The following is a 60695-nucleotide window of genomic DNA, read 5'->3' on the forward strand; positions in this document are numbered from 1 at the left end:
GTAAAATGAAAACCAGGAGCTTGCTGAGTTCTGCATTTAATTGAGAAATGAAATATTACAGGAACATCACAGCCATGATAGTGTACAAAATGTGTCAGTCCAGCATAAACCAGCATCTGAGATCGATGTTTAAACCAGCAGAGAAATGCACAGGCTCAGGAAACTGAAGACGCAGTATGTAGAATATCTATTTGTTGGAGGATTAGAGGAAGGATTTGCTGGTACAAAAACACTCAACAATCCTCCTCTGAAATGTTCTTCTTAGAAAAATGAGGCCGTTTTGAAATAAAAAAAAGAAACACTAGTTTTGGGAAACAGTGTGGACTTTAAAATAGGGTATGTATCGATATTGTGATATGAGGCTCGATATTGTCTAAGATTTTGGACAGTGTATCATAATAAGGCATTTCCTTATAATAAGTCTTTTCCTTGTTTTAAAGGCTGCGTTACAGTAAAGTGTTATCGTTTTCTGATCTTTCCTGGCAATTCTATTATTTGCTTTTACCCACTCAGCCATTATCAGCGTCTCATTGTGTTAATAGTTTGTGAACAAACCAACAGTCATCCTTATTGTTGAAAGACTGATAAATATAATGAGGTATCTGGTTAAAAATATTGTGATATTTGATTGTCTCCACATCGCCCAGCTCTACATTAAAATGTAGCAAAATAGCCGTAACATCACTCGTCATATTACCAATAAAAAAACAAAGTTGATAATTTGATTGATATTCAAACAATAAAAAAAGATGAATCCAAAAGGGTTTTGGTATGTGTATCTATGGCAGTGACACAGCTGCTTGAAGTAAGAAATGATTTATCTGGATTACGTGGCAGACCTTTGTTTTGGTGCCCAGTTTTTGTTACATAGTTTGGTGTGATAATATCCCAGCATGGTTTATATCCTGATCCTTTTCACCTGAAATCAAAGGAATAATTGAGATTATTCAAAGTGGGGTTGTATGAGGTCCACAGTCAGTGTATTACCTACAGTAGATAGGACATCTCACCCCAAGTTTGGAGAAGCAAAGAGGAGTACCAGCACAGAAGCTAAGCAATTAACTGATGAGTAAAAGGTCAGGAACAAGAAGGATTTTAGCCACTTAAAAAAAATCAATATCTCTTTTAGTATAAACTATATTTAGAATATTTTCACTGCTTTATCTTGCTGCCAGACAGACTTTTGTGAGGGGAAATGGATGCGCATATAAGCCAAATATCACTACAAACCAACCAGACTCTTATGACAAAAACAGTCATTTTACTTCAGAGCACAGGAGCTGTTCTACTCTACTGCTGCCTTGATCGGTTTGTTTGGGTTGTTGTGTGACTTTGGTGAATCTGAACCAACCTTTCAAAATACAGAAGTCACACGATAACACAAACAAACTCACAGATTGAGGCAGCGGTGGCAACTCCCATGTTCTGGAAGTAAAATAGCTGTTTTTGCAAATGGAGTCTGGCTGCTTTAGAGAGACCGATATTTGGTTTGTAGAACTTTGGTTTGGTTTCCCAACAGAAAAGCCTTTTTTAAGTGTCTAAAAAGTTTTGCAGCTCACAGCTCATTGCTTAGCTTTCTACACTGCTACTGCTGCTGCTTCTCCAAAGTGGGGGCGCGTCAACCCCCATCTACTGTAGCTAATACACTGGATAAGTTCTTCACACAACCCCATTTCAAATGATCCTAATTATCCCGTTAAGTTTCTATATACACTACGTAAATGAAGAGCAGCATGACAGGGCAGTGTGCTAGTGTCTATTCGCCTGAGACCAACAACAGTGCTAACCTTTAACAAAAAATTAACAAAAGAGCTAAAAACACCCCTCCTTTTATCAACTAATTTAAATATCTGTACTTCATACATAAGAAAATAAATTTAAAATAAATAATATACTTGCAGAGCAGAAAAAAACAATATCATAATGGGGACAAAAAAAAAGAAAGGCAAAAACAAAAATAAAAATGTTCAGAAGAGAATTGAGATAAGCGATGGATTGTGACTCCATCATATCCATCCTCACCAATCCTAACTACTGTGCTACGCTCCATCTACTCCTCTCTCTCTCTCTCTCTACACGCTCTTAAAGGCACAGAGGTGGTGGGCGAGTTGCAGCATGTGGAGATGCTGTTACATCAGATAGAGGTGGTAAATAGAAATAGAGCTGTTAGATTCAAGTCCGTCCTTCAGTTATCTTTGTTGTGGCCGTTGCAGCTCCTCGGTCGGGCGACGCAGAATTTGCGCGGATGGTTTTTAAAATCAAGGACTTGCTGGACAAAGTAGTGGGGTGGGTGCTGCTCTATATAATGACGAAGTTCATCTGGACAAGACAGAAAAACAAAGAAAATTGTGTTAAATATTATCAGTTTACAATATGAAATGAACATGTCTGATATCTTTTCCTTGTTTTGGTAAAGAAGGTATTATAATAAAGCTTTTATTTTAAATTTAAGGGCGATGTAAAGCATTTTAACATCAATATGTTACTGAGGCGTTAGTATAATTACAATGATGATTTCACATTAAGATATAGAAGATTAACAGCAGCCATTCTTCTTTGTACCTAATTTTAAATCATGCACAGGTGGGATTGTTTTATGTTAAAAGGAGAAACTGCTTTATAGGACAATAAAGAAAGAATGAAAGAGTGTACGGAAAAGCTTTGACAGTTTCTAGAAAAGGCAGATGGTAGATGTAAAGGACCCTGGAAAATCAACGACAGACGGCACTTATCCTCTTCAGTGAAGCCAAGAAGAAATTAAATATGATGGTGACAGCACGGAGGAAACAGGAACGCTCTGATAGATGCTGTCAGTCATCTCTGCATGGGTCTAATACACAGTGTTGGGACAGTTACTTTCAAACTGCAATACATTACATAGTACCAGTTACTTTTATGTGGAAATAATAAATTAATTCATAATATTATGGTCTGTGTAGAGTAATGCATTACACTCTTTCAGTCCCATTCTAGTTCTGCACCTGCTCAGCACAGGCTTGCAACTAGAGCTCGAAATGAACAGTGTCTCACCCTGTCCTAAAGGCCGCTTGTCCCAGACTTAACAACCACTGTCCCAATTGAAAATGGTATTTTTCCATTCTACATAGTAAATATTGGCTACTAAACTCACATCACTTCATTGACTCTGGTCTGCCTTGCCATATCGGCCTGTTGTTCCCTGCACATATCTGTGTAAAAAATTAAAATCACCCCAGGGGTTTGGCAGCAATCAGTATTCATTATTCTTTCAGTCACTGGTTGAGCTGCTGTTTCTTGTTTATTTCTAAGTCTTTGATCAATAAATGAATCACAACAAACTGCAGTGCAAATGCAAACCTGTTTCTGACTGGTATGCGGTGATGGAAATGTACATAAACTCTTTTATTTCAAACACCGTGACAGACAGTGTGTCATGTGTAATGTAGCGTAGAGCACGAACTGGTCCCACCTCACATGTTTTTTTTAAATTCAAACACCTATCCCTTGAAATAATATAGGCCTGCACTGCATGAGAATAAACATAATACTTGATATTTCTTCTCTTTTAATAAGTTTCTCTTCTGTCCCAGAATTGCATCTTTGTGCCCTAGGTGCTATTTTTTATTGTCCCTGGGACAGTGGGACATCCTTAATTTTGAGCGTGGCTCGCGGCTCGGCTGTGTCTCACAGGCATAACCAAGACCTGAAGTGTCAATTTATGCTTCAAGTTTACTTTTTTCTACTACATGTGCATAAACATGAGGCTGATGCCAAATAAAAAGTCACTGAATTAATTTATGTATCCACATTTTACAACCCAGGCGGAGCAGATGTGCTGCTCTCTGGCTCAGTGGCACATATTTCCCACCATGCCTTTAGTGCTGGACAGAGTAGTTTGTTATGCGAATGTTACTTTATGTTAGTGATGATATTCATGCTGGTAATTGTTATTTTTGTGCTGGTTTATAGTTTTAACCATTAGTATGATGGCGGTTACATTTATTGACACCAGATATATAGCACCTTTTAAAAAGAAGCTAAACATTAAGACCAAACAAGACCAACATGAAATGAAGATAAAGTTAAAACAAGACAAAAAGATGCAAATGTCAAAATAAATACAGTATGAATCATTGTATATATGACAAAATAAATAAAATACATATAAACCAATAAAAACAAAAAATACAAAGAAAAAACTGTAAATAAATACAAAGCAATAAAAGAACTGTACAAAGGTATCACATCATTTTGCAGTGAAGCTGAAAAATGTTTCATAACAAACAATCACTGGGTCTTACCATATGTGATCCTTCCTGTGTCGGGTCGATCAAGTGTTAAAAACAGACCTGACAGGTCCATCTCTTCCACCCCCAACATTATTTCCAAGACGATGGCGAGATCCTCCTCTAGGACTTCCCCGCTCTCCTCATTCTCATACATCTGCACAGCGACACGTAGACGTCTTAGAGCAATGACTCAAAGCCACTGTGAGACCAGACTGAAGGTTAAATGTCCTCACCTTGAAGCCCAGTCTGAGGGTCTTCATCGACTGCGATGGTCGATGAACAGTAGACAGAGCAACAACGTAGTGTCTGATGTCTATCTGTCCGTCTCCTTGCTGGGAACAAAATGATCTTAGTGAGCAGGAGTATCAGAATTCCATTCGATGCAAATTTGGGATCATCTGTAGTTTCAAATCATGTAAACTCAACTTAAAAAACATCATCACACAAAAGAATTGTCACCACTGCTAACTCCTCTCATGTCATCACTTCTGAGAGAACTGCATTTAAGTTCATCTGATCATTCATAAATGCAAAGTCTCAATCATGTAAAGGTACATTTAGCAGACTGCAGATGCTCCACAAGAGGGAGCTGATCAAGCATCGTCAGGACAGTAAAGTAATAGCTGTGGTTTAGACCATTGGGTGCTTTGAATAAGTGACACTTCAGTGTCCTAACACTAAGGAGGTAGAGATAAGATTATCTAAAAGCCTGTCCTGTCCAAATGACCACACAGGACACCTAAAAAACAAGTCAGACTGATAATGATGTCATTAAGGTATCAGGAACCTGTTAAAGATGAAAGAGTCTCAGATCTGAGTGAGGTTTCTAAAAGATGGAAGGATGAAATCACTGATACCATCAATCCAAATATTTGTGGTATTTTGAACATCTTCTTACTGCTATATTCTCCTCCTAAGATAACAAAGATTTTCCCCATAACAGTTACTGGTTACAAACTCCACATGACCTGCTAACTGTTCTATTGTAACTTCACAAGGTTTAAGAGCAGCCTTTGAAATGCCAACTATATTAACTATATTGTATATAAATTATTCTTACCTGTGTTTTAAAATATTTTCTTTTCTCTTTTTCTGTATTTCATCTAAACTTTGGATTTCAGCAATAGATACAGAGGAGAGAAACAAATATAATGCAGATCTACGTGTGTGCTTCTAACAGAGACTCCAGTCTGTGATGTAGCAAAGCTCATACAATCTCATTGTCTATTATTATATGTACATATCTGTAAGAAAAAAAACAAAACAAAAAACTATTGTATCTTGACTCTGTCTGTTTACCTGATCAAAGAGGCTGTGGACTTGTGTGAGTGTGTCTGTAACTGGCAGGTTGAGGAACTGAGCGAAGTCCTCCAGACCCAGACGCTCTCCCTGCAGCTTTCTGGCTCTTTTGACCTGCTCCTCCAGAGTCTTCTCTGTAGTTCCTGCTCTCAGCCTGTTAAAGTGACAAAGAAAATACAAGTTATTGCATCACATGATGCAACAATATGCTAGTCATACTGTTAACCACACGTATGACACATACAGAAGTGTGGCTTGTCACAATGTCCTTGATGTGCCTATTTTTAAAAGAAACATCGTCAGTAATGGAGTCATATTCTATTGTCTACATCTTCAGTATTTTGAACTTGAACTTTTGTTATGCTGTATTTTTTTAACTATCAAAGATTTGTTCACAAGTCTATTTTCCTAGTTTTCATCACAACTTGATTCTGCTATAATTATTAGAAAAGCTCTTTCAAAAGAATATTAACTGTCACTACCAACTTCACTTGCAGTAATATAAGTGATGAAGAGTTGTGTATTATAATGAAAAGCCGTATCCAGAAAAAAGATCTATTCTTACATAGACATCATTAAAATGCACACACAGGATGTATATATCCACTGATTTAAGCACTTGAGCTGCAATAAACCACAACCTATGAATAAAATGATGAGCACTTTGATATGTTAGTTTATTTTTAAGAACATGGCTAAATAAAACCCAGCATGTCTGCATAAAAGGTTGCAATTAAAAGAAATACATAAATGTAGAGAAGAGACAGATGTGTCTCTATGTATTCATGAAAATGTCACATGATTCAAATGATTCAGACAGAATCATATGACTCTATAAAGCTCCCTCCTACTCAGTATATGATTAAAAGAATGTTATTATTAGTCCTGCATACTACCCTCATATACTAACACAGGTTAGTTTAATGAACCCCCCCCAAAAAAAAAATTGAGCTAATTAGCAAAAAAAAGAAAACAATAATTTCCCCTTGGGTATCTTTACCATTTTTGTGCTCGAATGACAAAAACACACTGATTTTTATAAATACTCTGTAATAATCATGCAAAACACTGCAGGGTTACTCTCTCAGTCATATCTTCTCTTAATAACCAAATAATCACATGATATGCTTACAGGTATTTGAGAATTTTCTCATTTTATTGTACAATGTGGATCTAAAATCTGATTACAGAGAAATGTCTAAATCTTTGAAAATATTCAGTCTTGGCAGAAGATTTGTGCTACATGAAACCAAACCTTTTTCTCATTAATGGAACTATATTACTCTGGAGAAGTACAGATCTCCCTGTGTTTGTTTCTGCCACGACACCAACAGGTGTCAGTGTTTCTTCACATGCACCCGTCCATCCAGTCTGACCAGTCTATCCAGTCTCTCTTAACTCACCCCAGGCGGCACACCAGCAGGTTGAACTCCAGCAGGCTGCTGTAGTTAAATATTCTCAGCGGGCCCTGTGATAGACTAATGTCACGGTCATCAAAGGACAGGTCTGTGAGCGGCAGGTCCAACGCCCTGTCAGGACGGAACAAGAGGTTTGTGAGGACCCTGACTTGTGTCTGCATGTTAATATCAACATCTAAAACAATGCAACGCTGATCAAAGACACTCATGCAAACACGCTATACACACTTACTTTGCCATGAGCTTTCTGACATTATTGGCAAACAGGGAAGGGTTCTCCTTCTCTTCATCTGACGGAGTGTAAATGGGCAAATACTAAAGAAAGAAAAAAAAACAGTGTCATGAAACAGTGTCGCAATCTGCTACATAATGCATCCTCAACAACAAAAAACTGTGTTAAACTTTTTTTTTAACTTTATTGATTTTTGTAAATATACGCTCATCTGAAGTTGATACCTGCAACATGTTTCAAAAGAGTTGGGACGGGGGCAACAAAAGTCTGGAAAAGCTGTGTAATGCTAACAGAACAACAGCTGTTTCAATTATTCAAAAGGCAAACAGGTTCATTGGTAACAGGTGACAGCATCATGACTGGGTGTGAAAGGGGCATCTTCGAAAAGGATCAGTCAGTTGCAAGCAAGTATGGGTGAGGTTCACCACTGTGAAAAACCACATGGACAAATAGTCCAACAGTTTGAGAACAACATGCAATTTAGGGATTTCATCATCTACAATCCATAATATCATTAAAAGATTCAGAGAATCTGGAGAAATCTCTGCATGCACGAACGCCTCTGAGTGGCAGTGTATTAAAAACATGATTGCAGGGACATGATTGTATAAAGGATACTACATGGGCTCAGGAACACTGGAAAACATGGTTTGCCGCTGCATCTACAAATGCAAGTTAAGACTCTACCCTGCAACGAGTAAGACACAGAAAAGCTGCAGACTTCTCTGGGCCCGAGCTCATCTGAGATCGACTGATACAAAACAGAAAAGTGTGCTGTGGTCTGGTGAGTCAGCATTTCAGATTGTTTTGGTAAATATGTATATTGTGTCTTTGGAGCTAAAGAGGAAAAGGACTATCCAGAGTGTTACCAGCACTAACTTCAAAAGCCAGCATCTGTGATGTATGGAAGTGTGTTAGTGCCCATGAAATGACTGTCACATCTGTGAAGGCACCATTAATGCTAAAAGGCACATACAGGTTTTCCATCATCCAGTACAACAGCGTGGCTTCATAGTGAAAGAATTCAGGTACTAGACTGGTCCAGCCTGCAGTCCAGATCTGCCTCCCATCGAACATGTGTGATGCATTATGGAGCACAGAATATGAAAATGGAAACCCAGACTGTTGAGCAACTGAAGTCATATGTCAAACAAGAATGAGAACAAGAATAGGAAAGAATTTCACTTCCAAAAGCTCAACAATTAGTGCCCTCGGTTCCCAAACACTTGCTGAGTGTCTCTCCCAACTTTTTTGAACGGTGTTGCAATTATCAAATCCAGAATGAGTGAATATTTACAAAAAAACAATAAAATTTATCAGTTTGAACATTAAATATCTTGTCTTTGTGCTGTATATTATTGAACAGAGGTTGAAAATGATTTGCAAATCACTGCATTCTGTTTTTATTTATATTTTACACAGTGTCCCACCTTTTTTATCATTAGGGTTATAATAATATATAATAAGTTTTACTGACTTCTGGCCCTCTAAGCCGCTCACCTCTATCTCCATGGGATTGTGAGGTTGGCACAGAGTGAGCCACAGGATCTTGAACCTGGAAGATAGAATAGTTGGCTTTGTCTATACAAGACGAGACGGTGACAGGAAAAAGATTGAAAATGATATGATGGATGGATACAAGACTGAACAGATGGTACTCAAGATAATGGAGGTTTTCCCACATCATTTACCATGTTCATTCTTAATGGAAAACAGGTCACTTCTGCTTTAACTACATACTTAGCACAGGGCGATAGAGGCTGTGTGTGTTATGGGTTGCAGTGCATGTAAAAGTGTAGGTGTGCAAACCAAAGATAGAAACACTCACGCTCCAGGGCCTTGCCACGTCCATGTAACAGTATCCTGTGGAGAGGAAGGAGAAGGAGGAAATGGCTTCGGACAAGCACACAAACACGCAAACACATCATGGAGTCAATTTCCTACAACGTGTCTAACTTCCTGGAACTGTTGTTTGGCATTTTTCTCAGTCATGTGCATCTGTGTGTTCTAAGAATGGTTGAGGGCTCAGTTGCTTTATACATTTTACTTATTAGTGCTGATTAATGCCTAAATAAAGTCATACTTTTTCAGCCAAGATCTCAAATCGCTCTTCCAGTGTTTAAGTCTAACATCACCCTCACATCTGTGCCTAAGTCCACCCATGGCATGATTCTGAAAAATGTTTTAACAGTGGGGAAGGGGGTGAGGAGGGGAGGGGGGAGGAGCTGCTCGGTGACTTCTAATCTGAGGGCGTTAAAATCTCTTGTCAAATTTAATTACATAAATTAACCGCTCAACACATGAAATGCAGATATTTATACATTTGGTAAGAAAAATGAATACCAACATTGATGTGTTTCATCACAGTACAGTCATATCATCTAGTTTACACCTCAAAAAAATATGTTCAAGTCAACCTCTTTAATGCTGTAATTCCGTGACATGATAATGTAACTTTCTTTTAAGGGGAACTCCGCTGATTTCACACATCAAAGTCTGTTTGCAGGGCTTATGGACTACCACTGCATATGTGAGGGAAGTTACATAAAGCCTTTGTGGTTCTAGAGGAAGCCGTGTGAAGTGTGATGAATAACGTGGGAACGCTGGTTGGTTCTGAAGACTACAAATTTGAAAATGATCAAACCTGTGGAGTTCAAAAGAAGTGAGCTTTAAGACCTCAGCAAACCACTCCTTTCTGCCTGAGGCTAGCAGATCCAAGCCACATTAGCCTACCAGCATAACAGACCTGAATCTCCAACCTCACTGTCAGCAGTTGAGTTGTATTGTCGGTAGGGTTGGGTATTGTTTGGATTTTAATGTTTCTGATTCCGTATTTGTTTTCTACTTATGGATTTTAGTTAAAAAATATTCTCAATTCCGATTCTTTGAGTGACCTCCTCTATGAAACACTAATTACCATGGATAAATGGTTATCAATGGAAGCTAATTAACCATTACAATAATTCCTAGCTTCTTGAATATTTTGGGTTTTGCTTTACTGTAATGATAGTTGTATCCCATCCTTGTACAGCCTTTTGTAGCATAGCGTTTGCTAAACTGAGATGGCGATTACATGACTCACATAATTTGTGCTATTCACTGAGAACTGAACACTAGACTCACAATTTAAAAAAGACAAATTCATTAGGAGACGGCAGGACATGCTTTCATTCAGCACCTGTCTATAGTTGCAGACAGATAACCAGGTCGATATACATTCTATGTTTGCAAACTAGTGTGAGTGACATTTATGTAGGAATAGATAAGCAGAATCACAATTAAAATTTCTTAATGATTCCTCAGAATCCTAATTTTGGAATTGTTTCTTATTTGGGATTGTTTCTTGATGCTCAAACATAACTGTGGGTCATGTAGGGACTGGGATTTGACAAGAAAACATAATGCATAGAATAAAAACAGATAGAAATATACACAATATAAATACCTCTCCCACAGCTGTATCAATTTTGCTACTTTTCTTAAGTGTCCAGTTTTACCGGAGTGCAATGCTATTGATTATCGTGTCAATCAATAGCATCAAAATTAAAAAACACAGCTACTGTCCTCACTTCCATCCATTTGTTTATGCATGAAAGAGAAAAGTCAATTGCCTGAAGCTAAAATACAACAATGTATTATTTTCTGCATTATGCTGAACTAAAGAAACCAAAACTCTTGTGTTAAAATAACGTAAGAGTGACAAAATGGCAAACAGATCAATCCAAGACAATTCAGGTTACGTCACATTTAAAAGAGGACATCTGGATATTTTTAACTGATGCAATCAGCTTCTCTTTCATTTTTTTTAGCTTTTTAACAATCAGTATTTTGTTTCCAGTGTTCATGTCATGTTTAATTGTTGTTTCCATTTCCAGTTGCAAAGTTTCTCTCAAGCTAAATGAACAGATGGAAACAGCTGGAATGGAAACATTTCTGGTGGTGGTCTGGACAGGAATACACAACTTATTCCATTAGTGTGGTTTATTCAGGTTTTCTGTGCTGCCACGTTGTCACTAAAGTCAGCACAGTGTCTAAACTCGGCCCAAAGGGAAACGGTGACAAAAGCTTTCTAGGCAAACACACAAGAAAAAACTGGGTAATATAAGAAGTGTATAATTCATGAGAGAGTGAGGAGAGGTGCTGAGAGAGAGACACGATACCTGTGTGTGTGTGTGTCTTAAAGTGTGTATGCATGTGTGTGTGTGTGTGTAAGTGAGTGTGAGAGAGGGAGATAGATTGAGAGAAAGAGGGGGATGAAATATCATCCTACGAGAACATGAAGTCACTCAACACAAGAGGAACACATGCTAACGTGCAGGAAAGAAACCATTACATCACAGGTGTGTGTCAGTGTGCGTAGATTTGTGTAAATGCTGCATTTGCGGGCGGAATCAGACAAAGTTTGTCCAACGTCCGAGGTTACAGGTACGGAAAAGATTAAAAGAAAATGTGTTTACCAGTTTGTTTGGGTAGCGTAGCACCACAGGCTGCACTGGGAGTGCTGGTATGAAAGCACCTGAGAAAAACAACAGAAGATTTGGATTTTTATTCAGTTACAACAAACATATACAATCCCAATTCCTCCAAAAATGGGATGTTGTGTAAAATGTAAATAAAAACAGAATGCAATGATTTGCTAATACTTTTCGACTTGTATTCAATTGAATACCGTACAAACACATGATATTTAATGTTCAAACTGATCAACTTTATTATATTTTGTAAATATATACTCATCTTGAATTTGATGCCCGCAGCACATTTCACAAAAAAGTTGTGACAGGGGCAACCAAAGACTAGCAAAGTTGCAGAACGCTCACAAACACCAGTTTGGACCATTCTGCAGATAAACAGGTAAACTGGCAACAGGTGACAGTATCATGACTGGGTATTGAAAGGGGCATCCTTGAAAGGCTCAGTCGTCCATAAGCAAGGATGAGGTGAAGTTCACCACTTTCTGAATGACTGCGCAGACAAACTGTTGTCAGTAAACACAGTTTGTTGCTGCATCTACATATGCAGCTTAATACTCAACCATGTAAAGCGGAAGTCATTTATAAACAACATCCAGAAATGCTGCTGACTTCTCCAGGGCCTGAGCTCATCTGAGATGGACTGACACAAAGTGGAGATGTGTGTTGTGGTCTAACTTTTATTTATTTATTTATTTTTTTACCTTTATTTAATCAAGTAAGTAATTAAGAACAAATTCTGATTTACAAAATATCAGCCTGGCAAAAGGCAGGACCCTCTGGAGGACAGGGGGTAGGGACTAAAAGGAAGGAAAAGAACCATGCAGATTGTTACCAGCGCTAACTTCAAAAGACAGCATCTGTGATGGTATGGAGGTGAGTCAGTGGCTATCATGGCTGACTGTCACATCTGTGGAGGCCATATTATGCATTCTACACACGTTACAACAGTGTGGCTTAGTAGCAGTAGTAAAAGAGTTGTGGTACTTGACTGGCCTGTCTACAGTCCAGACCTGTCTCCCATTAAAAATGTGCGGTGCATTATGACGCACATAATAAAACAATTGAGACCCTGGACTGTTGAGCAACTGAGTCTTATGTCAAGCAAGAATGAGAAAGAATTTCACTTTCAAAACTTCAACACTTCATGTCATCAGTTCCCAAATGCTGACTGAGTGTTATTAAAAGAAGAGGTGATGTAAACATGCTCCTGTCCCAACTTCTTTGAGACCTGTAGCAGGCATCAAATCAGCATGTGTGTATATTTACAAAGGTTAGTTAATCAAAGTTAATCAGACTGAACATTTAATTTAAAAAAAAATGTCCCTCAATTGAATATAAGTCACAAAGTTTTTTGCAAATCATTGCAGACTGTTTTTATTTACATTTTACACGACGTCTCAACTATTTGGGAATCACCATTACATTGTTTTGACACTACATTGTTCTACTGTTACCTGAACACAACAGAAATATAGAACAATGTATTTGTCAAAGTTGTGTACTGCTTTAGATGAATGGCAGGCTCACAACCTCAGGATAACCTCCAGCCCTGGCAGACAGGCTCTCTATGGAGACTCTATAATGTCCTGCTGATGACAGACGAGCTGATAGAAGCCACATACAGTATTTATTACTGGACAAAAGCCCTATTCAAGCTACTGTCTCAGCTTTGAATGGATGAAAATGGGATAAGAGTATTAATAATGAGAATAAAGCTTAAAAACTTTGTGGCTCAGATGTTTGTTGGCGATTTGGGGTTAGTGGAACAAGCAATAAAGTTGATATGGCTAACATGTTAGCATACAATTTAAAAAACCTATTTACACCTCCAGCGAACCAAAGAGCCCACCTGAAGAATGTATCTTCAATATTCACTCTTACTTGAGCTCTGTTTTGGTCTCCACCATCTCCTACAGCAGATATCCGGCTCTTTAGCTGCTAAATGCTGGACTATGTTTACTAGCTAGTTGCTAACTTTGTTCACCTTTTGGACAAGACAGAGAAAATATAGTGAGTCTATTTCCTGTATTTACCTGTATTTTCTCTTTTTCGTCATCATTTTGCTGAGCTAAAAAACCTTTGCCAACCCCGACACATTGGCATTTCAAATTCTGGGAATATAATTACTAGGCCCTTATGGCACAGGGAGGCAGGTTTCTCTACAGATTTGTGACAAAGTGGACTTAACAACACATCATTCGTAACTCATGTATCTGTTATTTAGGGTGCGCCTCCCTGTAGGGAGGCTGGTGAGGGCCAGTGAAACATACTGAGAAGTGTGTCAGAAATCGTTTTTATCTATCTATGTAGGGCACCGTTTTGATTTTGTGCCATAGTGAACTGTTTTATCCACTGTTTCGTTTGTTAATGTTACTTCTAGTTTTCTTGTTTTGCATATTTCCTCAAAGCACCTGTATATAAATGTCCACCCATGGGGCCTACAGTGAAGCCTCTTGAGTTTGCCTCCTACTTTTCATGACCCTCTGACAACATCTATCCTACATACTTTAACATTACACCTATGAACACGGTGGAATTCGAAGTTTCAAATCAATCAGATCGAAATAATGTGAATATAGTACACAGACAGACAGGTAGAGAAGGGTGAACATGAAAGTGACGGCTCTATTCAAAAGGCTTTTTGAAGACTGGAGGTATCTGCAGAGCACATCATGCACAGGTGGCATCAAGCACATTAAACACACACAGACACACACTGCTGCTCTGTTGGGCTGGGAGCCAGTGAGGAGACATAACTAGAGGAGACACATCCAGAGAGGACTGGTACCACACAACAGACAGATCAAGCTGGACAAACACATGGACACACACACACTCAAACAAAGCGGGACAGAGTGTGACCAACGGGGCTTACTGGGAATGACAGAATTACAGACTGGAAGAAAGGGGATTAGACAGAGCAGGCAGGGAACAATGGCTGACAGCATAACACACAGACACACACACACACACAGGACGTGAGCAGAAAAACAAGCCCAAAAAAGACTGGGTGCAACAGTTATGTGTCCTGTTGAGGTGTCCCTGAGCAAGACACCGAAGTCAAGCCTGCTGGGCCGACATAAAATTCATTTGCCCAGACATCTACACCTGGAGTTGGCAGGCGCGCAGTCAACTCCATGCATAAATAATCATTTACAAGTCCAGGCACACAAAATGAAATGAACACTGAACAAAGTGATCACACGCAGTCTCTCTATTAGCACACAGACACACCCCACACTGGAAAGAACCACAGCTGCAAATACTGCTCGGAGCTGTGGTTTTCACATTTTTTCTGTCAGCTTTTCTGGAGAATACCAAGCCTTTTTGATATACTAAATACATCAGCCACCGGACAGAAGAGATGCTGGCTTCCTTTGCAGTTATGTGTAGTCTGAACAAGACTAGGGGTCTGTCCCAAGACCCACAAGCCAAGTGCCTACTTGTGTGATGTTTAATCGGTAATTGGCACAGCGCCCAAGTTCCCTTTAAGACTGCAAGCATATCAAAGGATATCAGCACTGACTTGAAGACGAGTGATTAATCAAGGACATCCCATCTCTCACACACTGACATACTGCACATGGATCAACTGAGCTCAGATGTTTTGTTGTTTTATAGTATTACAGTTACAATCAGATGACATTCAGAAGCTGAGAGGAGTAATTCAATTAATAAAACAATTAAATCACATTATCTAGAAGCACAATGGTCACTTGCACATAAAAGAGACATAACATGATAACACTTGGAATTATGGATGAGCTGATCCAATACTCAGTATTGGAATTGGCCCAATACTGGCCAAAATTTCTGGATCAGACATTGGGAGGGGGAAAAGTATAATCTGATATGACCCACTGGCCTTAAACACCACATAAATGCTTAGCTAAACTTTTAGCTTTGGTATCAGCAGATACTCAAGGTTGCAGTATCGATATTGGTATCTGACATGAAAAAGTGGTATTGAGCCATCTCTGCTTTGAATGGTTTATGTCATCAGTGTTGGCAAGAGTGCAGAGCTGTCATCAAAGCAAAAGGTGGCTACTTACTTACTGAAGAATCTAAAATAAAAAGAGCAAAAAACTCTTGCACACTTGTAGGTCGACGTGCATAGGTGAAGACCATGCGTCGACAATAAAGTTTGATCTGAGCTCAGCGGTTCTTTTAGCAAAATGCTAACATGTTTACATTTACAATGCTAAAATGCTGATGTTTAGCAGATATAATGTTTACCATGGTCACCATCTTCATTTAGCAACATTAGCTAATTAGCATTAAACACAAAGTACAGCTAAGGCTGATGGGAATTTTATTAGATAAGAGGGAATATGTTTTCTTGGTCTACAAAGAAGAAAGATATATGTTTTTAATAAAATTTCTGTAGGGTCATTCTTCACTGGGAAGGACACACACACACACACACACACACACACACACACACACACACACACACACACACACACACACACACACACACACACACACACACACACACGCGCGCGATGCCTAAAGCAGGAAGGGGACTGAACACATACCAGCCTTGAATAAGATGAGACCGGACCTGTTGGTGCACGTCCCCTCTGGGAATATCATGATCTGGAACAAACACATGAACATTAAGGTTCACACACACACACAAATCTGGCTCTCACTCATTGTTTTTAAACTGGTCTTGATCTGTGTCCACTGGGTGTGACTGTATTTATGCTATCACCTTTCAATTCCCATGCGATGTGAGCAGAGGTTAGATCACTGTTGCTCGGTGTACGGTACTCTACGTAGAACAGGCCTTTATGTGCACTGTCATGTATGTTACCTGTGGCCACTCCCCTCCAGACTGAGCTCTCCGCTTGATCTCCTCCACAGTTTTTCTTCTGGAGTCCTGGTCCGACCGAAACACAAACACTGGCCTGATGTAGCTGATCAGAGCTGGGAGGACGACAGTAGAGAGAAAGATTTTGGATGTTTGTCAGAACAAGAGAGAAAAAAAATGTTTGAGTAAGTTCAGAACTTTTCAACTAAAGGAAGCATTAGTTAAGTTCCCTTAATTTAAATGTGGTTAAATTAAGAATCGTAGTAGGATAATTTAGTACTTTTAGATACACTTAGACATTTGGATGTACCAACAGACCTAAAAGAAATAAAATCAGGATGCAACCACTTCTCCAATCAGAGCTAAATCAGAGGACACAAGACCACAGAGTTCAATGCAGTGTAAGATGAAGGGGAGTATCATGTACATTATGATGGAGGTACTACCAAATAATTTTTTACTGGTTTTTGCCAAGATATACCCATGAATTTCAGACCCGATTGGTTAGACAAATGTTAGTGCCCCAGTGGTTCCAAAAGTTTCCAGCTGCAGGAAGAAACTGTCCACTGTCCACATCTGCAATAACATTCATGGACCCAAAATGTAAAGGATGATCAGCCAACGTGCTACTTCATGCCTGAATGTAGCGTCTGTCTCAGAATATGAATCTAATCTAAATACAGAGTTCGAAAACATATTGTAAGCAGTTCAAAAGAGCATAAAAGTTCAAATACAACTTTATCTGGCTTTAACTTCTTGTCATTTTATATTTGTGTTTTTTTCTACTTCACATTTCAAACTGTGAATCAGCAGTTTGCACTAAATAGAAAATGTCCTGTAATTGTGCAATAAATTATATTTCTTTTACCCTTCATTTCTTCTTCTGATTTCTCTGTATAAATGCGTGGATCACAGAGAAGATGTGAATTACTCACTGCCCCAGACAGGAATGCTCCTGCTCTCCAGTTTGGTGACTATGGAGCACATGGTCATCGTGACTGGGATGGCATCAAAGTAGGAGGAGTGTGGCGCCACAGTGAGGATGGGAACTTCTGAGGGCGCTGCCCGCTCCCCTTTCACCTTGATCCAATGGAAACCTCCACAAAACCACATGGCTCGCATGATCACTCGTAGACACACATCTATAAACCTGATGAAGGAGACACACAGAGAGTTGATGCAAAGTGTGTGTTTAGCTTTTTACAATGTTTTGTCTAGAGATGTGACCAAATCTGTCACCTTCAACGTCAGTCTTAGACACCATTCACAAATATTTATGCCACTACTCTCCAGGGGTGGAGTGAACATTTACTTGAGTACTATACTTCAGTACAAATTAGAAGTACTCGTACTTGAATATTTCCATTTTATACAACTTAATAATTACAATCCTCACTTCACACCGCAGAGGAAAACATTCCTGTTTTTACTCCACTAATCTGACATTTGTCTGGCAGCTTTAGTTTCCATTCAGTTTTGAAATGACACATTTTCATATCAATCCTTTCTAGTGAAAACCATGTATCTCCAAATTTGGTTCATTTAAATTTTAATTTTTTTCTGATAAACTGAAGGATTAAAGCCTGCATCCACCGCAGGAACTTTCCTCAGGGCCTGAGAAAGCTATGGAGGAACTGAGCGTGTTTCCACCGCAGTAACCAGGGTCTACATTAAGTTCCTGGTACATTATTTTATAACCAAAAAGTCCCTGCTGGGAGGGAGAAATCTCCAAAAGTACATGAACTTTGAGGGTGGAGCTTTCAGTGTTGAACATTTCTGATTGGTCAAGTACTTGCAGCATTTCATTTCAGCCACCATTTCCAAAAATCTGCAGCTGCAAACCAGTTTGCTTTTTATTTATTATGCTCCAACACATCAATATCAGAAGAAAGCATACGACAGATGGGCCACTGACAAGGTATTGTCAAACACAAAAAATGATGTGTAAAAACAGAAGCTGCTTTTTCATTCTTCAGCCGACCAATTTGCCTTATCTTCACAGGGGAAACAGCAGGCTGAAAGAGCATTTAACATCCCTTAAAACTAGTTCCTGAGACTAAACATTTTGGGTACTTTGGATGCCTTAAGTGAGGGATTTAAGCAAATTCTCCCACTTTTCTGGGTAATGTGTACTTTTATTTTTGATATGTTAAGAACATTTCACTGATAATACTTATGTACTTTTGCTTTATTTTCACAATATGGTATTGCAAATTTAACTTAAGGATCAAAATATTTCTTCCACAACTGCAATTCTTCCTCTGTGTATATTTATTACACAAACATGATTACTGTAATGAAAGTTAAAAATCTAAACAGTCAATTTCAGCATTAAAAAAATGTTTTAGGATTATCAATCCCCAAAAACTCTTCCAGTTTCATAAACAATATCCCCAAAAATGACATGTTGCTTTAATCTGGTCTTTCTCAGTTCAAACAGGTTCACATAACTCCTATAAACACTGTATATTCATGAACGAAACGAGCAGACATCATTTTCAGTTGACATCAATAAACAATCAGCGGATCCAAGACTGCAGTTCACAAAGGGCTTGTTTGTTTAGCTCTGTTCATCATATAATTTCCACACGTCTTACTAGCACACACACACGTTAACACTTTCCCACACGCACACACAAACAAATATCCACCACACACACCTCCTCCACCATGACCGTGGCTCCATGACAAACTCGGAGCGTCCCAGGGAGGCCGCGAAGGCGAAGGGCCACGCCAGCAGCATGAGGAAGGACACCAGCAGCAGCCGCACAGGAAACACCGTGACAGACATCAGTCCGATCTGACGAGACAGAGAACAGACACACAGAAATATGAGCAGTCACATTGTTAACATTCCTCTGTTATTGTAACTATTAATCATTGTAATTATTGACCATTTCATATTCATGTGGCTTTTTAGCCAGCTGTCCAACAGTTATTACTTGAAGTCTTGAACATACTGTACATTCCTATACAGCAGAATAATATGCCTGCATGTCCTGCAGGGTGGAGAGGAGGAGGAGGAGCACATTCCATCTGTGCCTTCAGGAAGGAACAAACAACCAGCTATCAATCACGCTAACAGCCGTGTCCTAATCACCCCGCACTGGTTAGGAAACCCTTGAGTTTACTGTATGTCCAATACGTATACATGTTTATATATCAATACTCGTATATCACACTACTTACCTAATGTTAGAAAATGCTGGGAATATAGATTAGATAGATCTCAGCTGAAAAAAACAAATAAAAAATGAACAGCAAATCAAAAGATCCTTAAATGCATGTTCAATTGCATGCAGTCTTTATTAGCAGAAGTTGATACAACTTTGCTATTCTTATTGCTATTGTGTGAAATGCCCATAGTTCAATGCCTAAATGTCTTTTCTTTTAAGATAAAACTGCACTGCACATTTTACAGTGTCCCTTTATTGTGACCAGGCCAAGGTGTTATATGTTGTTATGGTGTTATATGTATATATTATAATCACACTGTTATTGCATTATTTGTATATATTATAATCGTGCTGTTTGTTCAACATTTCTATATGTCACTCCTGTCAGGTGGATGGATTTTCTTGGAAAGGGAGAGGGAGAAGTGCTCACTAACACAGATTTTAGCAATTTCCTTTTAAACAAATTTTCATTTGCTTAATAAAGCAGTCCTGAAGAAGCATCACAAAAATATGTTAGAATTCAAATTAGACAGTGAGAGGGAGGTTTTTTATTAACAAATTAAACCTTTTGCCTTCACTGACTAAATCTATGCTTCAGCTTATGAATGATGGGAACCAAAACAAAAGTATTGCGCCTATATTTTTGATAGTTACCCATCTACCTTACTTAAACTCTTTGTAGAGTTAGTTATTATTATCAATCTGGATGTCATTTCATCTCTGTCATCTCTTATTTTAAGGTGCTAATGTTCAAGGGAAACATTTATGAAGACGCCTGGATATATTACAGTTATGTATATACTGCCAATATGTGGACATATCACTGGTATATATCAACATTATTCATATAGGAACATACATTATATATAACATATTTCAAAGAAAAAAGAATTTACATAGTTGCAAGATATTGTAAAAGTTTTTTCTAATAACCCTACTCAACGAGTAATGTTCTGGGGTTTTGTGTTATTTGATTTTGTTTGCTTTTATCCTCCCACTTGAGAGCTCTAGTTAGGCAATGGGCCAGTCTTTCATTTATTAATAGTGTGGTGATTTCTAGTGGCAGACCACCATCCCTGCAGCAGCACTGAGACCAGCCAGAGCACAAAGGCTGAGGTATTATAGCACAGATTGCGATACTGGGTGGAGACAACTGAAGAAACTTTGCCAGGAATGTGTAACCTCCAGGGAGACCAAACCCATGTAAACAACCGTGCCAGTTTCCAAAAGTTTATGCAGATTTGATTTTTGAAATAGGTAACAGTACATTTCTACTTGCTATGAGTTGCTTTAACTTCCAGAGGAAACAAACTGAGGAAGAAAGCCTCTGAACTAGAGGAAACATTAACATTAATAAAACTTTGATCCTGCACTACTTGATAACATTATCAAACTCAGCTTACTTTTTTGTTATTGTTATGATGTGACAGACCCCTTGTGGCTGAAACTCCTAGGGTTGTAAATCACAAGTTTCATCCCAGTATGATTTTATATCGATTCGTTGGAAAACAACAATATTTGCTGATATCACAAAGTCTGCCATGGTATGATTTCAATTCAATTCACTTCCCGCAATCAATATCAGATGATGTCATATGTCCATTTAACACATTTTATCAACTTACAAAAAAAATTGTGATTTGACAATTTTCTGACTTAACTCTTCCAGACATTTATAACACAGACATGCCATGGGAATTTCAAAATAAAGGCGTATCTCAAAGATGACTAGATTTGCATCGATAATATTGGATCATTGAACATCAAAACGATATATCGATCCAGACTGATGTATCGTTACAGCCCTAGAAATGACATACCGTGCATATAAATGCCAGAAGCAAACTTATGTGGTCAAATAGTTGGTTAGTGTGATGGTTTGTCAGGAGCCTCTTGATAAGGATGATGCATGTCAAATGCATGGAAACAACACATTTGTTCAGAAATTTTGAAGGTTTGCTGAGCATTTTGTGTTATCAGATTAGGGTCTTGGCTTTTGTGTAACATCAGTGAGGTTTCACTGCATAAATAGTGAGGTAGGAAATATCATAAGCCAACTCTGCAGACAGAGTATGAGGTTCAGCCTGAGGTCACGGAGTACAGCTGACATCTTGTCACTGAAATAAAGTGCATTGAAGCCAGTGTGGCACACTAGAGATGAGAAGTCAGCTGACTGACCTGTCACGCCTTTTCTCTTACTGTGTAATGAGAGAGATGTGGTGTGAGACTGTGTACTGTGCGCGTGTGTGTGTGTGCGTGTGTGTGTGTGTGTGTGTGTGTGTGTGTGTGTGTGTGGGTGTGTGCGTGGGTGTGTACTAACAGGGTCACAAAGTCATGGCCTCCAGCGTAAATTCAAACTGTGTGACATTTTAAGCCCCTTCCTCCCCCTTGTCGGACCTCGGGTGGATCTCTTCATCCTGCACTTTCATCGCTCCTCCTCTCATCAACCTCCCGGCCTGCCTTACAGTAATCTCCTGTCCCGGAGGAATTCCTCTCCTCAACTATCTATCCATCAATCCATCCATCAATCTCTCACTCCCTGTGCCTATTTGCTCAGCTGCGCCTTCATTTATCATGCTGCCCTCCCCTCAACTGTTTTCCTCCTTCTTTACATTGATGTGCTTTTTGTGACCACTCTGGGGAATCATATCTAACCCCCTCCTCCCTTCCTGCCCCGTCTTTCCCTTCTTTCCTGTGCATTTCTCTCTCCGGAGGAGCCCAGGTGCACACTGCAGGGCTGTATTAATAAATAAACAGTAATGGGGGTGATTTATGATGCTCTAACGCCTCTCCCTGCCTCACCACCCCCACGGCTGACGCACAGTGCACTCATCATCTGAGCTTAACGAATCCATCTGGGAGGATCCGCTGACATTTTCTCAGGAGGTGGCATGAGAATGAGCTGGGGCGGGGTAGAGGGGAGCCATTTGTTTTATGATAGTACTGGCCCATCACCCACTGATGATTTGAAATTTGTGATAAAAAATGTTTCTGCAGCACTGAACTCACTGGTATAACACATCTTCCCTTCCTTCCAACATAAAAGCAGCTTTAAGGTTTTATTCTCTGACTGCAATCATTTGTTGCTGTGCTATTTGATATTTCTGCTACTGACCCTAATATAGCAATGACCTCTCAAAAGCCTCCTCTCAAGTACAAGGTTGCACAGAGATTTTTTTTATTCCACACATTCTTCTTTATTGTCATAACCTGGTGCTTTCAAGACCCACAATGCAACTCAACTACCAACAAGTTGGGTCAGATATTAGGGTGTGTTATGGTGGTAGCAGTTAATGTAGCCTTGAGCTGCTGGCGTCAAGCAGAAATTAGGAGCAGGCTACAGAGTAGGCTTGGGCAGTATGTTTTATATTTATAGGTATTATGGCATACCAGAGTATATCTTCAGGGAACATGAATCATATCAGACTAATTACTGTCTGTCGTGGCAGTGAGTGACAGTGAATGCATGCTGAGTGGAGGAAAAGGTGAGCAGTGAAGTGTCACTCTGACGGTAAACGTACAGCAGCGGCACTGAAAATGGACAGCGTAGGTTTGAGTTTGCCAATGAATGAAACCTGCAGCTTCTCAAGACTGAAGTAGAGCTCCTGTATGCAGGAACAGCGTCGCTGTGATGACCAGCTCAACCTACGTTAAAGGAGTACCACAGTACAATGGTGCCCAGTCAAGCTGAACCATTTAACATAAATACCACCATAATACTGTATACCACGATAACATTTCGGAAAGGTATGAAGGTATGAAAAAATAGATACCACTCATGCTTAGTCCAGAGGTGTGGTTCACTTACAACTCCACACTGCCTACGTGAGCAGCGCACATAGTAACAGGTTAGAGCAGGGACACTTCATCTAGAGCAGGGGTGGGCAATTATTTTTCATGGGGGGCCACATGAGAAATTGATCAGGCTGCCATCATCCAGGCACAAATGATATAAGATCCTAATAATGGCCAAATCTCTAATAATGGAATGGTCAGAAGTGTTCAATATAGGGAACTTCTACTGTTGGTCACTCTTTCTGAACTGCACTGCGATGAATTGTGGGCTAATATTTTGTTGGCAATGTCCAAAATGTGATGTTTTACAGTACACATGCATGCTGCATTCAGGTTGCAATGATAGTAGCGCAAAAGTAGAACAAAATGTATGTCAGCATTGAGTGAATAAAGTTACAGTTTAACTTCTCTCTTCAAAACTCATAGCAGCAACACTGTCTGTGTGGGTACCACTGGCGTGCGAGCTGCAGCAGTTTGTGAAGCAGCCATCCATTCGTCGTGACAAACAAGGCAGAGATAGAAGTTTGATGACAAGCTGTCCTACTCAATACTCCTAATGGTTATGTAGCCCAAACAGCACCAAATGTCTCTCGACCTGAGGGTATAGTTCAGTTCTTTGTTAAGCCATTCTGTTGTAAGTTAAATATTCAGGAGGCTCTAGGAAGCCATGATGGCCCCGTTGTCTCCAAACACAAAAAAAACACACACCTTTTGTACATATGGCATCATTAAAGCTGTCATGGGCTATTAACGCATGGAGTCACTCAGCCCATCCTACAGCTGGGCACTTCTGCTCTCTGAACTCACACGCCTTCTGTATGGCAACGTTATTTTACAAACTCTGATCATTTTTTTTAATAAATAAACCTTATTTGAAATACTAAACTGAATTAATTATCTGTTGACTTGCCAACAGATACAACAAAAAGCCAAAGCTTTTGTTCTTCTGTCAACCTGCTACACAAAAAGTCTTTGTTTCGAATCAGGAGAAGATAAACCTCATTGTTGTGGCATGAGCAGTGATAGACAAAAGACAATACCTACAAAAACTTGCAAAAAGAAAAATCAAGGAAAAAAAATTTATACTAAGGAACACACTGACTGATGAGAGACAAGGAAACACTACAGTAATAAATTCTTAACACCAAAGGCAACGAATCAGGCTGTTTGAAATTCTGACCTGATAATGGCATGAGAGGAAAAGTTTGGGTAACAAAGTTTTTTACAGCTGATCCTCTGGGGACCAAGAATGTCTGTACCAATCACAACAATCCATCAAATAGTTGTTGAGATGCTTCATCAAAGACCAGAAATGTCAACCTAATAATATTGCTAAAGAAAAAGTCCAGAGATCAACAAAGTCAACACAATACATTGTCTGGAAATTTTGGACATCTGAACAAAATATGGTGATAATCTGTCTGCTATACCCGTTGGTGGTGCTAGAGGAGAAGTCAGAGGATCACCAAAGAATTTCAGAACTCCAATACCATTACAACTGATAACACAACATGTCAACATCATGGTAGAGCTGAAAGGAAAGTCAGGGAATCACCAAAGTCAGTAGGATTCTGCCTCAGGAGACAATGTCTGCACACAATTTCATGGCAATCTATGTAATAGTTAGAAAGATACAGAACACAAGATTCACCATTAACCATGTAGGCGACTCCCCTGTGGCTAACAAGTTTTATCCCCATTCTGCAAGACTTTGCAAACACACCAAACATTACAGTTTCAGTTCCTTCAAACCTTCTAGTTCTACATTCAACAAAAACATTTCTTATGTCATCTTGTCATGGTCATATGGGTTTGCTAAGCCTACTCAAACTGTTAATGCAATACTAACAGAACAACCACAAACATAAAAGGAGGACTATGAAAAAATGAAACGACCACAAAAAATTTGGAGTGACTGGAAGAAGGAGTTCAAAGGACTAGCATATGACATTTCTAAGGATGTAACATACTGTGGTGTGTGCCGCCAGTTTCCTCAACCTCATTGGAAACAATGCCATAATTAATGGGAAAAGTGGGCAACACAAGTGTCACAGTTAAGGAAAGCTGTGTTTAGTTGTGTAAAATTGCCTTTACTGTATTAATTTTATATTTGTGCCACCAAAAATGTATTTTGGCCACCAAATTCAGGGACTTAATGGCCCATGGCTGAAAAACTATATGTATCTTACTAGCCTATACGTTGTATTAATATATTGCACTACAAATACTATGAATGTATTGATTTTCAATCAACAAATTTGTTAAGTTGTTTTCAGCCCTGCACTGACACACTAGCCTCTTATACATACTTTTCCATGTCCATGCCACATAACACCCAACTCCCCAGTGCAATGTGGCCCAGCACATGTTTGACTGCTCCATCCACCCTGCAGTGACGGCTAATTGCCCCGAGTTAATTGTTTTCAATGAGCCAAGGGAAGTGAGCTCTGGTTTCCACATGGGAGCCCAGAAAACGTTCTACCTGTCCTTCTGTTTGTCATGTTGTTGGTGTAAAGATGTAGTTTGTGTGTCAGGCAGGGAGTAAGCAAGAGCAATGCATAAGTCCAAGACAAAGGTTGCTGAACCTGTTACATGCACACTATTAAAGTCACAGCTGGAATTAAATATTTGTTTTTGCCAGGAAGAAATATATATGTGCTGGTGAAGCACTGCTCTTTATACTCTTAGATTTATAAAAATATTTATATAAAGGCATCTAGCCAATGCTCTTATCTAGAACAAACTGCAATAGCTGCACCAGTAGATTACGTTTTAATATTAAAATAGACAAATATGTCGGCCATTTTTCTAGAATTATTGAAGATACTCCAGTCTCTGGACATCGCAGCTCTATCGAATGTCATAGGGTTTTTTTTTCTGCAAGCTGGTGAGTTGGCAGCCATGTCTGTATGATGTTCAGTGTTCAGCAATGTGTGACTCAGCTGGAATGAGAGCTACTGTCTGTCTTTCTGTTTCACTTGCTGACCTAGTTGGTCTACAGTCCTGCTGATCATGTTTGCTGGAAGTTAGAGAAAAAAAATTCCAGGATGGCCGAGTGCCAGGGGGACGAATGTGCTTATGCATCAAGCAGCACTTGTCATCTCAACCATGACAGACCAATAGATTCAAAAGCAGACAGATACCTAGAAAGACACGCATACAACTATTTCCCCGCTTTCTTTTATATTTTGAAACAACAAAACAGATTATTTCATGAGAACAAAAAGAAGGTTTTGTTAGGGCAGAGCTCATGGTTGTTTACATGGGACTGTGTGCGTGCGCACGACTGAGTCCACACATGTTTGTGAAGTGGAAAAACACACCTCACTGCTACATTACAGGCAGGCAGCGGGAGGTGTGAACCAGACAGGGGGACGCACATGGTCCAGTTTACATTCGCTGGACTGCTGCTGTCATCTGGCACAGACACACAACTGTTTACAATCTGCTGCAAACTCAGACATGTACTAATGTGCTCGTTCTTCCAGCAAGGGGTAAAAAAAAACAAAAAACAGTGTAGTTATGGGATTCTGCAAGCCAAACTGAAGTGGCGAGACAGTCTTCACCAAGCCACGTTTAAGAGTGTGGTTTAGTGAAAGAATGCAAAACTAAAAAGCCGAAAGGCCTGGGGTTTACCACTTTTCTCAGTGGAATATAATTGTTGGGACCTGACGGTGCCGACATAAAGGCCAATTTCCTGAGCCTTGTGCTTTGTATGTTTTGCTCAGAACGAAAGCAGGCACCTCTGAGCCCCGGAGCTATGCAGAAACAGATGAACCTGAAGGGGCAGAGCAGAGGAAGTGGACTTCCTTCGCTTGTCTGATTGCAGGATTCAATTCATTGCAGGTTAGTTTTACTGATGGGTCAGAACCCTACAAAGTCTGCAAGTCCTTGCCCTTCTACAAATTCTTTTATTTAATAATGGTTACCAAATAACTTTGTTTGTGTGGTACTGCATACCAAGGTCAATCCCGTTCACCACTTCAAGAGGAATTGCACAACAGTACACAATGGACAGCTGCATGATTTTTGCAATGTAATACCTGACTTTCCTTATAGTTCATCTTTAATACAAGCATGTTGGAAGGCTCTAGAGGAAGGGCTGTTGACAGCCCTCTTAGTTACCATGTAAGGGAGATGTTGTCTGCTCTTGTTATGGCACTCCAGTGACATTTTTTGGACAATCCTGTTTTATCCACCTTCTTCTCAGACTTGCAGCAAACTGTACAATACATAAGTGGAGTTCTGCACATTCTCTAAAGCCTCTTTTACACTAGACAAAAGCCCACTAACACAACACTAGTATCTGGCTTTTGTCTTCAGTGGGAAAGAGTACATTCAACATTAATTCCCAGGTCAAATGACTCTGCATTACTCACGGGTACCTATCAGCTCCAGCTCCCATCAGCACTGATGTAAACATAGCACCTGCTAGTTTTCACTTGTTTTCTGGCAGAGGCGATGAAAGCTTGCCATCTATAGCGGTAACTTCTACAACTCTTTCGCCTCTTTTCCGTACACGTTGGTTTGGTTTGACTTAGCTGACTCAGACATGTTGGGATTTCATCAGCAGTTACTCTTAACACAACTCCTATACAGCTGAAAGTGAATATGAAACAGTAAAATAAAGCAGATGCCTTGAAGTACAAATAGACAGCACAGACTTTCACAGTGACACTACAGAAAAAATAAAACAACAACAACCAAAAAACAAAAACAAAAAAAAAACAAAAACAAAAAAACAAACCAGAGAGGCAAACATATCTGCTGGCAGCGGGAAAGAAAGGAGTCTGTCACCTACTTTTAGCGGGTTTACCCGCAATTAAAAAAATCGACATATACAGACCAATTTCAGTGTAAAAACGGTATAACACTACCCAACTAAACTAAAACTGTTTCCGAGATTAGTGAAATGCTCCCTTACAGTTCAGATCACAAAATTCGTCTCTACTCGTAACCATTGTGCCTGATCAGTACTACTTGTGAGAAACTCCACAGAGGTGAGAATGAGGCAAGACAGTGCACTGCTTAGCTACTTACTTCATCAGCTCCACAAAAAACTAGGACCTACATGTCAAATCCTGCTTTGCTACTTGCCCAATCAGGCAAGTGAGTTGCTAAATTTATTCATTTTGAAAATGTTTTGAGCTCATTCACCTTCATTACAAGAACCAAATGATTAGGTTTAGATTTTCATAAAACTCAATGAAATTACTAATTTAGTAGGTGAGATGGACCACATTAGCAGTGTGTGTTCAGGGCAGTCATTCTGTCAGCAGACCGCACTAATCACTCAGTACTTGAAGCCATTGATCCATTGGTTGATTGATGAGGAGTCTGCTGTCCTCCAGCAGTGAGAAATCATCGATTTCAGTGGTTGATTTAGGATGTAGCCACAGCTGTAGCAGAATATTTCACCCACCACTTAAATGTTCATGTTGGGCCTCGAGCACATACCTCGCTTTAACAAGCACTTTAACATCTGTATTTATACCACCTCTGTTACAGTCTGTAGGTCGGCCTTCCCACCTAGCAGAGCCCTGACTGGTCAGATCAGATCTTAACCTTGACTTTAACCTAAGTCAAACCATTAGCCACTCTAGCCATGCTATCCTGGAAACCGATCCACTGTAATGAGGACTACTTGAGTGCACATGAAACTTGGTTAGATGTCAGCTTGTTTACCCCCGTGCTAACACCTGCGTGTAAACACTGCATGCCTGCATGTGTGTTTGTGTGCACATTCAGCTGGAAACAGAGAAGTGTAGACTGACAGAAGGAGAATGTGGGAGGAAGTCAAGTACATGTTACCCTGTGTAGCTTGTCAGTATGACAGGTGAACAATACAATTATGTAACAAATGCATGGGTTCCAGTTGTTTAGAGAGCATTTTGTGCCTCCCACTGTCTACAGGTACGTAGTTAAAAATCTGATGCAAATGTCTGACATGCAAATGTGGCCGATCAACATTCTACTGGATCTATGCAGGAAAATGTGGGGTAGTGACTGGTCCCATTATGACACCACAAGTGTCCGATAACACTGACAATGGAGCATATGGGGCAGCATGGCAGTTACATGTAACTGATGACCAAAAAATTATACATGTGAAATTGAAAACTGTTTGCCATTTGTCTTCCTCATAAATCTGAGATTAATGTGAGACTGCACAGGTGTTGCTCTTATCTATATAGATACTACCCCAGGGCTAAACCGTTAGTAGTTCAAAATTAACAAGCGCATTTTCCAGTAAAGGTTCTGACAAATACAGAACCTCTTCTGGAAAATGAAGACTGAGGTAATCCTTATGATGTAAATTCAAAAATATATTTGTTTTAACTTAAAAAAGTTAGTGTCCAAGTCGCCTTAAAATTTTAAATTGGATGAATCTGAAAAGACAACTTGAGGTAATTTTGTAATACTTAATACTGAGTTGTACTTGAGGAAACACGTTCAATAAGCTTAAGATATTGAGTTGAACGACAACTGTTTAGTCAGACTGACAAAGATTACAAACACCTGAATTCAATACTAACCTCCATCACATCCAGTGTTTTCATTATTGTTTAAAAAAAAAGCAACCATGAATTTTCTTACAGTGTATTAGAGGCACACAGCAAGTTTTGGATTCTTGATTGATCTCTTGACAGTAAATTAATTCAGTCCATCACTTCAAGTCAAAAGACTTAAAGTTCTTCAACTAAAAAGAACTTATGACAATATGTTCTGAAAATAAATACTGGATTTTTTAAGTTCAACTAACTTGATTTGTTTGTTGATTTCACAAAATTCATGTATGTTTTTTTTTTTGTTTTTTTTTTTGGCAATGTATCATGTATTAATGAAAGCTTTCCTAGGCACAATCTTTTTTTCTCTTTAAATTGTCTGTTGTCACCTTTTAAGCAGCACTTAGAGCTGAGCTTTGCTCTCTATTGTCACTGACTACAACCAGGAAAACATGGAGGAACTACATTTCCTAGACTGTCATACTAGACAGTCATAAGACCGTAACTTCTCCTAAGTTTGAAGAACGTTTTTCCAGTGTTTTTTTTTTTAATACAAAGTGTACATATTACATCACAAAAGTGTCTGTCAAAGCTAACAGAGTGAGTAAAGTTTAGGTGTAGTGCATTCACTACACACATAATACACATAATACACACAATACGCTTGGCGGAAGCTTAAGATAATACTTACCTGTAGATATTTTAATTTATCATTTCGTCATCTTAATTGCCTTACCTTTATTTTCTCTGCCATGGTGAATTTCAGCTTGTGGACGAAGGGATTTCTCCCCAACCTGGAGGGACGAGTGTTTGAAGACTTCATTGCTGACGACCTGACAGCCTCCCAGAAAAACACGAAATAACAGCAGAAAATGTCCCGTGACGTTGGTTGAGTTTGTTGTTTTGTGGCGCAGGTCTTGTGTGTCTTCCTCAGTTTCTATGTACCCTACTCTGACTACAGGAGAGAGTGATGCTGGGCGGGGAGGAGCAGCCTCACTTACAGCAAGCTAGCAAGATGAAACAACGTGACTTCCTGTCGGAACATTCAAAATAAAGGTCCTGTGTCTCTGCTGGGCATGATGAAAAAGCCGCCTATATTTAGAACAAGTGCTCCATTGCAATGTTATTATAGTTAACTAAAACTAAACTAAAAACTAAAACTAGGTGTGAAAAAATATTTTACTAATTTTTTGTTTTTCCTAAAATAAAAAATACTCGGTGAAAAAATAGATCTGATTAAAACTATATTATCTACATACAAAACTAAATAAAATCAAGAAATATTGACAAGAAATTTCTTATGTTTTAGTGTTTGTCAATTTGTTCAACTTAATGAACACAAGAAAACCCAAGAAGGTATTGTTTATTGTTATATTGCATGACTGTGAATCCATTGCCTTTAAAAAGTGTTCTGTTGATATTGTAATACCTAATCTGATTTTTTTTATTATTATTCTTAATGTTTAGGCCCTGACAAATACTCCCCATTTTATGATAGAAAACCAAACATTTTTAAACAAAAAACTAAACTGAAATGAGCAAACCTACTCTGAAAACTAACTGAAAATAAACTAACTTGAAAACAAAAATTTAAAACGACAAAACAAAAACAGCTGTTGGAAAAATACAAAACTAGAATAACTCTGATGCAGATATTATCAAACACTGTCAAATACTGTAAGCAGCATGTTCAGGCTTTTATTTTGAAAGCGATGACTAGAGCGTCGACAAAATGTAGCAAAATGTTTATTCAAGCGGAAACGGTGGTGCCCTGAACACCACATGAATGTACACACATGCATGGTTGCGTTATGCAAGCGCTGCGACTATGGCAGCTGGGAAGGCCATTCTTGACGTTATTTTCAGGTTTAAATATATATTTTCCATTTGAAACTGAGTGCTCGATCCGATAAAATCAACCAGTTAAACACTTTACAAATACAAAAACAACTCTGTAAACGATTTCCATGCGCTGGAGATTTCACTGTACACAGTGTGCCCTGAAAATGCAACGTAACTGCAGAAATGCGCCCTGGGTGAACAAATGTGGGCTTATGCTTTAATAACAACGTGAATCTTTTAAAGAGAAGTGGACATTTGAAACGTCACTCATCAATGCAACAATCATTTAAACTCACATAGGGGAGACCGGGGGTGGTAGGAACACTTTATTTTAATATCAGTAACTCAGTTGTTGTTCACGTTAGACCTCTCAAACTCAAATTAAAACTATACGGTATCCATATTTGTCCACTACAATTAAAATTTACTTGGACATCTACTACACAATCACAGAATATGTGAATTAAAGTCAAATACATTGAGTTCCATTGTTAAAACTTACCCCATTACTGGGGAGAGTTGTGATTCTAGCAGGGTTTGAAGTGACAAAAGCACTTTGTATGTGTGGACTGTATTCTTGAATGTACATATGTCACATAAGGGTTCAGTCGCTGCGATAGTTGTGACAAATGTCACTTGCTGGGCAGGCTTTATGTGTCCATACTGACCATGTACACACTTGGCACACACTTTTTTTGGCCTTGAGTTTGCAAAGTGTTCCTAGCACACAATCTGCATATTTTTAATGAACTGTTAGAACTGTTCATACCTCAAACAACCATTACATAACTGCTGCATTGCGTAACTGCTTTAGCATGTAGGCTTGAATGCCTCAAATAAATTTAGAGAAACTACTTCTTTAGGTTATGTATCTACAATATCATGAATGCTAAGCAAAAAACAATCTTGATAAAATTGTTTACTTAACCTGAAAATCCATTTTGTTGTCGCAAAATCCCCAGTGTTGCTCACAGAGACATGCCACTTCTCCTGTGTGAAGGAAATGGGGGTGTACAATATTGATGACAAGACTGCAGCACTTTTCTGATTTTTCAAGCTGGCAGGGTTACAACTAACCCAGGGTTACAACACTCCCCGGTCTCCCCTAACACACACTCTACATCAAGATGAAGATGACAGAGCCGTATGGGATGTGTGTTTGAGATGTTTGGTGGTAATTTGCATTCAGTGAGATTCAATTTGCATTTGAAGTTGAGTTTACTCCTGAATTTGATCCACCCATCATTTTCTAGTGTCTTTTAGTTCGAGACAGCAGCTTCCCACTTAATAAACAGATTCAACAGGCACACAAACAATGTGTGTAATCATTTTGGCACTGTAAACCTCTTTTGGCATCTAAAAGTATTAACAAGTTGAACTCCATATCTTGTCAAGGATCTCACTAACCTACAGAGCTTTTAATAGGATTCTGCAGCTCTGTGTAACTTCATACACTTTAATGTCAGAATGAAAACGGAGGACAACTGAAAACCAACAACTAAAGTGGCATCTCACTTCCCATATATCACTCCGCCAATCCCAACCATCACCCACATTACATGTATGCAAGGTGCGCCACATCATATAGTTCCAGATCTAAATCAAAGAGCTGAACACAGTATGTATAAATGTAGTTACCATTAATGAAATGATGTAAACTCAAATATAAGGTAATCTACTGAATACATTTTCACAAAAATAAATCTCATCTGACATTAATAATAAAAACATTAAGATGACATTATGTAGTTAGTGCTGATATGCAGGAGGACATCAGTAAATATCAACCTTTAGGAGAACTATATACACAGGGTGGCAGTCACAGGCTCAGTGTTTGTTGCCAAACATCTTTCAAACCAGTCAGGTTTCCCCATCTGCGCAGCTTGTATGTTAACAGTCTGTCAATACTGCTGTGTGCACTGTGGTTCTTCTGTCTTTCAGTAATAATACAATGATGCAAAACTGGCCGAGGATTTTAGGAAGAACAGCTGGTTTCTGATATGGCCTCGAAAGGCCATTTAAGCCTGAAAACGTTTTTGATACATGATTCTGTGCAGTTTTTGTGTGTCCGTATTGTAGAAGTGCAGATAAAGACCATTCTGTAGGAACTACAAGGTGATAGAGACAACTTCTTCTAGTGGTTAGAAAAAGAAAGTCAAAAGGGACGAAGGTGACAGGCTGAATTCTGTATTCATGTAGCGTAGACTTTGGCTCCCTCTTGTGTAGGAATGATGGAAAGGAGTCTGACATTCAGACAGTGTCTACATGCATCAGCAAGTTAAATTTTTAAAGCCACCATTCAGTTAAATTTATTACATTTTGCAGTAAAACATAGAGATCAAATGTAGAAAATATAGGTGTACTTTTCTGAGTAAACACAAATAGTCAGTTCAAAATAATAAACAAAGCAAAATGACAATAACTGGAGGTTGAGTAAAAGATAATTATCTCCAGGTGTTTGTTAGCAAGCAAGTGAATTTTAGACCAGCACTACAGAAGTCAATAAATATTTAAGACCTTCCAAAATTGATTTGAGACTATTTAATATTTCTGAAAGTCTTAATAACCTTATCATCATTAATAAATGTGACTTTAATACATTTTAAAACTTCTTAATGATCTGTATCCACCCTGATTAAACAGGCTAATGTTTATGTGATAAAATATTAGATCCAGACAGATTTTTACCCAATGGACAGGAAAAAAAAACAAAAAAAAAAACTAATAATTTTAGATGAGGGTCCAGTTTCCTGAAGGTTTTCAGCTACTATCAAATGACTGCTGTGTAAAGTGTTACTGAGTACTGTATATGAAAAGACTAAAAAACTACTAATAATTTAATCATACAATGGTCTTAAAACAAGCTTGTTTTTTTAACTTCAAGTCAAACCAAAATATTTGTGTATAGACCTATAATTTTCCATATATGTTCAAAGCATTACTGATTCTAATTTTATTTATTTACCAAGAAAGGTATTACAATCATTTTGGAAGCTAAACTAAATTCAAATTATTCTAATTTTTGCTGTTTACCATATAAAATGTTACTCAAACAGTGGTTAAAAGTAGGGTTGTTCAGACACAGATACAAGTATTGGAAAATGCCTCAGATATAGCATAAATGTGCTACTGCATTAGTGAGTATCCAAGTCTATGCAACGATCCGATACCATGTAATTTATGAAGCCTGAAATGGGACCCTGCCACCTCCCTGCATCACCTTTCTTTTTTTTCCCCACATGGTCCTTTTCTATGTTATTCATTCTCTGTATGTGTTTGTTCATGTTTTGTTCATGTCTCAGTATTGGGTAGGGAAAACATTGTCTAAACATTTCTAGTTAAGACAATGCTGTAATTTAGCTTCTTTGCTGTGAAAAAATGGGTATTTGGCAGAAGTACAAAAAGAGATATGCACATTCTTCAGCCAAACAATTTATTTTTGTAGCACAGTTTTTCTAAATATCCACAATATCAAAGCATTCTTCTCAATATTCCTTCAACATTTCACCCCTGCCTCTGCTTGTGTCTTGGATTTGTCTTGCAGAACACAAACAAACGCCCCCTCCGAATGACAAAGAAACAGTCCTTGCAGCGCCTCTTCAGGGCTGACTTTGTTTTCATCCCTGCAGAGGGCTGGACACACGGAAGATGCTGACACTGTCCCAACAGAGATGGTCCACACTGAGCTGAGGAAGCAGATGAGGGGGCCTGGATGGAGCTGATTCTGGTCGATGACAGGAGCAGTGTGCGGGGAGCTGTGGTGAGGCTGCAGAGACATCTGTAAGCACTGGCTGCTGGTGAGGAGAAGGTCAGATTTAACCGGCTCATCTGAGCCACTTGCCGGGTCAGGGAGGAAGCCAGGTGCTTCAAGAGGAGGGGCGTCATGGTGATGAAGGCTGCAGAGGACATAAAGAGATCATTCATATGCAGTTACAGTTGCAAAAAGTACATATCACAGTTTTACTACTACAAAGGAACAGTTAAGCCCAAAATCAGACCTCCTTCCTTGCCTCTAGTGACATCGATTAATCGGTTTAAGTCATTTATTCAAAAAGATATATCTCTCAGATATAAGGAAACTAGGTGGCACTTGGCTCGAGCTCATGACAGTGTGGGATCTAAACATTAATGGTGCCCTGCTCAGCTGAGATATAACCTGTCATTCATGAATAGATGCATGCTTCCCTCTGCATGATGATACGGTTGAGAGTCGTTTAGTAGAAAAAGAATAGTTCCTACATGACACTGCTCACAACAAGGTCTGTGGATTATCTTGAGTAACCAGGTCATGATTTCTGGAAAGAGACATTGCTATTGAGTTTTTCAAACGTTTGTTTTGGTGCTTTGTGCACCACAAACCAAGTGCCACCTAGCTCCATTATATTTATGACCAAAACTATCTAGATGAGTAGGTAAAAGAAAAAAAAAATATACTTTTGATTGTGGGATGAACTTTCCCTTTAATATAATGCTGTAATGTAACTAAAATATTGCATTCTCATGGTTTCTGAGGAATAATTTGCCTTACCTGCTTGCCAATCACAAATATATTCTTTTCTCTGACACCATTATATAATTCATCCTTATTGCATGAGACCAAAAGCAGTAATACCCAAAATATTACTCCAATGTCAATATAAATAGTCTACGTAATACCAATTCACTGTAGAGTTGATACACCTCTGGTATTCTATAAGTCATTAACATATACGACCCCCTACATTGCCAGATTCCTAAAATACTGAGCAGCCTATTGCAAAATATAGACTTACTTAAAGACTGTCACACATGTAAATACTCCTGATTTAGGCTAGCTATGCAACATGCCAAGGAGACAAGCATGTCAAGTGTTGACCTCCTGCTAGCGCTAACACCAGCCATAAAAATGACTGATATATTGGTCTCCGACATAACAAAGTCATATCACAAAATTTAAGAACGTTAACAAACCTTTCGGAAACTCCTTGAGGATTTATAACAGGGATACGTCCCTGAATGTTGCGTTTTAATCGCCACAACACGACCGCTATGCTGGTCTTGCTTCAGAGGAAACAACTACTTCCGGTTTGCGATGCTACAGTGTGTTTTTGTGCCCTCTGTTTGGCTTTCAGACACTCCCCGTCTGGCTTTTAACACAGAACTGCCCACCGCGCCTTTAGCAGAGCATAACGCCCACATGAACGTGGAATTACGTTCTATCTTTTATAACATGCACCTGACTGTCAGGACTTAAACGGAAAGTTTGTTGGTGGTGGTACACAGTGTAGAAGTACTTTGAACCTGAAACGCAAAACTCGGGGTATAGCGCTACCATACTTACAAATGCTCTATGCAAGGCACCCTGGGAAAGCTGGCTGATGTAAACATGGCGGCCGCGGTGGGGAGAGTCCTGTCCTTCAGTAAAAATGCTAAGGTGCTTGTTTCACCTCTGAGGCTGTCTGCTGTGCCTGTACATCGTTACAGCCTAGAAGTTTCCAGCACCGGCGAGGCCATCACTCACACCGGCCAGGTGAGTTTAAAAAGATTCTATATAATTTCGTCGTATCGGTGTCACTGGGTTATCCAACATTAGCTTAGCCTAATGTCACTGTAGCTAGTAGGTTCATTAGCTTAGGTCCATTATCGGACAGCTCTTCATGTTATATTGTTCTTAACGTTTTAGTTTAACATCTAAATTTCAGCCATTGGTTGTAACACATTCAGGGAGTGTAAACAGATTCTTTTGAGAAGACGGTTGCATTAGCTCCATGTTTAAGCTAGCAAAACATAGCCTCAAATCACCAGCTAAATAGCATTGTGTCACTTTTGCCTGCTATTTTTGTTCATAACGATAGTGTTTTCCTCTCAGGTGTATGATGAAAAGGATCCCAGGAGAGCCAGGTTCGTTGGCAGACAGAAAGAGGTAAGAAGCAACCAACAAACAAGTTTAGTTAGTAAAGCTCAGCTGGCAGCTAACAGTTAGCTCTGAGCAAACCTAGGTTTGTTGATGGACGTTTAAAATGGTGCGGTGTGCACCTGCTATTAATCCTCACACACTCTCTTGTATTATGTCATACAAATATGTATGAATATAAATGTGTTCCAGACTGTGCAATAGAGTTAATTATTGAGTCCGTTTCTTGGTTATATTGTTCTTATTGCTTTATTCTCTCTTAATATTTTGCTTCTTTATATGGTTCACTGTTTACTATTTACTTAATCATTGGTCTGCAACTAATGATTTTTTTCATAGTTGTTTAATAAGATGATTATTTTATTTTTCTCAATTAAATGATAAATAGTTGTATAGTAGTTTGCATTATCTAGTAGTTTGTAATGTCAAGAATTTGTGAAAAACTTCCATCAGTGTTTCCTAAAGCCTTAGATGATGTTCTCAATTGTCTCAATTTGCTCACAACCCAAACATATTAAGTTAACTGTCATAAAAGAGTAAAGAAACCAGAAAATATTCACATTTAAGAGACTAAAGTTGAGAATTTTGATTTGCTGTCACACATGAAGGACATGAGTAGCAAATGTCCCTGTTGCAGGATTAATAAAGGATTATTTTATTTTATCTTAAAAGCATCAACATTTTGTTCTCAGGTCCATTTTGGGTCACCATATGCTAAAACTACTACATATTTGCACAAATATCACACTAAACAAGTGTGGCATACAGTTTTAAAAATATTTCCTGGTGATATCATTCCATGCTCACTACGAAACCCATTAAAAACTGGTTTTATGCTGGCATAGTTAATCAGCGGTATCCACAGATGATAACTTTCATCATGTGGACATCAATACACACATTATTATACTCTTACTCTGCCTAATGTATGTTAAAACGCTGTGATGCATACCTCTTTCCCAAATAACCCCCACTTTATTGAAAAAAAAATATTGTTTGTGTCAAGGTGAATAAGAACTTTGCCATCAAACTGGTGGCAGAGGAGCCAGTGACTGACATTGAGGCCAGAGTGGTGTCCTGTGATGGCGGTGGAGGAGCCCTGGGCCACCCCAAGGTCTACATCAACCTGGTAAGAGCCTGCACACACTAATATGATGAAATCATTTGGCAGTAAAATTTAATTCAATCTAATCTAAGTCATAGATTATTCAAACCTGGATTATGGCCTTACTATTACAGATTTACATGTAAAATTAGTCCAGCTGGAGTATTACTATGATCTCCTTAAAGTGGAAATATACAATTTTTTTGCTTTCACCTTTAATTTAAGATTACAAAGTAAATGTTGACTGCACAGTGTAATGGTTATACATTATGTGGCTAGACACATTCCCTGTAGTCCTTGCTTTTTACTGCTCAGATCTTTCTGCCACTAGATCATTTTTTCCTTGTGTCTGCATTATAGACTATATGAATGAATAAACTCATGCTCTCCTAATGTTTTCTTCTAAAGGTTCTCCACCTTGACACCAGCACTTACATGCACAAAGCAATAATATTACTCAAATTATGTTGTTACTATTCAGTGCACATCTTTACAATTTTCCTGTTCCTAAATTCAATATAAAATTGTGAAAAGTTTGATGTACCTCTTTCCTTCTTTTCTCTTACTTCCAAAGTGTCATTAATCATGTCTTCTCAGAGCTAGGCTCTGAATCTGAAGAAACAGAAAGAGACTGTGTGTTGTGTTGAAATTAGTTCCCCAGTTGTCAGATAATATTTCTTGTAGCAATGCCATCAGTTAGGGGTGTAACGATTCATTCATGCATCTGATGCATCGGACTTTAATGTGTAAGATACGAGTGCATTGGTTCAGACGCCATGAATTGGAAACAAATCGACATAGCACTAGTGTATCGATACATCTCAATAGGACGCGCATATGTTTCAGTTTTGGCATCAAGGAGCTGACACTGTGACTTTCCTCGGTTTGCTCTTCTCTCGTCTCTGCCTGCACCGCTCTCACTGGACGCCTGCTGCCGCGCTCACATAAAACAAGCGCTCCCTCCTCCCTCTCCTGTGTCTCCTCTTTATGTAATCAAACAGACGGCGCTGAAAACAATGACAGAAGTCACAATGTACCGCGTTGCACCACCAACCTTTCATAACGTGCAAGTGTAGACTAAGTTTTATAAGAAAGATGAGAAACACTGCAGCAAATCATTTCTGCAAAACGTGTCAGACAGCAGAGTACAGAGACACGAGTCTGACCCACAGAGACGTCATGTCACTGTGAGAGCAGGTAACACAGAGTATCACTGTTTCTCCACACTAATCAAAACCACAGCACTCTTCATATGAAACAGAGCAGCAGATCATCTTACTGCAGAAATACTGATATTTTAAACAGTTTTAAAGTTTGTTCACAGATTCTCATTTAGGCTACAGGATCTCATTTACACACAAGACTCGTAATAAGATATAAACATCACTGTAAAGTCTCCTTCTCTCTGTCTCTACTGTTACTATATTTAGTACTTAGTATATTAGTACATTTAAACTATCAGGATTTCTTTTTGACACTAATAGCACTCTATAAATGTAGCATTAATTGAAGTGAAATGTAAAGATTCACACATTGCATCGTCTTGTATTGCATCATATCATATCGTGGCAGCTGAATCGAATCAAACCGAATCGTTGGCCATTTAAAAATTTCTAAGATATATCGTATCGTTGAACATGTATCAAGATCCGAATCAAATCATCTCAATCAGTGAGATACACACCTCTACCATCAGTGGGTGAGGGGTAGGTTAGGTGTAGCAGAGTGAAGTACGGGGAAATGCATATTGACAGGGAAACAGATTTAGACACAACACCTGTTGCCTATGCGACACTTCAACAGCAGGTTATGCAACACAACCCAAATTATAGATAGTAACTTTTATCATTTTCTCTCATTGTCCAGGATAAAGACACAAAAGTGGGCACATGTGGCTACTGTGGACTACAGTTCAAGCAGAAGCATCATCACTGAAACATTTCCTCTGTCTTTGCTTCTCTGTATAAATAGCCATATTGGTTAATAAATTATATGTTGTCTGTCTGTCTGAGAGTGTATTCTTCTTCATGAAGTATCAGTTGTGTATAACTACATAGTGTTGTATGTGCACAATGCATCCACAGTTGCAGTAAGCACTTCTGGAGACAGATTCTGTTGTCAAACACTTACGTCTTTATAATCAACTGTCTTACTGACCTGTGACTGGCCAAAGTCTTCCATCAGATTTTCTAAAGTCTGAAAACAATTTTCAGCTGTGATCCAGAATGAAAATCTGCAGGTTTTTTTTTTTTGCTTGTAACATGGTAGACAATATTCATATAACATATCAAAGATTTTTTTTGAGTTAAATATGGAAAAAAATAGTCACGCAATACTTACCTCAAACAGGACTGAAAGAAATAGAACATTTATTAATAATAATTTGATTTGCACTGATTTTTCCATCTGACCAGTTCAAAAGAAAGTGTGAAACTTTGGTGGAAAAGTCAGCCAGAATAAAATGTAGGACACATGGCTGTTAAAATGCATGGGTCAGTGAGGAGCAGAGAGGGATCAATTAATTTGCAAAATCATTAACCATTAATCAGGTACAGTCATTAACACTGCAACACAAATACAAGCAAATGTATTAATAAACAAATGGTATTTTGCTTAATAACAAGCAGTATTTCAGTTCTATTCAGTGGCACTCAGCTTGTCATCCTCAAAGCACCAAAAAGAAATACATCTGAAAAATTCAAAACTTGTCTCTTTCCAAAAATCATGACCTGCTTCCTCAAGATATTCCACACACCTTGTTGTGAACAGTTTCATTGTGGAACTACTTTCTTTCTTCAGTAGAATCTACCAGTACTACTTTATTTTCTACTAGATAGAAAGTAGTTCCACTTGGTCTGTGGCTTATCTTGAGTAACCAGCTCATGGTTTCTCCAAAACTCTGTGACTTACACCAGAGAAATCTAGATGGATAAAAAGCACTACAGGCCAGAGGAAAAATATGTATTTTTGATTTGGGGGTGAACTGTCTATTTAAGGGAATGTGTTCAAATGTTTCTTCAAGGGTTGTTTTTGTGACACCTTTTATGTCCATATTTTATGGGACCACTAGTGCAGAATTCTGGGATACCAGTTTAGGTGTTTTGTTTGAATCGCTGGATGCAGTTCTGCCCTGTGACAGGCAGAGGTCAGCAGTGTCCTGCAAATGTTTTCAGTGTGGGACTACAAAGACAGTGAAAGGCTGTTATGTGCATTAATAAAAGCCAAGTTCTATGGCACAAACCAAAGCTAATTGTTCTTAGAAAGGACAATAGAAGGGTTTGTATGTCTGAACTGTAGAAAGGACAGCCAATAAAAGTGTCACCTGCTCCATTGTTGTCTGCATGAGAAGGGTTTCTTTCTCTCCGGGAATACATGAATGCCTGATTTCTTGTGATTGCAGCGCTTTAAACTTGCTTTCATCCGTAAGCAGGCGAGATCTGGCCTGTCTCTGCTGTTTACTGTAAGGAGAACTGTAGCATTCCTTGTGCATTGGTCCCACACAATCTGCGCTGTAGAGTCTCGCTCTGCCAAGCCTGGAAGACATCAGGAGGGAGCCAGCCTGATAAGACACAGTAGTGCGGAACAATACATGTTTGAAGAAGATCATATATATATTTCATCAGGCTTATTCTCCATAGACCTCTGCATGCCAAATTGGCCCGCGCTTGGCTCAGGCTCCAGACAGCACTAGCCTGTTCTGTCCCCAGTGATGCAGCCAGTGGAACCGCATTTTCCACACCATAGAGCTCAGGTTGGGAAGAGTAGTCAGGCTGATATAATTGGCCCTGGTGACTCCGGGAAGTGAGGCTTATGCTGTAGTTAACCTCATCTATAGTCAGACCACTTTGGATGATTGAAGGGGAGAGAGGTGTATTGTTCAAATGAGGCAGGCGAGTCGGGTCAGTGTCAGAGAGAGCTGACTGGTTGGTCTTGCGGTTGGTAAGTCTGAGTGGTTCAGAGGTGGTGGTTGGTTGAGTTGGAGGCGCTGCCGCGGGCAAAATCTTCAGATGAAACTGAGCATATGAATTGTGCTGAATTAAACAGCGCTGTGTTTTTGTGCTGGATTTAACCGCACTGTTTAATTATTCACTGCTATTAAATGCATCAGCCGGCGTCATAGAATATTCTTTTACATCATATATGTCAAGTAGATCCAAATTATAAAGCTGGATTCGACCAATTTGCAGACGGACTCATTCATGGGTTCAACCTTAAACTGTCAAATCACCAGAGGGGCCTGTGGCTACATCCACTTATCCACTTTCTTTCTGCATAATATTAGATGATAATTGCAAATGTAACTCTTAGAGGGACAGTTCACCCCAAAATCAAAAATACATATTTTTCCTCTCACCTGTAGTGTTATTTATCCATCTGGATCAGTGGTCTTTGACAGGGATCTGTAACCCCTAGCGGGTCCTAAAAGTTACTGCAGAGGGGGCCTCCAAATTATTGTTTGATAATTGTCTTTTTTTATGTTTTGGCTGAAATTATCTGAAAATACACATTGACATGAATCCAACACATTATTAGCGAAGATAAGCCAGCCTGTTTGTAAAAACCCCAAAACATTTCAAGAAACTGTAAAGCAACAATGAATATGTGTTCTGAATTTGTCACACCGCAGAAACATGTTATTAATCATGCAGCCAAATTTGAGTGATTTTGTAAAGCTCATAGCTAAGTATATAAATTAGGTCTGAAAAATCATGAAAAAAGAAGCAGTTTTCTCTGCTCTGAAATGCTGGAGGTGTGTCCACTCTGCAGTTTCCACTATAACCTAAAGCATGGATGCTCTTTCTAGCAGCTTTATTGGACATGTCCAGTGATGGTTGAGCCACCAGAGCCAGAGGACAGCGACAAGATAGTATTTTTTTTTCTTCTGTGCCCGGTCGTTGGAACTGAAGTGAACTGATTTGAACTGAGAGCAGGGATGCCAGGTTCACATTTGTCCTGCAGAATTGGGGCTACTTTTGAAGTGTTGCTGTAGGAGGATTTTTTTTTTCCCACTCGTTGAATAAACTGACTCCAGATAAGCACATACAGGGACCTGCACATCCCGTCATAAACACACACAATCAAGATTACTGGTGGTTGGGTTGGTTTTGTGATGGTTATCATCCACCTTTGGGCTGGTTTTGTCACACAAACCTTTGAAAAAGAACCTCCTATGCGCTGAAGAGATGCAGGAGTCTATATAATGACACTGTATTAAACAATGTGTGACATTCTTGTTTTTTACATTAATTTAAATAGCTAGGATAACTTTTATCTGTTGTTATTAACAAAAACGTATAGCAATTTGATGAACATTCCAACTGGGAACTTGAAAATTCTGACATTCCAGTTCAAGTTGAACGCACCATAATGCATGACAACTACAAGAAAATGAAGTGGGAGAGGAAATAGAGGAGATGAGTGGATCTATCTGTCTGTCATTCACTTTAACAGAAACTCCAGGCTGCAGCGTAGACCAAGTCACACACTTAATGCCGTATGATCAGCAACAGTTTTTATATCATGTTGACAGCTCTGTCTACATTTACCAGCTCTCTTACGTTCATGAACATGCGCTCTTTCAGCATGTTCATACACAACATTGCACTGACCTAGATAGTGCAGCGTTACGGTCGGCAGGTGTAATTCAGTGGAAACAAAATAGTTCCTTACAACAAAGCCTTATGGATTATCTCCCAGCTCCCACCAAAGCTATATAGATGGATAAAGAGCATTAAGAAAAGATTAAGAAAAATGTATTTTTGATTTTGGCGTGATTTGTCCCTTGCAACTGCGTCCCCAATGCATAATTTTGACAAATGCTAAAAAAATGGTCAGTGGGGTTGAGGAAGGGTCTGGAAGCACAGGACAACTACTGCAGGGGGTGTTGCTACATATAGTGTGACGGGGAGGTAATAGCGGTCAGTGTAGCAGTAAACAGCTAGCAGTTGGAGCTAACCAACCACAGAAATACTGAAAAGTAGGGAGGTAGCAAATATATTTGAAAATGAGGGTTCTTTCACAGATTCCTACTGAAGAGCGAGGGCAGGGGAGGTGAGCAAAGTGAAGTTTTGAGCCATTTTCAACCTATGAAATGCTGATTCTTATAAATGTATTCAGAAATGTCAATATTCAACACTAGCTTTGATGTTTCTCATCATAGTACAGTAATATATATATAATATAAATAACAGCTCAAAAACATGTTTAAGTGTGCAGTACCTCTTTGAGAGATATATTTTCAATTATTATCTAACATCTGCAACTCAAACCAAAACAATCTAGATGGATAAATAGCATCACAGCTAAGAGAGAAAATTGGGGTGAACTGTCCCTTTAAGCATAATGTGACCTGCACTGTTGGGTCAGACCATTCAGACAAAAATAAGATCAAATGAGACTGTAATCATATAGAGAATATCCTCACTGCTGAGCCTCACAATAGATAATGGAGTTAAATGCCATTGAATTCTTTAACACAGCGTGCTCCACAACAATCACTCAGTCTACACAAAACATCCTCCTCGCCGCTGTAATTGCCCTATTAAAATATTTCTCCTTGAAGATGTGTCATATTACAGACCCTCAGGCTCATTATGGAGCTCCCTGCAGCCAATTATCTGAACCTCCATGTCTGGAAGCCACTGTGACCAAAAGGAGCTCACAGGCAGATCTGGGAGCAGCCCATCCTCTTAAAATCCATACTTACTGTATGAGACGCAAAAACAGAAAACTGACCTTTGGTCATTGTCTCGGGGTGACTCCACTCGGCTCCACTTTAGAGTCAGGTGACAGAGCGTCTGACCTTTACCATGGAAATAATGACTTGTTCCTGTGCCAGGAGCTCAGAGGGTTACCGCAGGGAGCGAGACACCTCTGGCGACATGTGACAGTTTTTGGAGGAGAGAGTTTGCACTCAGCACTTTGATAGCCCCGGAAACCAAAGTGTGTGTGACAAGACGCAAGAGACTTAGAAGTGTGTGTGTGTGTGTGTGTGTGTGTGTGCATGCATGTGTTTGAGTATGTGACAGAGACACAGACAGCGTTGAAAGGAAATAGGTGTCAGACAGAGGGTGCAGAGGAGTAATTTGAAGTTGTCAATACTTCGCATGCAGACATTCCATCGGAAATTTTAAAAGTAGAAGCGATTCAGAAAAAGGGTCACAGAGCACTGTAAAAAAAAAAAAAACATACAGTAATTTAGTTGAATCAACTCATCTTCTCTCATTAACCTAATGTAAGTATGCATGTTTCATTTATTCAAATTTATGAAACTTTATTTTCAGAACACTTCAGAATGTATAAACATGACTTCTTTTAACTTGAAGTCTTCTGACTTAAAGTGATGAGTTGGATGAATGTACTTTACAAAGTTCAATCAACTCAGTTTATAGTTTTTAAAGAAATAAAATCGGCATGCATTGTTTGAGAGTTAAAACTCTCATGAAACTTAATTTTTTTATAGTTTGAAGAAAAGATATATGATGAAAACTTGCTGTTCCACATCTTAAGCTTATTGAACATGTTTAAGTGAATTAACATAAAGTTTATTTAATATTTGGATTAAAAAGTTTGGAACAGAATCATTCTTATACAAATGCTGTTTGAATATTTCACAAATTGCTCACTTTCGGTGTTTATTTTGGGTCTTTTCATACATGATAGCATATGAAAAACAATTCTAAAACTACAGCAGTTCTATTTTTTTTACTTAACTCTCATGATATTTTGCCTCGTGGTAACCCGTCTACTTCCAACTAGCTATCTGTGGTGGGTGCACATTGAAAGCATGATGGGAAAAAAATGATAATTTTCTCTTAATGAAAAAGTCTCCTTGAAGCTTGTGACAAGTTTAAAGCTTGAGACAAACATGAGTCGTGATGCAGCAGTGAAACTTGTTGCTCCTCAGACTACCTGGTAAACAGAAGTCACGTAAATACCCTCTGAGCGAGCCTTTGGTGAAATAAAAATAACAAAGCAGTCTGTCTAATTACTTTGATTATACAAATGTAATTTCGATGTTAACCTCCATGAGAAATAACGAAAAATAAATACTTGTCGTTTCAAATTTAATCAAACTAAAATTTTAAGGCAGCCCAGATACTAAATTTTGTTGGTTAAAACTTTTTTTGGTTTACATAAATAAAAAATAAGCTTGTTTTTAATGTTTGTCAGTGAGACTGGACAGTCTTTGGTTCAACTTAAAACCTTAAGCTTATTTAACATGTGAATTAATATAGTTTATTTGACTAGAAAAGTTTGTTTTGAATCATTACTATATTACCTCAACTTTTCTTTTCAAATTCAAGCAACTTAAAATCTTAAGGCAGCCAAGTTTATTTGACTAGAAATGTTTATTTGTTCAGAATCATTACAACTTGTCAACTTGTCTTTTTAAATTTAGTAAAAAAACAAAAATTAAAGCAGCCTGGACACTAAATTTTTAAAGTTAAAGTAATTTTTTACAATGCAGAATGAATAATATGAACAATTCATTTGAGCAAAGCAGTCATGGATTACTTTTTTAGAGTGGAAAAAAGTCTTTTGCCCATCAAGCATGTGTCAATCCTCCCATATGACATAAAAGGCTAAATAACTTGCAGTGATGTGAGCCAGACGAGTAAACAGTGGCTCTAACATTCCCAGACCTGTGCAGCAACACACTGAGGCTTAATCACATTAGATGGCCCAGGGAGCAGGCCTTCGTGTCAGACTGGCTGTTGAGTGGCGAGAGCAGACAGAGGTGAGGTGAGACGAGTGGATGGAGGGAGGGAGGAGAGACGGGGGGGACGGATATGGAGGATGGGGAATTAGAAAGAGGGAAGTGAGGAGGAAGAGAAGATGGGTGATGGCTGAAGGAGTGAGGGGTCAGTGGTGTAGGATGAAGAGTGTGGAAAAAAGAGTTGAGAGAGATGATGGGACGGTCAAAAATCTGTCATATTCCCAGTTTTGACAGTATTTTGCATCAAAATCCTACTTGTATACACACTAATTTTAAAGTTCATACCTCATTTTTTAACTGACTATCTTCCCTGAGAGAAATTATTATGAAACCCTTGAAGTTTAATTTAATAGTTTAACAGTTAAAAGTACAGTTTTTGAATTTCAGGGTGACTTGGTCAAATTTTTAAATATCCACTTTAAAATTTTAGTTTTTAGTCTTAGAAATGAAATCTTCTGCAAACACAGTAAGATAATTCTCTAACTCTTGAATAAGGTTCAGTGATAGCCTTAAAGGGATAGTTCAGGTTATTTGAAGTGGGCTTGCATGAGATATTTATCCATACTCAGTGTGTTACCTATAGTAGATAGTGAGCAATGTACTGTTGTGGACAGGGTCTGCAGGAAAATATATATTAGCCACCTAAAAATGCCACCTAATCGATATCAGTTTAACTGTGCGCTACATTTAGATGGTCACTGCCATCTAGTGCAGGTAATACACTGACTATAGACAAATACTCATACAAATCCACTTCAAAAAAATACAAACTATCCTTTTAAAGTTCTTCATAATAGCAAATTATCATGTGTAACATGAGCCAACCAACAGAGAAGTATCACCTGTCTCTGTAGTTCTCCTGAGCTTTACAGAGGTTTGTAGTCTTTCAGCTCATTGTCTTGGTTCTCTGGGCCACAACTTTACGCTGCAGCAGATAAGTAGGAGTTTTTAGAGAAAAAGTTCTAAAAATGACAATGACATTTAACAGCAGATTTAGCGACTAGCACATGAACAAAGAGGAGCATTTAGCTCCTGAAAAGACAGATATTTCTCTAAGGAGGTGGTGGAGACCAAAAACTGAGCTAAAGGTTTAATAACCAGGTAGCCTCTGTGTCTGCTGGACGTGTAAATGGGCAACTTTTAATGTATTAGTGTTGTGGTCACGGCTTATTTCTGCTGCCACAAACAGCAAAGAAATGTGTTATTGGAGGTTTAAAGTCCTGGTTAAGCCTGGTCTGACTTTAAGTACCAGCATGAAAGATTCAGAGGCATCAGGTGGTGAGCTTGCAGTTTGCAACACACTTTGCCTCACTCTCCGGCAGAGTTTGGTTTGTCCATACTGGCCTCTGAATATATAAATTGTTCATTATAAGATAACAAAAACACAGCTATTCTTATTTTTAGGCGCGTACACACTAAAGAAATACTTATAAACATTATATTTCATTTCTGCCATTACTGCTTTTTCTGTGACATGATGTGCGGTGGTTAGCACTTGTACCTCAGGGATCCACAACCTTCTTGCAGGTTTCAGGCGAGGCCTTTCTGTGAAGAGTTTGCATGTTTTCCCCGTCCATGGTTTCTCCAGTTTTCACCACCATCAAAAACACATATGTTAGTTCAATTCTCCGGTCAGTACCCCCGATCAGCGCTCTGGCTAACATCTGCAGTTGATCCCTGGGTGCTGCACAGCGGTTGCCCACTGCTCCTAATTCTCAGATGGGTTAAATGTAGGGACTGAATTCCACTGTACATTGTGGCAATAAAATAGACCTTTCTGCCAATAAATCCCTGTAACCTATTTGACCTTTATATGTAAAACTAAGCAAATGATTCATTTGACTATTGATTAAATGAAAACTTGAACAGAGTGAAATAACTGCATGATTGTATAAAACATTCTTACAGATTTGAAGGATTTTCTCACAGCAAATGCCATTATTTTGAAAAACCAGAAAAAGGCAGAGGACTGGATTCAAGAAAATTCTTAATTAACATGGAAAACAAGTGAACATGGAGTTTTTTTTTCACTTTTTGTATCAAAGTTAGATCAGATTTAACCGTAAATTGCAGTCTATATATGTACTTTTGCAGTTTTCCCCGTGCTCTGCACCCAAGAGACAAGTCATGTCTCAAACAGCTGAGGGTGAGAACAAGTATAACCTTATATCTCTTAACCCCACTCAGCACTGGGTCAACCTCTTATCTGACTGCCGTTCTACAGTATATCCTCCATGACACCACCGCCTCTCCTTTTGAAGTCAAATCCACCTCAAGATTTTTCAGAAGGAAACAAAACTGTATCATTTCTGGGGCATTAAACTTCAATAGAAAAAGGAGAAAAGTTTGAGCAAAATATAAAAAATATATATTTGCAGCCAACCACAATGAGATCCTGTTGGACAGCAAGTGGGAGAAAGAAAACTTTACCGAAATAAGAAGTCAGATGTCATTATTTATCATCTTAAATCTAACTTATTTATGAGGCAGAAACAGAATGAAATTCTCGGTTGAATTCATCTTGAATTATTTAATCTGAAATGGTTAATTCCATACAAAGCCCAGGCAGATCCCTCCTCTGTTCTGATAAATACTTTATCACTCTTCCTAAATCGAAAACAGGAGGAGAAAGATGGGGGGTGAAAAAAATAACTTCTCACTGTTTCTTGTTGTGCTTTGTTTGAGAACGTGTTGGTTTAAATGTTTTCTGTGCTAAATTTGTGAAGTTTTCTTTAATAATTGAAGTTGATGGAAATGTATTTTTCATAAAACATTTAGGGCTAATGATGCCAGCCTATTTCTCTGTTTATTTCAGCGATGTTTCTTATTATTGCTTGTATGAAAAAGTCACCGAAGTGGATAAAGATGTGACACTTACTTAAAATTACTTAAGAGGTTTTATGAAGCATTTTGTGTGTGGTGGATTTTCTTGCAGTCCCAGGTTGACAAAGTCAAAAGCCGCCTAATGAAAAGGGACGCATCGCTGATTGCAGCTATATCTGGAGCCGAGGTGGAAGTGGCATCGATTTAACAATTTAGCAGCACCCTCCTCTGTGTGTTTCCATTAGTCACGGCTGAATACCGCCCACTTCCCCCCTTTCACTCCCTCAAAACACACACACACGCTGGCACACAAACACTCACGCACACACATATCCAAAGCCGCGGAGGTATTTTCCACTATTCCTGAACAGAATTTACATCATCTAAACTGATACCAGTGGTTGCAGCACAGTGGGAAGCTAATGTAAGGGCACACTCGGAGAACTTTGCCATGCTACGGAATACACCTTTTATTTTTGTGACTCAGTGCATGTGCAGGCTATAGTGCAAGTGTACAACATTGTATATTTTTTTCACATGTGTGAACCGTACAACCTTGCTGCAGGAACATGTGTGGTGACATTTGTTTGCTCTAAGACATTGGACCATTAATGAGGGCCATACGAGTCCGTAAGTTGGAACAGGGACAGGATCTATCCAAATTCCAAAATAGCATCATAACTTGTTAATTGACCATTCACTAAACCCCTGCAACCATAACTGGGCACACCAGGTTTGTCAAACTTTGGATTTCTCCACATGTTGAAGAGGTGTACATAGTATGACAGACCATTGCTCTACAATTCTCAGTTTACGAACTCTTCCGAAACCAAAAACACAAGAGCAAAAGTTTAAGAGTTTGACTTCTCTAACCATAGACTGTGTGACGCATAGTGGACAGATTGCCCGTGACGTCACCCATGGTTTTCTGAAGAACCGTTGTGAAGCTCTCAGTGTGGTGGCTCTGGCCGTTGCCATCTTGGCCGTGCTTGGCTGTGTTAACTCCCAGCTAATCCAAAAATGGACAAAGAGGTGGAGCATGAGTGGACCTGAGGCGGCCAAATGAAGCAGGTACGACATGTCACTCAAAGCAGACACACCCTTAGTTCTGCATAACTTTAAGTCTTAATATATATATATGTATAATACAATTTAAAATTATACAAAATTCTTCCACGGTACAGTTGTTATGCACAGAGAGACCGGAACCATTTCTTGTACCAGGCTGTAAAACTGAGCATGTTAATATGGGAGTCTGGGGCGATTGGTTTGCTTTTGGGACCAGCCTAAAATGGCCGTTGAAGTAACGGGACTTCTGCACTGGCTTCATTTTTCAGCCGTGGATGTTGCCACTCCACTCAAATGTGAGCTGCAATCATTAGCATGTCCAGCTACCTAGCTTACCTACAGTAACCCAAATTACTTGCAAAGTCATGGAGTACATCATTAACTAGCATCAACTGCATTATTTGTAGGGTTACAATGTTACGTTACACAAGCACATCCACTGTCCACTTAGATGCTGTTACAGTTTTGGCTAACGTTAGCAGCTGTATCCTGCTCTTTACTGGTTTAAGGGAAGTTTACACTCTAGAAGCCCTGGCCAATGTTACTTGAGATAATGTTTCATTTGCCAGATGCCTTGGTTAGTCATAAAAGCCTGTATGTCTCCTACATGGATCATTAACTGCTGACTTTTTGCGTGGGACATGAATCTTTAGGAGACTCTCTAAAAACTTTGTATTTCACCCAGGAGGCAGTGCCTTACGTCCAATGTTCTCGCTGGCTCGCATTGTGTCATCTCATCACATTTTGAATAAGCTAGCAAAACTGTTACCTGAAAAGTTGTTTATTAACAAAATCTATGCATTAACCCGCTGATTAAACATATAAGAGACCTTACACCTTATTGTATCTTTAACTTCTTGTCCTGCTGGCTTGGTTGAAACCATGACTGGACGTTTCTGCAGACTGCAGATTTTCAACAGACTTTTACCAGACTGTTGACCACTTCTGAAAATCATAATGTTATACTGGACATATGTACAACTAAATTTTGCTAGACATTTCAATGGACTAAATTATGTCCAACAACAAAAATCTACTCAGATGGAGGGTCTGTATTCTCATATCAATGTAAATTAGTATCTTGCATCAATAGATGCCCTAACTGGCTTACAAGGCAGACAATGAGTTTCCATGTTCATGTACAAATTAAAGGAAAAATAAGAATAGAATATTCTGTATGCCTTCATACTTGACAGGCATGAAATAAACTGATCTCATATTGCATGTGTGTACTCAGAGCATGGGCTGAGATGGACACCGAGCTTATGGAAGCATACACTGCTACGTCCTGCGAAACCACGCCCATCCATGTCAAATACCAAGTTTTTATGGCATGCCAAAGCCTTAGTTTCAGTCTGTTAGACCAGTATCATGTATCGGGCCAACAATCACAGAAAGACCCCTTTTATTTACAAGACTCAGCTGGAAAAGTTAAAAGTCTGCCAGTCAGGTTTTCCAATAAACTCATTGAGATAATGTTATCTTAATTAGCAAGCTAGCTTCAGCTAATAAAATCTGCCACCAACAGTTTCTGTCATTTAAGATGGAAAAATTTATGGTCTTTGACTGGAAATAAGAAGCCTGCTCTCATCTACTTCTGTCTGGAATCAAGGACTCATTGTTTCAAACATTTCTAAGAATTTTGATGGTAAATGTTCCACTGTTATCACTGTACTGTGCGAGAATGAAAAGCTTGACAGGTGTGGCAACAATAAACGGGGGCTGGTGCTTAGCAAACGGTCAATCGGTCAAGTCACAGCAACAAAAGATTTTATTTTAAGTCCGGCAGTCTTTGAAATATTCCATTGATCGTGTGTTGGTTGGACTACAAAGATGACGTAGACCTAACGAGTTCAAAGGATTGTCCCTGTGTTCTGCTGTCTATCACGGCATCATTTAAGCCTTTCCACAGCTCTGGTCCTGGCTTAGGCTGCTGGAAGGGAGGACCGTGGAAAACTCCATCCACCCATTCTCTGAGTGTGGCGACTGGTGATTCCTGTTGCCTCTCTGGCTTTGTTAGCGTCATATTTGATGGATACCCTGGAGAGGAGGAGCCGGTCGATGACAGCATACAGGGAGGGTACTCTGGCTGCAAGCTGGCATCCAAAGACACAGCAGTGTGAGCGATGGACCAAATTTTCGGCTTTGCGTCTGTACTTCGGAGGTCTGGATTGGGATAGAAGGTGCTGTTTTGCTGTTGGACCTGTGTGAGTTTGGGGCAGTCTGGGGACAGTCTCTCTTTTCCGTGCAGTGGGTCTGAGTTGTGTGTGAGATGCCTGTGTGGGGGGTCTGTGTTTGGGTTGACGTCACTGTCCTCAGAAAGAAACTGTGGCTTCGGTTCACAGTCCGAACCATCGGACTCCAACAGGTCGAAGTCCTCAAGATCACTCTGCAAGTCAGCACACTGTTGATCTGCAATAATGAAGGATAAAGATAACACTTAGACTTTATCAAACTTTGAACAAACCTTGAAACATGTAAAATATGCTGCTGACAGATTGATTTAGGTCCTGCTTACCAGGAAGGTCCTTGTCATTTTTAAGTGGCTTCTCAGCTTCATCACTGTCATCATCACAGCCTCGGTCATCAGAACTTTTACACGCCCGTGGTGACCACGTCACCTTGTTCTCCTTCTTCAGTCTCCTGCGTGCATTTGCAAACCAAGTGGAAACCTGGGGGACGGAAAGAATGGAGGTCAGAAAGGAAGATAATATCATATCATCAGGAGAAGACATTTTACAGGAACGAAGAGAAGATGAGGCGAGGAAAAATGAATTGAGGAAATGATTATAGCTGCAACAATTAGTTGATTAATCGATTAAGCAATGGAAAGAAAATTTCCAGCTATTTTGAAAATCAATTATTGGTTTCAGTCAGTCATTTGCTTGTTCCAGCTTCTTTAAAGTAAGAATTTGTGGCTTTTCTTTGTCATTTATGATAGTAAATGAATAGGTTTTGGGTTTGGGACTGTTGGTCAGACAAAAGAAGCAATTTGACGACATCACTCTGGGCTCTGGGAAATTGCAAGGAGCCTTTCTCATAATCTTTTGACACTTTATAAACTAATTGATAAATCATGAAAATAATCAGCAGATTAATCAATAATGAAATTGCAACTCTAGAGAGAAAAACAGTATATGTGTAAGACAACGTGTGAAATAAATAAAGGAAACACAAAAATGGATAAATCATTCAATACTGCTAAATGCTAAATACTCCTGAGGAAAACTAAAGTTAAAGAGCCATCCAGAGTGCCCTTTTTGTTGAAACCTACCTGTGTAAGTGTCATCCTGGTGATGATAGCGAGCATGATCTTCTCTCCCTTTGTGGGGTAGGGGTTCTTCTGGTGTTCCTGCAGCCAAGCCTTCAGGGTGCTGGTGGTCTCTCGGGTGGCATTTTTACGGCGGGATGCACCGTCGGAGCAGGAATACCTACGCCAAATGGTGACAATGGAAATAATATTTAGCTATTTCATACCAAAACTAAGTGAATGACATTTGGTATAAAGAAAAGCCTTCCTCAAGTACTGACTTTAAATCGTGTATTAATGAGGTCTTAGGAGACAGACCATAACACAAAATCCAAAAGGACCCTGCACATAAGCTTGATCCAGACATTAAATTCCAGTAAGGATATTATAGTTAGAGTGTAATACTCTTTTTTCAGTTTAGTTTAATTTAGTTTATTTTGCTCATTTCAGTTTGTTTATTCCAGTCTCAATTTTGCAAAAACAGATGCTGCGCTCTGACACAAACCACTTATCAACATTTCATGAGTGACCTGCTCCTTTCTCGCATAATACTCATAATTATGTAATGGTACCAACACATAAAAGAATATAAGGTCACTACAAACTAGCTGCAGACATACTTCAAATATTTTTCATCAAGAAGTCATCAGTCCAAAGCAGAGGATATCTGATGTTACTGAGCGAATACAGTTTAGTTTGAGGGAAGGAAAAGCATTCAGTCAGTATGCGGACTTTGACTTACCCATATCTGTCATAGGGATACTGTCCGAATGTATACTCATAGGGATAGTAGGCAGGAGTCTGAGATGTCCCCACATGCACAGATGCAGCTCCATCTTTGGGATCAAGTGGCCCCTGAAAATATCGACAAATAACTGATATGAATATATGCTTAATCAGAATAAAACTCAAAGGAACGCAATCTTATATCAAATAGTGACATGTTTACTTTATTTAGGTGAGTATAATATTCACATATAATTCCTGATAATATTCAGTCAGAATGACAGGGTCATAGTTCTGTTTCAACCTGTCTGTCACCCCAAACTGAATGACCCTGTGCGCAATTGCGCAATGACAAATAAAGGCAAAATGAGACTTTAAATGAAATGTGAAACTTACTCTGGAATAGAGCGCGGTGGCGTCGCTGGTGCAGGTGTTGTAATAACCTTGGCTCTTCGGATAAGGGCCGCTGTAGACTCCGATGCCGGTGCCAGAGGTGAGCTGGTGGCTCGGGGAGCGCAGCACCGGGTGTGAAGGAGGCGTTCCCGGCTCCAGACAACCGGCCAGAGAGCTGGGGGTCATCAGAAACTATTTGGCACGAAAATGACAAAAAATAATTTTATTTATCCTATGGCAGTGAAATATATAGAAAGGTGTTTTCCACATCCAAATTCGGTATTAATTAGTTTAGACTGCACAGAATTCTAGTCTAGTTCGTCATGAGTAAAACGTTGTGCGCTTCTATTTTAAGTTTTTTTTTTCTAAACAAAAATGCTTTGAGATCAAATGCAGTCATGCCATTTAGTGATTTTCTCACACTTTCTGAGGAGTTTATTGATATTTTGACAATTTATCATTTACGGTAACTTAAAGGATAAAATATTGCCTGTACCTGCGGTGTGGTGGAGTAGGAATATCCCAGCGGAGAGTAAGCCATGGCTCAAATTAGATCACAGACTGAGAAGCAGGAGCGCAGACCCGGGGCGAAATCCACCAGCATCCGCGCCGAGGGGAGACTTTTGCCTCTGACAGTAGTTCACAGCTAGTTTGCAGGCCAACTTTTCGGGTTTTAAAAATTTTAATATCACCTAACACCTCATCCAAATACGGGCACGCAGACCTTTACGCACGACTTTCATTTTACGCACGACGAAAACAGTCTTAAAAGTAACTTCTTGTTGGCTCCAGTTGCAGTTCCCCCCTCATCCACCCTCACTGCCGCAGCTGCTACAGTATCCTGATATCTTACAATCCAGAGCGTGTGTGTGATCAAACCATGCATCTCCCTGTGATGCGCTCTTTGGTTTTAAGGCGCGTCTCTCTGACGTCAGCCCGGACTTTGTGTGTGTGCGTGTTCGTATCAAGATGAAGAAACTCTCTTAATTAATTCCCTCCCAGTTTTGTATCAGCTCTTATCCACCAGAACAGCTCCGCGCAAGCGCAAGTGCACCCCCCCCCCCATCAGTCCCCAGGCGTAATGGGAATGTGATCAATTCTCCTTTCCAAATAAACACACACACAGCTGCATAGATGCACACACACGCCTACACACACTCAGTGCTATGGCCAGAGGGGGGGATCAGGAACGTGACGTCTTGACACCACATTGACACGAGATGATTGATGACTACAACCTGATATTAGCATAATCGTTTTGCCCTGTAGTTTAGATAACTTGTCACCACGGAGAAATCTCCCTGTCATCCACATATTCATGAGTGGGGAAATTTCAGGTCTCCTCCAAGCAAATTAATCAAAGAATAAACACTCCCCTGCATTCCCTTGAGTAAGCACCTTTACCAACTGAATGGCTTGTCATGTTTTTAATAACAAAGTCTTAAAAGCCGTCCTGCTGAAGTGGAAACATTTCTCTAATTTCTTCTCAGTCCACCTTTAGAGCGTCATTCATTTTTTATAGGTAGGGGAGGATGAAGACTAGGAGAAGAGTGTAAGGGATGGGGGGAAATGTTAGAGGGGGTTGTGGTGTTAAAAATAATTGGATACTTTTGGGCAAAAAATGACAGAAGAAAAGAATTTCAGTGGTAGAATGACAGACAGAAAGGGAATGAGTTAGGGACTGTGTGAAAATTATTAGTTTGAAGGGAAGGGGGTCAGAGAGGGGAGCATCTTTTGTTTTTGGTGAAGGGAGGTTGGTCTAAATTTTCTGGGAAAGCTGAGAGGGTCTTTTAATTTTTTTCATTCTTTTTTCATTCATTCATTATACTCTTTTAAGATTTGTTGATAAAATTCTAACATCACAAACCTGTTTTTGTATATAATATTTTTTTTTTATTTGACTGGGAGAATTGGAAAATGTCTGGAAGAAACATCTCCAGTTCTGTACCAGAGTGATACACAGGTTGCAACCCTGTCTCCAAGAAACATATAAAGTGCTGCAAGAATGAGTCCTAAAACCCAGAAATTAGTTAGCATATTAGCACTTCCACTTTCCTTGTCTTTCCTGAACAGAACTTTTTGTTAATTGACTGAAATAAGGTCTGTGGTTAGCACAAGCTCATGAGATTTTCACATTTTGCTCTATGACATAAAATATGTCAGTAAATACTGACTTGTGAATTTTGAGGCTTTTACGTTACTTTAAATCTTTAAATGAGACTGCAGCAGTTGTTGCAGACATTAAAAGTCATCACAAACACTAGTAGCTTAGTGGGGGTGACTTTGATTTACACGACCGTGGTGTGGTTCATTTATAGCCTAATGTTAGCTTGCTACTTCTGCCGATTGCATTTATGCTTCAGAAAATCATAAACGCGGTGTTCATTGTGAGGGGATTATCTTGCTGAACCAATCGTGTGAGTATCATGAACTATTGTTTGCAGCAAAGCTTATTTTCTGCACTAATCCAAACTCCAATGGTAAAATTTCATTGGCTTTTTGTCAAGAGAACCAGAGCACTTCCGGGTTGGCCTATGAAAATGTATCATCCATGCAGCACTCAGTTGTACTAATTTGTTTTTCCTGTTAAAATGTGGTGACAGTTGTAATCACTGGCTAGCTAGCTGCTTTGAATAAATTACGTATTTCACTGTGTTTGAACATGAAACATTTGGAATAATCTAAGTACGTAGGATTAGGTTCTACTAGTCAAGGGCAGGGTCCCAAGAAAATGTAAATAATATATACTCAATACCTATCCCAGCCACAGCCTGTTCACCTTGCTGCCATCTAGCAAGAGATAGAGAAGTATCCACTGCCATACTACCATACTACAAAGCAGCCTCAACCTCTTAATTCATCGTCAGCACTCCACCATATAAAAATGTTTTTAGTTTTATTTCTTCTTCTATGACTTGTTATCTATTCACCCAATCCACTGTATATAATATTTTGATATAATGTTTTTTCTTGTTAAATAAAAGAATCATCCCCTCTCCCTACCCTAATAATTTTTGTACAGCCCCATAAAATGATGAAAATGGAGAGGAGAATCAAAATGAGAAATCCATGAGACATAAGGAGAGAAAGAGGAAATAAAAGACAAGAGCAGTCATGTTAGAAACTTATAGAAAATCCAACATGGAGAAATGAACGTGAAAAGAAGGGTAAGCCTAAAGAGGCGAACTTGGGGAGCAGAAGAAATCGTTAATAGTCTGGGGATCTGAAATGGAGCGAGGGGATGTGGAGGGGTAAAAGGACAAAATATTCCCAGTGCACCTAGAGTAGGACTGGAACAACAGAGCTGCATCACCAGAAAGCATCTCGGGCCCCACCGGGGAGAAGGCATCTGTGTACCGGAGCTTGATTGACATTCCATTTGTCCCGTGAAAGGTGCTCATATACTGAACACGGACTAACTGTCTCTCCCTCATCTGTGCTCAAAGCTTGGAAATGAAGTTATCTCGGCACGCTAGTGTTGCACGTCTTCACACAAAACACATGTCACTCACAGAAAATGGCAATTTGTTTAGCCACTGACAATGAACATGGCTGCGTTTAATCTCGGTTTCATATAGTTTATAAGGAAAATAACTTGTGAGTTGTAGTTGAATGAGCAGAGAGGAACACTCGTAGAAATAAGGGCTCCGTGAGGGCTGAAGTTCCACCCAGAACCATTTGCTTTTGAAGAACCCTTTTTTGTAGAAAAGGTTTGTCAAGGGTTCTTTGTAAGACTAGGGGTTTCATTAAGAACCCGGTTCACCCAGAGAACCCTTTTTGGGAAAAAGAGATCTTTAAGGAATGTTGAAATTCTTAAAGTTTTTCCTCAAAGGTTCTTTGTGCCATAATATAAAAAGGCTCTCAACATACCTTGCTGGGTGGGGTCTGGCTAAAACCCCAGGAATGGTGGGTTCTTGGTAGAACCATTGTGCCAAGTGTTCTCTGCCGAGCCTCTCAGATGGGGTTCTGGCTGAAACCTTTGACAGATGGTTGTAGCTATAAACCTTTATGTAGGGTTCTAGGTAGAACTTCCTGAAAGGGTTCCAAGTGGAAAGTCTCTACAAGAAACCAAAAAGGTTCTCCTATGGGGACAAGCCAAAGAACCCTTTATGGTTGTAGGAGGCACTTCTGTTTCTAAGAGTGCAGGGTTTGTTGCCTTCTTCCTGGATAAAAAAAAAGAATGTGAAGGATGGTGTTGCACATGGAGGTGAATAGATTATGTTATTTCCCTCTTTTTGAATATTCATTGAACTACTTATATATTAATATATGGTGCGTTTATAAATTTATGGCATTCCTCCAGTATATATTTCTTAAGGCTCTGAGTTCGTTAGACCGTGATTATATCTTTCTGATCTCACTCCCCTAGCATCAATCATTCATTCATGATGCTCCTCAAGAAAGAAAAAAAGAGAAAGGAAACACAGTCTTATCCTCTCCTTCCTGCATCCAGCTCCAGTTATTATGCAGTAGGTGGGGCGTGGGGGTTAATGATAGAAACATGTTAATGTGAGAGGAGGAGGAGGGTGAGGCAGTGCAGAAAGTGTTTGGAAAAGACGGCCAAACAACTCCAATCACAAGTTCTTTCAATCACGCTGCGCCGCATTTGAATATTTGCTACCTTAAAGTCTGAAATCTATGCAATTTTAATCACTGTTTAACATGTAGATGCTTTTTGAGCCTTCATCTTGGTTTTAGCTATTTCACCTTGAGAGAATATATCAGCGGGTGGTGCTGAAGGGCCCAAATTAAAGACAGAGTGCTTCTAACAACCGGAGTGAAAACATGACTTTATTGTTCCTCGAGCCTCTTTTGGGTTGAGCTATCTTTGGCTATAGGAGAAGAAATGGTTCTATTAAGTGTCTCCTGGCTAAAAAAAGTAACAAAAATA

At 39.2% G+C, this 60695-nt stretch overlaps 4 protein-coding genes across 4 annotated transcripts; 1 reads left to right on the plus strand and 3 right to left on the minus strand.

Moving 5' to 3' along the window:
- Nucleotides 1–1818: 1818 nt before the first annotated feature.
- On the minus strand, nucleotides 1819–30953 carry lpcat1 (lysophosphatidylcholine acyltransferase 1). Its single transcript, XM_084739350.1, has 14 exons — nucleotides 30722–30953; nucleotides 19169–19308; nucleotides 17444–17658; nucleotides 16512–16624; nucleotides 16231–16291; nucleotides 11675–11733; nucleotides 9046–9080; nucleotides 8718–8772; nucleotides 7218–7300; nucleotides 6971–7096; nucleotides 5568–5721; nucleotides 4502–4600; nucleotides 4281–4422; nucleotides 1819–2319 (listed from the first exon to the last, which is right to left on the minus strand). Exons 1-14 carry the CDS (start codon nucleotides 30806–30808, stop codon nucleotides 2186–2188), a joined length of 1503 nt encoding a protein of 500 aa, XP_084595476.1. The 5' UTR covers nucleotides 30809–30953; the 3' UTR covers nucleotides 1819–2185.
- Nucleotides 30954–35243: 4290 nt separating this feature from the next.
- On the minus strand, nucleotides 35244–36923 carry mrpl36 (mitochondrial ribosomal protein L36). The gene is made up of 2 exons (XM_084739412.1): nucleotides 36778–36923; nucleotides 35244–35723 (listed from the first exon to the last, which is right to left on the minus strand). The coding sequence occupies exon 2, from the start codon at nucleotides 35710–35712 to the stop codon at nucleotides 35332–35334; it is 381 nt and encodes a 126-aa protein (XP_084595538.1). The 5' UTR covers nucleotides 35713–35723; nucleotides 36778–36923; the 3' UTR covers nucleotides 35244–35331.
- A 232-nt stretch (nucleotides 36924–37155) lies between these two features.
- On the plus strand, nucleotides 37156–40829 carry ndufs6 (NADH:ubiquinone oxidoreductase subunit S6). Its single transcript, XM_084739411.1, has 4 exons — nucleotides 37156–37336; nucleotides 37676–37729; nucleotides 38727–38849; nucleotides 40692–40829. The coding sequence occupies exons 1-4, from the start codon at nucleotides 37157–37159 to the stop codon at nucleotides 40758–40760; spliced, it is 426 nt and encodes a 141-aa protein (XP_084595537.1). The 5' UTR covers nucleotide 37156; the 3' UTR covers nucleotides 40761–40829.
- A 12354-nt stretch (nucleotides 40830–53183) lies between these two features.
- irx4b (iroquois homeobox 4b) lies at nucleotides 53184–56670 on the minus strand. The gene is made up of 6 exons (XM_084739064.1): nucleotides 56301–56670; nucleotides 55808–55996; nucleotides 55428–55540; nucleotides 54710–54866; nucleotides 53954–54107; nucleotides 53184–53847 (listed from the first exon to the last, which is right to left on the minus strand). Exons 1-6 carry the CDS (start codon nucleotides 56343–56345, stop codon nucleotides 53261–53263), a joined length of 1245 nt encoding a protein of 414 aa, XP_084595190.1. The 5' UTR covers nucleotides 56346–56670; the 3' UTR covers nucleotides 53184–53260.
- Nucleotides 56671–60695: the final 4025 nt, after the last annotated feature.

The sequence above is a fragment of the Lutjanus erythropterus genome, chromosome 16 (genome assembly GCF_056507025.1).
Source record: "Lutjanus erythropterus isolate fLutEry1 chromosome 16, fLutEry1.hap2, whole genome shotgun sequence".
NCBI classification, from domain to species: domain Eukaryota; kingdom Metazoa; phylum Chordata; class Actinopteri; order Lutjaniformes; family Lutjanidae; genus Lutjanus; species Lutjanus erythropterus.

Bases quoted from the DNA above. Each gene is read 5' to 3' on its own strand.
- lpcat1 (XM_084739350.1), bottom strand. From the start codon at position 30,808: ATGAAGTCTTCAAACACTCGTCCCTCCAGGTTGGGGAGAAATCCCTTC. The intron at 9,081-11,674 runs GTAAACACATTT...TCCTCTCCACAG, and splicing joins TACGCTACCCAAACAAACTG to GATACTGTTACATGGACGTG. The intron at 4,601-5,567 runs GTAAACAGACAG...TTTTGTTCCCAG, and splicing joins TCCACAGCCTCTTTGATCAG to CAAGGAGACGGACAGATAGA.
- mrpl36 (XM_084739412.1), bottom strand. From the start codon at position 35,712: ATGACGCCCCTCCTCTTGAAGCACCTGGCTTCCTCCCTGACCCGGCAA.
- ndufs6 (XM_084739411.1), top strand. From the start codon at position 37,157: ATGCAAGGCACCCTGGGAAAGCTGGCTGATGTAAACATGGCGGCCGCG. The intron at 37,730-38,726 runs GTAAGAAGCAAC...GTTTGTGTCAAG, and splicing joins TCGTTGGCAGACAGAAAGAG to GTGAATAAGAACTTTGCCAT. The intron at 38,850-40,691 runs GTAAGAGCCTGC...CTCATTGTCCAG, and splicing joins CCAAGGTCTACATCAACCTG to GATAAAGACACAAAAGTGGG.
- irx4b (XM_084739064.1), bottom strand. From the start codon at position 56,345: ATGGCTTACTCTCCGCTGGGATATTCCTACTCCACCACACCGCAG. The intron at 55,997-56,300 runs GTACAGGCAATA...CGTGCCAAATAG, and splicing joins CCTACTCCACCACACCGCAG to TTTCTGATGACCCCCAGCTC. The intron at 55,541-55,807 runs GTAAGTTTCACA...CGATATTTTCAG, and splicing joins CCACCGCGCTCTATTCCAGA to GGGCCACTTGATCCCAAAGA.